This window comes from Pseudorasbora parva, chromosome 24 (assembly GCF_024679245.1).
Source record: "Pseudorasbora parva isolate DD20220531a chromosome 24, ASM2467924v1, whole genome shotgun sequence".
NCBI classification, from domain to species: domain Eukaryota; kingdom Metazoa; phylum Chordata; class Actinopteri; order Cypriniformes; family Gobionidae; genus Pseudorasbora; species Pseudorasbora parva.
In genome coordinates this window covers 36,617,528-36,689,616 of record NC_090195.1, presented here as the reverse complement: position 1 = coordinate 36,689,616, position 72,089 = coordinate 36,617,528, and the positions used below count along the sequence as shown (strand labels likewise).

The 72,089-nt window shown below is 41.1% G+C and overlaps 2 protein-coding genes across 2 annotated transcripts in view; one reads left to right on the top strand and one right to left on the bottom strand.

Annotated features, from left to right (window-relative positions):
• The first annotated feature begins 18,408 nt into the window (after window positions 1–18,408).
• Window positions 18,409–53,951, top strand: lancl2 (LanC lantibiotic synthetase component C-like 2 (bacterial)). Its single transcript, XM_067434905.1, has 10 exons — window positions 18,409–18,707; window positions 20,113–20,378; window positions 27,842–27,959; window positions 31,496–31,703; window positions 37,524–37,671; window positions 41,912–42,058; window positions 42,731–42,913; window positions 45,485–45,661; window positions 48,847–48,919; window positions 50,508–53,951. The coding sequence occupies exons 2-10, from the start codon at window positions 20,217–20,219 to the stop codon at window positions 50,582–50,584; spliced, it is 1,293 nt and encodes a 430-aa protein (XP_067291006.1). The 5' UTR covers window positions 18,409–18,707; window positions 20,113–20,216; the 3' UTR covers window positions 50,585–53,951.
• A 6,701-nt stretch (window positions 53,952–60,652) lies between these two features.
• Window positions 60,653–72,089, bottom strand: part of vopp1b (VOPP1 WW domain binding protein b) — a 64,456-nt gene continuing 53,019 nt past the window's right edge. The window contains exon 5 of the mRNA XM_067434611.1: window positions 60,653–64,543. Within this exon, the coding sequence (XP_067290712.1) occupies window positions 64,332–64,543 (212 nt within the window). The 3' untranslated portion in view covers window positions 60,653–64,331. The remainder of the gene's footprint in view (window positions 64,544–72,089) is intronic.

Below are 72,089 nucleotides of genomic sequence, written 5' to 3'. Positions count from 1 at the left end.
GATACTCAAGTGCCTTGTCGGGGTCCTTGCTCGGGAGGAGTTGCACAGGGAAATTTGAAGTCTTTACACTCATCGGTCTTGCACAGGGAAGAGTTGAAGTCTTTACACTCGTCGGTCTTTACACTCGTCGGTCTTGCACAGGGAAGAGTTGAAGTCTTTACACTCGTCGGTCTTGCACAGGGAAGAGTTGAAGTCTTTACACTCGTTGGTCTTGCACAGGGAAGAGTTGAAGTCTTTACACTCGTTGGTCTTGCACAGGGAAGAGTTAAGGTCTTTACACTCGTCGGTCTTGCACAGGGAAGAGTTGAGGTCTTTACACTCGTCGGTCTTGCACAGGGAAGAGTTGAGGTCTTTACACTCGTCGGTCTTGCACAGGGAAGAGTTGAAGTCTTTACACTCGTCGGGCTTGCACAGGGAAGAGTTGAAGTCTTTACACTCTTCGGTCTTGCACAGGGAAGAGTTGAAGTCTTTACACTCATCGGTCTTGCACAGGGAAGAGTTGAGGTCTTTACACTCTTCGGTCTTGCACAGGAAAGAGTTGAAGTCTTTACACTCATCGGTCTTGCACAGGGAAGAGTTGAAGTCTTTACACTCGTCGGGCTTGCACAGGGAAGAGTTGAAGTCTTTACACTCGTCGGTCTTGCACAGGGAAGAGTTGAAGTCTTTACACTCGTCGGTCTTGCACAGGGAAGAGTTGAAGTCTTTACACTCGTCGGTCTTGCACAGGGAAGAGTTGAAGTCTTTACACTCGTCGGTCTTGCACAGGGAAGAGTTGAAGTCTTTACACTCGTCGGTCTTGCACAGGGAAGAGTTGAGGTCTTTACACTCGTCGGTCTTGCACAGGGAAGAGTTGAAGTCTTAACACTTGTCGGTCTTGCACAGGGAAGAGTTGAAGTCTTTACACTCGTCGGTCTTGCACAGGGAAGAGTTGAAGTCTTTACACTCGTCGGTCTTGCACAGGGAAGAGTTGAAGTCTTTACACTCGACGGTCTTGCACAGGGAAGAGTTGAAGTCTTTACACTCGTTGGTCTTGCACAGGGAAGAGTTGAAGTCTTTACACTCGTCGGTCTTGCACAGGGAAGAGTTGAAGTCTTTACACTCATCGGTCTTGCACAGGGAAGAGTTGAAGTCTTTACACTCGTTGGTCTCTACACTCGTCGGTCTTGCACAGGGAAGAGTTGAAGTCTTTACACTCGTCGGTCTTGCACAGGGAAGAGTTGAAGTCTTTACACTCGTCGGGCTTGCACAGGGAAGAGTTGAAGTCTTTACACTCGTCGGTCTTGCACAGGGAAGAGTTGAAGTCTTTACACTCGTCGGTCTTGCACGGGAAGAGTTGAGGTCTTTACACTCGTTGGTCTTTACACTCGTCGGTCTTGCACAGGGAAGAGTTGAAGTCTTTACACTCGTCGGTCTTGCACAGGGAAGAGTTGAAGTCTTTACACTCATTGGGCTTTACACTAGGGCTGTCACTTCCGCTGCTGCGGACTATTACTCTATTTATATTCACTTGAGTACCGTTATTGAAAGCAGCTGGGAACGCCCCCAACAAACGCGATCACTCAGACATGTGGCAATGACCAAACAAAGGTTAACTCCTCCACACACACTGCGAGAATACACCAAAACTTCTAATAAACATCACTGCACTACACAGACACACTTATCTAACAACAAATGAACAAACAATCAAATGAGAAAAGTTACAAACACTTACAGATTAGTTGTCTATCAGTCAATCGATGCTTCACCGTTTGCGTGTGTGATCCTCTTTGTGTAATGGCTGAGAACGAGCTGGGTGTGACAATTTTAACGTGGAATCAGATAAAGTATAGAAAATGTGTTACCACTTACCAATTACCACTTGTTGAGTTATGTGATAACATATGCACAATATAGCCATTTATATGCTTTTTTTCTTTCTTTTTATTAATTTATTTATACCTGTATAACTTGTTACATGTTTATTGCTTTAGCAACATTGTACTATTTCACAGAGAGAGATAGAGAGAGAGAGAGAGAGAGAGAGAGAGAGAGAGAGAGAGAGAGAGAGAGAGAGAATGAATGAATGAATGAATTATTATTGGCCACATATACAGGGCTCTTGTAATCTTCATCAGTCATTAAGACACACAGACGTAAGAGCGGAAACAAGTATGAATATGAGAGTCTGACTTTGTATTTTAAAGTTACCATGGCTATTTATCATTTGAAAATGTATTAACTAAATTAAAATTGATTGTAATAAAATACAAACAAAAATCTGTCAATTTTAGACATATAAAATGAACATTTCAATTGCAACTTTCATCCCCAGAAATTGAAAAAATAAAAAACAATCAAACTTATAGCGGCATCAGTATCAGTGTTGGTCATACTGGCCTTCATTCACAGCACTCGTGTACAACAAGCATGTGAAATATACTGTCTTCATGTCTTTAGTATCGTCAAAATATCATGTCTTCACAGCCAGTCCATCTTCCCAGACCTCCTCAGACTAAACTAGTCCTGTCGGGTTTTGTGCCGTCTGAACACTGAGATTCTGCCTGTAGACCAGCACACACAGGAGAGGGTCTGAAATCAGTCTCAAATTAATCAAGAAGAAAGGAATAAGGTAAATCTCTAAAAACAGATCAGCAGTTGGAGGAAAGAGTATGAAGGAAATGGCTAAAATCCAGGGTAGATAAAGCACCAGCACAGCGAATATGAAAATAACCCAAATATGAGGATCTGGTTTTCTGGATGTGTGAGAGTGACGATTAGAACAACACGGAGCGAAACAAGATAAGATCCACACGATCACTGGCATAATGTACAGTAAAAGAACAAACAAAAAAGGATTTAAAAACAAAGTGATAATGATACAGAAAAACAAAATAATGTAGAACGTGATGAAACACTTTGAAGAGAAAACCCGAGCTGTGTACAGTGGATATTTCACTGAGAGATTTCCCTCTAGCGCCACCAGCTGGTTCAGGGGGAAACCACAGACTCTTGAAAAGACCCATACAATACCAACAACCCAACATGTCCAATCTACACTCCAGCAGTGTGTATGTAAGCGATTTTTAATCATTATGTAGGGACTCAAGAGCAGCTCAGTACAGTCAGTGAGGAGGAGGAGGATGGTGAAGGCTGAAATACGGTGTCCGTTCCTTCTGTGTTGAATTATATATCTGGCAGACCAAACAAGAGCTGGTAGACCTGCACACACACTGATGGTGATGAAGATGGAAAATCTGACCCTTATCTGGACAGGTAGTAAATCCAAGAGAGATTCAATAATTTCCATATCCTCATCGGTCATTGAGATCATTGTGATATCAATCTGAAAATATGAACGAGTGGAACATTAATATCGACTGAATAAAAGCTGAGCAACTTTCAGAAGTCACAAATCTCATTATTCTACAACTCACAATCATCAGACTGAAAATATGAATGCGTTCTTATCTGTATGACGCGTCAGTTCATATTTAATGACTTAAACAAGAATAACCAGATCTCTTACCTAGAGATATTCTGGAGATTTCTACAGTGCTGTGCTCGTGGCGTAAGAGCTTTTTCAGTCTTGCCTGATGTCTTCTCGTGTTGTGTCTGTGTTTTTGCTCTTCTTTTTTCTACTGCCAGTTTCCGGTTTAACTGCTCGATTCTGATATTCTATTAATCTGCTGGTTTGATCTCAGCTGTCACATCTGATCTCTGACTGTGGTTTCAGTTAGAAGCACGAATAATATTTATTTAAATCATCTTTACTTAAATGTTTACTCCCCCTCAAGTCATCCTAGGTGTATTTGACTTTCTTCTTTCAGACGAACACAATCATACTAATACAAAACTGATTCCAAAAAAGTTGTGACACTGTACAAATTGTGAATAAAAACAGAATGCAATGATGTGGAAGTTTCAAATTTTAATATTTTATTCAGAATACAACATAGATGACATATCAAATGTTTAAACTGAGAAAATGTATCATTTTTAGGAGAAAAATAAGTTGATTTTAAATTTCAATGCACCAACACATCTCATAAAGTTGTGCCGTGGCCATGTTTCCCCCTGTGTGGCATCCCTTCTTCTTTTTATATCAGTCTGCAAACGTCTGGGGACTGAGGAGACGAGCTGCTCAAGTTTAGGAATAGGAATGTTGTCCCATTCTTGTCTAATACAGGCTTCTAGTTGCTCAACTGTCTCAGGTCTTCTTTATCGCATCTTCCTCTTTATGATGCTCCAAATGTTTTCTAATGGTGAAAGATCTGGACTGCAGGCTGGCCATTTCAGTGCCGGATCCTTCTTCTACACAGCCATGATGCTGTAATTGATGCAGTATGTGCTCTGGCATTGTCATGTTGGAAAATGCAAGGTCTTTCCTGAAAGAGACGCCGTCTGGATGGGAGCATACCTGGGGTTGACCTCGTTGCTATGGATGATGCATATGATGTCATCACGCTTGCTAACTATGACCGCAGTGATTGGCTGATAGTGGAGGGTTCTCTGTCAGTGTTTAATGATAGAAATATTGTAGAATGAAGTATCTTGTTGCCATATTCAAACAAAGATTTAAAAGTAAAATTTTGCCATATTCAAATATAGATTTTTAAAAAGTTGGCTAAGTGTCAGTAATTAAACAAGTACAGTATATGTTCGGCGAACCGTCAGCCTCTTACATGTCTGCATGTCGAGAGATTGCAGAATTCAAGCGACAAATTATGTTTTATAAATAAAATATAGGAGGAGCACTATCTAATCAGCTGGAGAGGAGACACACATTATACACAGCCGAATCACAGTTACCTCCACAGTTTTCTGCATCCCTCCGCCACTCCGACTCCTCACTATTGGCCCAGTCAGGGATACGGGGCAGACCTCTGGGTTTGGGCTAGATTCCAAGCTCAGAGCCCTGAAATCAGTCATTATTTCATTTTATTTATTTATTTATTTACCTATTTAATAAAAAATATTATTTTTGCCATTTTTGCCTTTTTATTATGAAAAGACAGTGAGTACACAGGAAATGAAGTGGAAGAGAGCAAGGAGAGAAAGGTCTGCAACAGCCATAAGGACTGTTTGTGATTCAAAATATAATAAACCTATAACAAGACAACAAAACATTTGAGGGACAAATGCATACAGAGACACATTATCCTTTGACTAGTCAGGTAATGCTTAAAAAGGAGACAAATGTGCTAATGTTGCAGAGTCCGCCCATTATTTTTTTTAGAGTTTCTCCTAAAATGGCAAGTTGGGAGCTACTTTTTGCTTTTAGCTGTTTAGTAAATATGGCCCCAGATGTGTAAGCTGCCCATGCCACATGCACCCATGCAACCCCATACCATCAGAGATGCAGGCTTCTGAACTATCCATGTACCCGGGATCTTCAACCTCAGACTTTCTGTCGAGGCAGAAGCTCAGGTTGGGGGAATGGCTGCTGAACCCTCAGACAGTATCCCAGATTTAGGATGTGTTCGGCAGTGGGTGTCGGACCAGCTCTGGATTTCTCTGAGCTCCCCAGCAACAGTGGGAATAGATGTGTTTTCTCATCCGTGGCCAAGGCTAAAACTCTATACATTCCCGCCCATCAAATTCATTCCACTGGTTTTGCACAGGGTGAGAGAGAGCGGAGTCTCCATTACAGTCTTCAGTCTCCGCTACAGTACTACAGTCAGCCCCATTCTGGCCATCCCAGGCCTGTTTCTGGGGAGATTAATCTTCTTCTGGATTCCCCTCCCTGGGAGATTCCAGTCAGAGAAGACCTGTTAACTCGGCTTCGGGGCAGGATTTGGCATATATGCCTGACTATATGCCTCCAAATGGAAGGTTTTTGAGACATGGTGCTCAGCCCATGATGTGGATCCAGTCAACTGCCCTGTGGGTCCAGTGCTGGAGTTCCTAAAAGGAAAGTTGTACCACCCTGAGGGTTTATATCGCAGCCATTGCTGCTCATAGGGAGTCGGATGAGGTTCCTCTGGGCAACCATAGGTTAGTCTCGTCATTTATGCGAAGGGTTAGGCGCCTGAGACCAGCTCACTCCCCTGGTATCCCCTCTTGGGACCTGTCAATTTTTCTGGAGGGATTAACGGAGGCTCCCTTTGAGCCCTTGGAGTCAGCTCCGGAGCGGATTCTGACTCTTAAAGTTGCTCTTTTGTTGGCTTTAACCTCTTAAAGTTGCTCTTTTGTTGCCGTTAACCTCTTTTACATGAGTAGGAGATCTACAAGCTCTCTCTGTTAGCGAGACTTGTGTTGACTTCGATCCTGGTTTGGTCAAGGTTACTCTAAGTGCCCAAGGTTTTGTCCACATCATTTCGTTCTCAAGTTATCACCCTTTCATTCCTTACACCCTCCTCCTTACGCCTCAGAAGAGGACAAACAAGCTTAATTTGGTCTGCCCTGTCCAAGCGTTGAAGTTTGATGTGTATTGTTCTGGGGGTTGGAGGAAATCAAATCAGCTCTTGGTATGCTTCGTGTCGGCCGCCATCGGATTGCTAGCCTGGATGCAAGCTAAACTCACTCCCATCCACAACATTTGAGCTCGGGCAGTTCGGCCTGGACTTGATCCATAGAGTAATTATGCCTGAACAGAAACTGACCAATTAAATCATCAGGGCGGGCTTTAGCCGAGGACGGACAGATGATCAACAGAAACTGACCAATGAGATCATCAGGGCGGGCTTTAGCCGAGGACGGACAGATGATCAACAGAAACTGACCAATGAGATCATCAGGGCGGGCTTTAGCCGATGATGGACAGATGATCAACAGAAACTGACCAATGAGATCATCAGGGCGGGCTTTAGCCGATGACGGACAGATGATCAACAGAAACTGACCAATGAGATCATCAGGGCGGGCTTTAGCCGATGACGGACAGATGATCAACAGAAACTGACCAATGAGATCATCAGGGCGGGCTTTAGCCGATGACGGACAGATGATCAACAGAAACTGGCCAATGAGATCATCAGGGCGGGCTTTAGCCGATGACGGACAGATGATCAACAGAAACTGACCAATGAGATCATCAGGGCGGGCTTTAGCCGATGACGGACAGATGATCAACAGAAACTGGCCAATGAGATCATCAGGGCGGGCTTTAGCCGATGATGGACAGTTGATCAACAGAAACTGACCAATGAGATCATCAGGGCGGGCTTTAGCCGATGACGGACAGATGATCAACAGAAACTGACCAATGAGATCATCAGGACGGGCTTTAGCCGATGCTGGACAGATGATCAACAGAAACTGACCAATGAGATCATCAGGGTGGGCTTTAGCCGATGATGGACAGATGATCAACAGAAACTGACCAATGAGATCATCAGGGCGGGCTTTAGCCGATGACGGACAGTTGATCAACAGAAACTGACCAATGAGATCATCAGGGCGGGCTTTAGCCGATGACGGACAGATGATCAACAGAAACTGACCAATGAGATCATCAGGGCGGGCTTTAGCTGATGACGGACAGATGATCAACAGAAACTGACCAATGAGATCATCAGGGCGGGCTTTAAACAATGACGGACAGATGATCAACAGAAACTGACCAATGAGATCATCAGGGCGGGCTTTAGCCGATGACGGACAGATGATCAACAGAAACTGACCAATGAGATCATCAGGGCGGGCTTTAGCCGATGACGGACAGATGATCGACAGTAACTGACCAATGAGATCATCAGGGCGGGCTTTAGCCAATGACGGACAGATGATCGACAGAAACTGACCAATGAGATCATCAGGGCGGGCTTTAGCCGATGACGGACAGATGATCAACAGAAACTGACCAATGAGATCATCAGGGCGGGCTTTAGCCGATGACGGACAGATGATCAACAGAAACTGACCAATGAGATCATCAGGGCGGGCTTTAGCCGATGACGGACAGATGATCAACAGAAACTGACCAATGAGATCATCAGGGGGGGGCTTTAGACGATGATGGACAGATGATCAACAGAAACTGACCAATGAGATCATCAGGGCGGGCTTTAGCCGATGATGGACAGATGATCAACAGAAACTGACCAATGAGATCATCAGGGCGGGCTTTAGACGATGACGGACAGATGATCAACAGAAACTGACCAATGAGATCATCAGGGCGGGCTTTAGACGATGACGGACAGATGATCGACAGAAACTGACCAATGAGATCATCAGGGCGGGCTTTAGACGATGACGGACAGATGATCGACAGAAACTGACCAATGAGATCATCAGGGCGGGCTTTAGACGATGACGGACAGATGATCGACAGAAACTGACCAATGAGATCATCAGGGCGGGCTTTAGACGATGACGGACAGATGATCAACAGAAACTGACCAATGAGATCATCAGGGCGGGCTTTAGCCGATGATGGACAGATGATCAACAGAAACTGACCAATGAGATCATCAGGGCGGGCTTTAGCCGATGACGGACAGATGATCAACAGAAACTGACCAATGAGATCATCAGGGCGGGCTTTAGCCGATGACGGACAGATGATCAACAGAAACTGAATCATCTCATCATCAAAGGCTCTTGGGTTGAGTTTGCTCTAATCCTAAACGGAGAGCTTGTTCGTATCTGCATCACCTTCACTATTACTCTCAGAAATGATGATCGTGTTGAAGTTGCTCTGTGTGCCCTTAAATTCTGTTTCTTAAAGATCGTTTATTCCAGTGTGCATGCAGTTTTTACAACAAAACCTGCACAGCTACTAGCCCAAAACAATCCCAATAGCTTCTCAGGGGTTCTCCGGGAAAAAAAAGTGCCATTTGGGCTGTAAAATGTCTGTCATTTTGGCAAGATTGCTGCTAAAATTTGCATTCCTGGGTCTATTTCTCACTTAATTGAGGTCGCTTCAACCCACGGACATGGAAAACAACCGACGGGAAAACCGCAGACTTGGCCACACAGTGCAGTTGAGCTCTGCTGAACATTTGACCACTAACGTTATGAGTCGCTCTGCTGCTCTGATTGGTTGTCGGTCTGACCAATCAAGGCCTTTTCTGGTCGGGTTGAAACACGCCCCATAATCACAGCCCAGTGAGCATCAGACTCATATTCTGAATAAAGTGTGCCACATCAAAACAGAGAATTTCCCATTGGCTGAAAGAGGCTATCTTCACTGGCCTATGAGGTGCGTGGGTTATCTTCATTCGGGCACATTCTACCAGAGGTGTGGCTTCTTCTCAAGCACTTTTTAGAGGAGCGTTTCTGGAGGACATGTGTAACGGCAGGTTTGGTCCTCCTTGCACACTTTCGTGTTGTATAGTAGTAGTCGAGTGTGGTATATCGTTCCCATTGCGTCAAAGCTACGCAGCGTTGAGTAAACCTATTCAGAGGACATCGGTAACACCAGTAACCTGAGGCGGTTTTAGAGCCCGTTTGTGTTTTCTAAGTTAAACAAACATGAATACACCCCCCCCCCCCCCCCAGTCCATCTAGCTCTAGTGTAGATCTTCAGGATAAAAAACATCCAGTTCTGACTGAAGACAGTGGAGTTCTTTCTGCTCTCTCTCACTAAGGATTTATTTATTTATAAATCATTTAGTCTTGATGGCAATTTTCTAGCATTTACAGTTAATTTCCCTCCTTTAATTGCCAATCTTCTAATGCTAAATTTAACCCATTCCCATTTGCCAAGTTATTTCAGACATGAGCAAAACATAAAGCTCGGGCTGCTGAATATTCGATCAATTTCCTCAAAAACACTTATTGGTAATGATATGATTACAGATCACACTGAAAAAAATGCTCTTCTTCTTTTTTTCTTTCTTTTTTTCTTGCTTCCAGTCCAAATATCAAAATATTTTTTTTTATCAAGATACATTTACTAGATAAATAAAATGACTTGAAAAATATCAAAATTAGTTTTTGCTTAAAACAGGCGAAATGATCTGCCAATGGGGTGAGAAAAATAATCTGATTTCTGTTTGGGACGGAAACAAGAAACCAGATTTCAATCAGAAATAAGATTATTTTTCTCACCCCATTGGCAGATCATTTTGCCTGTTTTAAGCAAAAACTCTCATTTGGATGTTTTTTTCCCAAAACAAGACAATAACTTTTGCTTGTCTAGTAAATACTTCTTGTTTTAAGAATGTTTAGATATTTCGACTCGAAACAAGACAGAAATACTGAGTAAGAAAAGTGTTTTTTGCAGTGTGGTGGCATTGCAACGTATCTCTAAGTACCCCAATTTCTTTCTTCTTTCTTTCTTTTTTTTCTTTTTTATGATTTATGATTTAGGCCATTTCATGTAACAAAAATGTATTTGACTTATTTGAAATGAAATTTTTTCATGTTAGAACATAATGCATCCCATAATGGGCTAAATCTGAAAATGAAATGGTCATATTAGTTTGGCTGAGGAGCTTCTTTAAAGTGAGATTCCAGACAGACACACAGACACACACACATGTTGGTCTATGTGGTTTACAGGGACTCTCTATAGGCGTAATGGTTTTTATACTGTACAAACCGTATTTTCTATCCCCTTACACTGCCCCTGTCCCTAAACCTACCCATCACACACACACACACACACACACACACACACACACACACACACACACACACACACACACACACACACACACACACACACACACACACACACTCTTAGCTGTCCATCGTATATTCGATGATGACACTTGCTCCAGGGATGGAGGGAAGGGGGTAGGGTGGGGGGGAGGGTTTCAGCGACATTGCCGCTGGTGCCACTTCTCGTGGGCGTTGAGTCCAATCCTTGAGCCACACACTCTTCCGCAGATGGAGCAAGGGAAACCAGACACCAGGGGGGTACCAGCCGCCCGCTGGTGTCTCTTGATGCGTCTCTCGGATCGTCTGTCTTGGTTTTTTTGGTGTATTTGAAAGACTGCAGTGGCACAGGTGACCTGCCAGGCTGATCTGTCTAGTGCCAGAGATTCGAGCTGCGTGAGGGGAATGTTTGTTCGCTTCAGAAGGTCCCTGGTGTAGTCCTTGAAGCGCCGCTTTTGTCCTCCAGCGGAGCGCTTTGAGCCCAGTAGTTGACTGTAGAGGACTTGGCGAGGCAGGCGGTGTTCAGGCATGCGTATAGTGTGCCCTATCCAACGCAGGTGTTTGTTGGCCACAGCTGCTTCCATGCAGATTGAGCCAGTATTGCTGAGGATGACTGTGTGGGGGATTCTGTCTTCCCAGGACAAGTTGAGGATCTTCTGTAGGCAGCGGATATGGAAGGCCTCTAGGTTGGTGATGTGCTGGCGGTAAGGGGTCCATGACTCTGCCCCATAAAGCAGAGTGGAGAGACATACCGCATTATACACAGCCACCTTGGTACTGACCTTCAGGTTATGGTTTTCAAAAACCCTGCTGCGTAGGCGTCCAAAAGATGATGAAGCTTTATTTATCCGGGTGTGTAATTCTTTGTCAAGGGAGCAGCTTGAGGACAAAGTGGAGCCGAGCTAGATGAAGTGGTCCACTGTTTTAAGTGGAACACCGTTTATATGAAAGCTGGGGGGTATGGGGACTGGGGTGGTGAGATGAGACATGACCTCAGTTTTTTGAATGTTAACCTGTAGGCCAAAAGATTGGTACAGACTGGCTATAGTGTTGAGGGCGTACTGCATAGAGTCCGGGCTGTGGGCTACGATGGCACAGTCATCAGCATACTGAAGCTCACAAATTTGCCGGGACTTTGTCTTTGTGCGGGCCTGGAGTCGACGGATGTTGAAGAGGCTTCCGTCGAGTCGGTATTCCACATGGACACCGTCTTCATGCCTCATGACACGATGGAAGAGGCAGGTGATGGCAGACAGGAGGATGTTAAAGAGCATCGGAGCTAAGACGCACCCTTGTTTCACCCCAACGTTTACCTCAAAAGATTCTGACTGGAGTTCTCCCATGATCACTCTGGCTTGCATCCCGTTGTGCAGCTGCTGTAGGATGCTGAGAAACTTGGGTGGTACCCCAATTTTAGAGAGGAGTTTCCAGAGCAGCTCACGATTGATGGTGTCAAAAGCTTTACTGAGGTCAATGAAGGCTACGTAAAGGTCTTTGTGCTGTTCTCGGCTCTTCTCCAACAGCTGCCTCAAGACAAAAATCATGTCAATTGTGGACCTTGACTTCCTGAAGCCACACTGCGTTTCCGGAAGCACAGCTTCCGAGATGTGCTCAACCAATCTGCTGAGCATGATCTTGGCCAGGACTTTCCCTGCGATGGAGAGGAGAGATATCCCACGGCTGTTGCTGCAGACTGCTCTGTCTCCCTTTTGCTTGTAAATAACCACGATGTTAGCATCTTTCCAGTCCTGTGGGAGGGTCCCATGTTCCCAGATATTTTGGATCAGGAGGTGCAGACGGCGCGTGAGGATGTATCCTCCTTGTTTGAAAACTTCTGCAGGAATTCCGTCGGGTCCAGCGCATTTGTTGTTCTTCAGTCCTGCAATGGCTTGCCGGAGCTCTGAGTAGAGTGGTGGGGTATCCAGGTGTATGGTTGGTGACAGGTCTGGCAAATTGTCCAGGATATGTGGGTCAGAAGGGTTGGTGTGGTTGAAGAGACTCTCAAAATGATTTGCCCAACGGGCAAGAATCTCATGCCGGTCCTTGAGAAGCGTGGTCCCGTCAGCTGATCGGACTGGAACAGTCACTCGTTTCCTGGGGCCATACAATGCTTTCAAGGCATCGTAAAAGCCTTGAGTGTTGTTACAGTCAGCCAGGTTCTGTATTTCCTGTGCCTTTTGCACCCACCAGGTGTTCTCCATAGCCCGAAGGGCTCGCTGGGTTTCTGCTCTAGCAGCAGTGAAGGAGGTTATAAGGGCAGGAGATCCAGGGCAGGACAGGAGAGCTTTGTGGGCCTCGTGCTTGGTTTTTAGGAGTGACTGTATCTCAGTTGAGTTACAGTCGAACCAGTCCTGATGGAGTTTCCTTGATTGGCCAAGCGCCTCTGAGGCTGCTTTATGAATAGCCTGGCGCAATGCTGGCCAGTCAGCTGATTCTTCCGGGATCTTGTTGAGGTTTTCAGCAAGGAGCCAGCGAAGGTTGTCTTTGGTGGTGTGGCTGTTCAGCGCTGCACAGTTGAGTTTCTTGTGTGAGGCTGTCTTTGGGCTACGAGGTTGAATGCTCATGGATAATTTGGATCTGACCATGAGGTGGTCAGTCCAGCACTCAGCTCCTCTCATAACACGGGTGGTGAGGACATCTTTTCGGTCTTTTTGACGGACAATCACGTAGTCAAGGAGATGCCAATGTTTTGAGCGTGGGTGCTGCCAGGTGGTCTTGAACCGGTTCTTCATCTGGAAAATGGTGTTAGTAATGACCAGTTGGTGCTCTAAACAGAGGGCGAGGAGTCTGAGGCCATTGTGGTTCATATTCCCCACACCATGCTGGCCGATGACTTTACTCCATACCAGGTGCTCCGTGCCCACTCTAGCATTGAAGTCTCCCATGAGTATGAGCCTGTCCGTAGCCGGGGTTTGCTGTAGGATGGCATCAAGTGCTCTGTAGAAATCCTCTTTGATGTTGTGCTCAGCATCAAGGGTTGGAGCGTATGCGCTGATGAGAGTTGCAAAGCGTTTCTTTGCCAGGGGAATGCGCCAAGTCATCAGTCTTTCATTGATGCCGATAGGGGATTCCGAAATGTGCTGCAGCAGTTTTGTCTTCACGGCAAAACCAACTCCATGGTTGCGACGAGTGCCTTCAGGGACCCCCTTCCAGAAGAAGGTGTACCCAGCACCAACCTCTGTCAGGGAGTCCTCCCCATGCAGTCTGGTCTCGCTGAGAGCTGCTATGTCGATGTTATATCTCTCAAGCTCCAGGGCCACCAGTGCTGTCCTGCGGTGGGGCCTACCAGGAGTTTCAGCCAGGTCCAACAGTGTACGAACGTTCCATGAAGCAATGCTTAGTTTATTTTTTACGTTTGTTTTTCGACCGCGAGGGGGGATGCTCCGACGGTTGCGGTTTACCGTCCGGAGTGTGGGGAGCAGACAGTTTTTGGACCACCTTTTCCAGGTCCTTCCCCATCTCAGGGGTGAGCAGTGTGGGGCTGCTCAGTCGCAGTGGAAGCTGCCGAAAAGACCCGCTGCTCCATCCCGCAGTCCTAACGACCATCACTCCACTGCCGCCTGTGTGCATGGTTTGGCTAGGCACTCCCAGCCACATCCTTGGCCTGTGCCCACCACCATTCCACATCGCCACAGGACTTTTTTGGAGGAGGGGGGGAAGGGGGTCGGGGCAAGAAGCTTGTGCATAGGTGAGGATTAAGGTGGGCGTGAGGGTGCACAGACCTCACCCCCACCAACTTCACTTCTGCCAGAGGGATCTCCAGTGGCATGGGGGAACCCATGACGACCTTCGTCTGGCAGGAGTTGCAGGAGGCTGCCGGTGGTCCAATCAGCTGGACTCCGCCTGTGCCTACCCCCAGGTGCAGGTTTGTCTTCGAGGTTTGCTCCCCTAGCCACTATACCCTCCCGAGTTAGCCCACGTGGCTGTGGGGTTGCCCTCTTCCGCCTTCCTAGCCGTTGTGATGGTTCTCACACCATCATCTTCCGCCTGCGTCACCGTTGGGGTCTTCCACTATTTACCCATAGCTGGGGCTATTTGCCCATAGCTGGGACAGTGGTTGACGGGCATCAGGGCATTTCCACTCGCTGATGGGCCTGCATGCCGCGACTCTGGGGCCCACTGCTGCTCCGAGATCCCGTAAAACTTAGCCTGGAACCGCAAGGGACCAGTTACCATGTGTGCCACGAGGAGGCGTGCACGAGACCTTGGCAGTGGAGAGGCTATGTACCGGCTGAGGAGGCTTACACACTCGGCTCCTCTTTTCGCCCCTAAAGAACAAAGGGCTATCCGGTGGCAGTAGCTGAAAGCAGAAAGTGGCAAGCAGAAGCATACATGCTGCTAATACAAGCACTACTACCCCATCACTGTTGCACTGACGCATCACACGCCCTGTGTAGCCACACACACACACACACACACACACACACACACACACACACACACACACACACACACACACACACACACACACACACACACACACACACACTGCCCCTAAACCTACCCATCACAGGAAACATTCTGCATTTTTACTTTCTCAAAAAAACATCATTTAGTATGTTTTTAAGGCCATTTGAATTATGAGGACATTTGACATGTCCTCATAAACCACATTTATAGTGTAATACCAGTGTAATACCCATGTAGTTATACAAATTTGTGTCCTCATAAACCACATAAACAGGCTCACACACACACACACACACACACACACACACACACACACACACACACACACACACACACACACACACACACACACACACACACACACACACACACTGGCCCTAAACCTACCCACCAAAAACTCCTCCTGTGTGATTTATGAGATGTTTTCCTCATGGGGACCTAAAAATGTCCCCACAAGGACAAGGATTTCGGATATTGCCATCTTTGTGGGGACATTTTGTCACCATAACGTAAGGATTACCAGGTCCACACGTGTGTGTGTGTGTGTGTGTGTGTGTGTGTGTGTGTGTGTGTGTGTGTGTGTGTGTGTGTGTGTGTGTGTGTGTGTGTGTGTGTGTGTGTTAAGCAGGATCTCATGGCAGGTTTATCCACAGACCTCACGTTCTCTGTCCCTCATTCCTGAGCACATCCGATGGAGACATCAGGGATTCATTTCTTTAAAGACGGACAGCTGACCTTTGAGGTAAGGTCATTTCCCTCGGTCTGCAGTGCTTTCGTCTAATAAATACACGTTTAGTTTTGTAATCCAGCTCTTACAAAAGAGCTGAGTCTCTTACAGATGGAGGCTATATTTAGGCTCTTCACTGTTGATTTGATCTCAATGCAAACTCTTTCATCTCATCAGGCGTACAGAACAAGAGTAATGAGTTTCCTCCTGCAGAACGAGATGCTTCAAATCTCCACACAACCCCAAGGCATTTAATGCATCTGAGCAGTGCCAGCGTGTTTATGGATGCATTTAGTGTATTTAATTATACATGATGAAAGAAATCGCAAGACACCAGTGAGAATACTGATCCCAGCTGAATGGAAACGAGCTTTATGTGCTTTAAGTGCCCTATTATGCTATTTTAAAGGCTCATCATTTTATTTTGGTGTCTCCAACAACAGGTTTCCTCATAATATCCACCGCACATCAGCAGTGTTCAGTGATCACGATTCTCAGGGTGCACACACTTTTAGGGCCCTCAGAGATCGGTTTTATTAGTAGGTGTCAGTAAACAATTATTTAAGAGAGTAAGTTTCCTGGTTGCCTTAACATTTAGTTCATTAAAATTGAGTTAATACAATGACCATTTTTGAGAATCGACAACCTTTATTCAAATATTATTAAAAGATTTTGTAGGCATATTGGGTAATTGTGTGTGTTTTATTTGTGATAACGCAGTGAAACACACCAAATTGTGCTATTTTCATGATTTATCAATTTTTTATGCGGTTCAGAGACAATATTTTGAGTTTCTATTTATTAAACCAATTTCCTTCATTGTATCAACTCAAATTTTTAATTTCAATCAACTCAAAATTTTAAGGCAACCAGGTTACTTATTTTTTTAAGTTAAACCAACAAAAAACTACAGTTGTAGAAAGGGAATTTCGTTTTATATAAATTGTATCTTAAAGGGTTAGTTCACCCAAAAATGTAAACTCTGTCATCCTTTACTCGTCCTCAAGTTGTTCCAAACCTGCATGAGTTTCCTTCTTCTGCTGAACACAAGGGAGATATCTGGAAGAATGTTTGTATATGAGCAGATTTTGGGACCCATTAAAATGGTTCAGGCCCTTCACAGATACGACACATTTAAATGATGTTCACTTTACTTAAGCAGATCTAATTTTGATAAAATTTAATTTAATTGTGTTCAGTCAACCTAATATATTTAAAACTGACGTTTACCTAATTAATTTGTGTTAAAACTACATGAAATATTTGTGTTGATATTTATGATTTATGATATTGTTAATAACACAAGTCGACTTTACAATCGTGAATTGTGTCGCATGAATGGTGTAGCCTAGTTCAATAAACAGTAGCCTAATTAATATTAAGTTACTTAAATTTTTAGATCCAAACAACCTTTTTTGTTCCATTTCACCGACGGAAATAGTTCCAGAGGAAAGCAACACTCAGCGCGGTGTTTTGATACTGAATGATTCAGTGATTTGTTACTGAATGATTCGGTGTTTTGAACGAATCATTTGAATAAACGACTCAATGACTCGCTCATGAAGACAATCCCTTGCTGCCCCCTATTGGCGGTTATGTTTAAAGTATGATTGCATGTTTTATTTAGATCATCAATCTTATAACATTATTTATTGCAGCTGTATTTTTACAGTTTAAAATATTTAATTTGATTGGTAACAGCCTATAGTGTCTTTACTATTATAACTGAATTTATTAATCAAATGTAAGAATTTAACAATCAATAGATGTAGACCACCAGTTTAAATTCATTAAATTAATGTTTGAGTTGATATTTACAAGAAATACTGTAACTGTTACTAACTTTTAACTGCTGTAAAAGCACCTTATTTGTTTAAAGTGTTTGTAAACCATATGTTATTGCTCTTGTGTTCATATAGCAGCACTTTTGTATTCATTATTGATTTTTGCGCATACTGCGATTAAACGCGATTAAACATTTTAATCGTTGCCCAGCACTAGTTATAAGTATAAAATATAATACTGTATTTGATAAAATTGTGTTGGACAAACTCAATTACATATAAATGCATGAATTAGATTTGTATTATTTGGGGCTACACATATTTATTGGATGGAAAACCTGCCCTCAGTTAAATTGAGTTTGTCCAATGAGTTATATTGCTGAGTGTACCATAGTAGGGAAAAAATACTATGGTAGTCAATGGGGCTCAAAATCTGCTCATATACAAACATTCTCCCAAATATCTCCCTTTGTGTTCAGCAGAAGAAGGAAACTCATGCAGGTTTGGATCAACTTGAGGGAGAGTAAAGGATGACAGAGTTTACATTTTAAAGTGAACTATCCCTTTAATTGCAATCAGTTTTGTCAGCCAATTGCCTGGATTTAATAAATAATAAGCAAATATAGCAGACATTAATCATGACATGGAGGCGCCAGTGTCTCAGAAGGGAACTGAACTCTACTGCTACTCAGACATGAGAAATATGTCTAGAAAGCTTGACATGTATACTTTTATGAATACTAATAATACAAAAAATAAAATTAAACAGTAAAATGTCGATCTACATACACCATCACAACAAACAAACAAACAAAAGACAGATCAAGATGTTAATAATGCTCAGTTTCAAATCCACTTTTGCTATAGTTCACCCAATGTAAACGACAAAATGCGTGTGTGTGTGTGTGTGTGTGTGTGTGTGTGTGTTCGCGCGCTTAATCCTGGATGCTGGAGCGGAATCGCCATCTGTTCCTGCGGCTCAAATGTGCTCGGGATAGAGGAAATCACCATCATCACCATTATCTGCTGGTGTGTGTGTGTGTGTGTGCGTGTGTGTGAGCAGAGAAAGTCAAAGCCCGGAAATGAGAAGGGAAAGCACTGGTTCATGTCATCTGGGGATCGCGATGGGAGACGCCGCATCCAGAGTAATCGATCACTGATCACACACACACACACACACACACACACACACACACACACGATGATGAAGTGGAGATATTCCTCAGGACCAGAGCTCGTGATGCTGCACCGGACCTGTAAGTAAACCGCGTCCAGATCTCATGAATGAACACACACTCGTGCATCAGTGCATTAATGTGCATGCTGTGTGTGTGTGTGTGTGTGTGTGTGTGTGTGTTGCGACGACGCTTCATTGGTGTTCACGTGCTTAACTTTAGCATATGAATACTGTGATGAGGAGCGTTTGGATGTGCTTTACACGAGTGTGTGTGTGTGTGTGTGTGTGTGTGTGTGCCATCATATCATGCGAAGTGTACTACCAACCAATCGCAGATATTAATGTTTATTTATGTGCAATAACTGAGCCTGCGCCTATTATAGCTTATCAATATTTTACCCAAAAATACAGATTGCATTTTTTTAAATGTCAACTATCATATTCGTTTCCATCGCTTTCCCTTAAAACATAAAAATGAAAAATATCTATTAATAATGCATTATAATATGTATTGTAGCTTACTAAAGACATACTCCGGTATATTAATGCATGTTTAGTAGGCTAGCCTATATGATTTCTGTTATTTTTTAACCATATTATGAGTTATTAAGAGGAAAAATGCAATGTATCTCTCACCGCAGGTTTATTAAAAACACACAATTCATTTTGCATAAATTAAGTCTAACACATTAAATAAGAACATTTCAATTTGCGTTTTCAATAGTGAAGCCTCTTCGGCAACACACACACACACACACACACACACACACACACACACACACACACACACACACACACACACACACACACACACTCACTCACTCACTCTCTCTCTCTCTCTCTCTCTCTCTCTCTCTCTTCTTTTCGACTTAAATGTTTTGCCAGTGTGTCTTTTTTGTAACAGTAACGAAACTGTTTTTCATGTTTTTATAGAATGTCCAAGGTTGGTCCCACTTTTTACATTACTGGAGAGGACTGTTACAGGACTGGGTTTTGATTTTAACCAAGTTATTTTTATTTTTGGATGTAAATATTCCAAAGCAAACAAAGAAAGATGCACGGTTGCTAATTTTATACTTGGGCAAGCAAAACTAGCCATCTGGAAGACTTGCAGACTTGCTCTTGAAGGGCGAGTGGTTGATGTGCTCAGAATGTTTACAGCATTAGTTGAATCCAGAATCAGAGTTGAATGTGCGTTTTTTAGCAGCACCGGAAACATGCTTGATTTTATGCGTAAATGGTGTGTAAATAGTGGTTTGTTTGTGTTTTATGAAGAGGACCTTTTATCATTTATTTGGTGATTATTTTTGAATAATTGTTTTTTGTAAACTATTCCACTGATTAAAGATTTTATAAACTCTCTCTCTCTCTCTCTCTCTCTCTCTCTCTCTCTCTCTCTCTCTCTCTCTCTCTCTCTCTCTCTCTCTCTCTCTCTCTCTCTCTCTCTCTCTCACTGCACATTTGTGTTTTTTTTTCATGCTAAGGAACTCGAGTCCTCTAAGCTTCTCCAGCATCAGCACCAGCACCAGAAAACCCCAAACGCGTTTCTCAGCCGTAGTGCGCGTGTCCCTGACGGGCCGCCGTCGCGATGGGCGAGAACATGTCGAAGCGCCTGAAGCTGGTGACGGGCTCGGAGTCGGAGATGGAGGAGCGCAGTTTCCCGAACCCGTTCGCGGACTGGATCCCGAACCCGAACCCGAACGCCGAGGAGGAGGACGGCGAGCCCGGCCCGTTTGACGCCAGTGGGAAGGTTCGTGATCCTGTCAGAGCGGTTCTGGGGGTTTGTTTACTAACGTTAACAGACGCGCGCTGGATATTCACCCTCTCAGTACATGCTCTTTTTACTGGAGTATACCCTTTACAATAAATACAAATATCCTACAGTTAACTAAACGATTATTTGGGTCAGACAAAATGACGTTAATCAGTGAGTTAATGACGTAAATCAGTGAGTTATTTGGTTATTTGCCGTGGCTGTAGTGTAGGGGTAAGAGACGCATGGGGTCAAGTTTTGACGCAAATCGAGGATCAAATCCGACTTTTGCCGAACTCACTCTACTCCCTTTTTCCATCACATATCAGATCAGAAAGCCTTTTATTTTCGGGATTCAATAAAAATGAAGAAAATATTAAGTGTAAATAACGTGTCTAACGTGTTTAATAATAATTGGTTTCGGTTAGGGGTAGGTAAACAGATAAAGGTGAGTGTGTTCAATCATTGGTCTTAAAAAGTGGGCTTATTTAAAAAATGTGGTTGCTTGTTAGGAAAATATGATAAGCAACTTTGTTTATTTACATTTATGATCACTGATTTGTCTAATACATTGACTGACACTGTCTTCTCAGCTAATAGCCATTGAGTGCAACAATAAATAATATAATAATATTGGTATACGCCAATATAATATACGCCCATGGATCTATGTCATTCTTTTGAAAAACAAGAGACATTATTAGTTTAAACATTATTTCTTCTTCAGGCATCAGCTGTGTGTAAGTGAACCACATTTGGTTTTCCATCACTGACAATGAATTAAAGTCATCATTTTGAACAGCTGTTTTGAGATCCTCGTATCTCTGGGACTGAACCATTGAGGGCCTTAAAATGGAGAAACCAAAAGGAAAGTTTGTTAAGAACCAGAATCTAAAAGGATATTGAGATATATTTAATACTTCTTGAATTATAGGCATGCAAACTTGAGTGAAAAACACAAGAAGTGCTTATCCCCATGTTTGAGCGCTCACCGTCGGCATATAATCACACACAGATTCCGGTTCAGTGTGTGTGTGTGAGCTTCATGTGTGTTGAGCTTGTAATTTGGCTCAGGTGGAAACGGTCATTGAGCCTCCTCTACAAAACAGTCAGTCAATATTCATCTGAGGCTTCTAATATTTGGGACTATTTATGTCTTCCTACAAAAAACAATATTAACAAAATCAAAAATTTGAGCTGGGGAAGTTTCTGAAATTCGCTTGATTTGACACGGATTATCTGTGTTATTAGTAAAAAAAAAATTATATATATATATACACACACAATCCCCCTTTTGCCGCCCCATACGCCTCAAACTGAGCTGCTCTGTGTATTCTGCCAGCTTTCTATCAGAACCAGCATTAACTTCTGGAGCAGTTTGAGCTCCAGCGTCTGTTTGATCGGACCCCACGGGCCAGCCTTCGCTCCCCACGGTCATCATTGAGCCTTGGCCGCCCATGACCCTGTGGCCGGTTCTCCACTGGTCCTTCCTTGGAGCACTTTTGATAGATACTGACCACTGCAGACCGGGAACAGCCCACAAGAGCTGCAGTTTTGGAGATGCTCTGACCCAGTCGTCTAGCCGTCACAATCTGGCCAAACTCGCTCAAATCCTTACTCTTGCCCATTTCTCCTGCTTCACACACATCAACTCTGAGGACAACATGTTCACTTGCTGCCTAATATATCCCACCCACTAACAGGAGCCGTGATGAAGAGATCATCAGTGTTAACCTGTCATAATGTCCTGGTAAACACTAAATTATAAGGACATTTTTGGAGTACACATGAGGAAAACAGCTGATAAATCAGACTAAATTATGTTTTTTGACAACATAATAACTAATGTGCCCAAACGTTTGGCCTGTGCTGCATGTTTATGAATTAGGTCTGCACAATTAATCCAATTTCTAATCGCGATTATGATTATGGATGCTACGATTATGTAATTGTTCAAAGCTGCGATTACCAAAAAACCCCCAAAAACCTTGTGTAATTCTGCGTGCTTAGATATGATGTTACGCTGTGAGGGCAGTACGCTGACAGGCCGAATGACGCGTAATAGCACAGAAGCCGAGCACAGCCTATATGCTGTTTCGTTTAGCTCCTAAACACAAATGAAGACTTTTGTTGTTTAAGTCCATTACCTGTGCCACGGACATCATAAAGTATTGATGCTTAGGGACAATTTTGTCATAATCGTGCAGCCCTAATATGAATATATTAAAATTAAAAGTTCAACAGATAATAATTTAAACCCGGGGTCTCAAACTCAAATTACCTGGGGGCCGCTGGAGGTAAGACTCTGGGTCAGGCTGGGCCGCAACAAATTTTCCACAAAAAAAACTGATCCAATCTTCTCAATCTTTATTATTAACAGTTCTTCAACATTAATGTTTCTTCTGAACATGAACATGGCTTCTCTTGCTTACTCGTGTGTTTTTTTTATATTGCCAATATATTTGTGGATCTGGTTATCCTTCGTCCTTCGCACCGATCTATTTCCCAACAGGTGTGTGATGGTAATTGTGTACTAATAAATATGGCCAATAGAAATTAAATCATTATGTAATACTGAAATAATAAATGTTTTTATTTTTATTTAAAATAATAGACTATTTCAAAGCAAGGCCATAACCAGGTCAAACAGATTCTAGATCTAATTCTAGTTGGGAAATAAATTTAGGACCATTTGCAAACAATATTTGCATTAACTGTCGTCAAATATATTATTAGTCCCGAGGTTTTTCGCATGAGTGAATAAATACGTGCATCCGCTGCTTATATTTGAGTTCCTCAGTGGTCTAATAGTAGACTTTTAGTAAATCGTCTCAAATGTTCCGAGTTTTAATCCGCTCGTATAGTTTTCTTCATTATAATGTTCATCAATGATTGTATATTAAGAGCATGGAAACGTTGCATTTTGTGTGTGTGCAATTTAGTTTTGTGATTTTACCGGAAAGAATAGTCTCTCTTCGCAACGCGATAGATTGACACGCTCTTCTGTGTGTGTGTGTGTGTGTGTGTGTGTGTGTAGACTGCGGGAGCATGTGCGCGAGCCAAAAGAGAATGTAAATCAGACTATTCGACTACTTTGATTTGATTGGCCAGTTGAGTGCCGTTAAACCACATTCATTTCGACTGTCTGAACATGTCAATCATGCGGTGTCAACCAATTATACAGCATGAGAGAGGGCTGAGCTAACTCTCAAACACACACACACACACACACACAAAGTGAGGCATAAAGCGCGGCACGCGCAACGACTCCGCCAAAAATGGTTTTCAGAGCAACGCGCGGGACGCACTAACATTAAACTTTGATGTCAAGTAGGGGGCCACAAAATATCATCCTGTGGGCCGCAAGTGGCCCGCGGGCCGGCAGTTTGAGACCCCTGATTTAAACATTATAATATTATAAATAGGTAACAGACCGAAAGTCCCATTTGTTAACAAGGATATATTGGCTTATTTACCATATGCATTACGCAATATACATTTTACTGCATGTATTAATATTTGAGCAATACTAAGGTTAAAAGGTTAAAACTACCAATGAATAATACTTGTACTATGTCTGTTACAATACCATAAACAAATACTACAATACTACACCAGCTGAAGTATCACGATACCCTGCCATATCGTATAATTCAAAATTCAGAGCTACAAAATGAAGTCAGAAATAATATGATTTAAGTGAAAACAGACCAAAGTGTCCTCAGAATAATGTTTTTAATCAGAATGAATGGCTGGCTCTTTCTCCATCTGTACAGTAATGAAGTCATGCTAACAGAAGCATGTATGTGTAGTATAAACACCACTTTAAGAATTTAATTTGGATAAGAAAAGTCATAAAACTTAAATTTCAGTGAAGAATGAAATTGAAGAAGGAAAAAGTAAATGAATGCTGGTGCCTTTACAGTTCATGTGCCCAATTTCATCAGCACGAGTCGGTCAGCACGGCTTGTGTGTTTTTTGTAACTTGCAACTTGTAAAATTAGAATAGGAAATGTGTTTTAGAAAAGGTTTAAAAAAGCAAAAACAAGAGCGCTCTCTCTCAGATGTTAGTAGCTGCATTTGTCAAGCGTAACCATTCAACCCTGGGAAATATTAAACATATATATTTTTTTGCAATGTTGGCAAAATACAGATTAAAATACACTATACTGTTAAAAGTATTGTGCCGCTCCTCCAGATCCCTGAGTTCAGGTGTTCAGTCTCTTCATGGCCACAGGTGTATAACTCCAGCTCTCGGCCTGCAGACGCTTCTACACACATTAGTGAAAGAATGGGTCGCTCTCAGGAGCTCAGTGAACTCAAGCGTGGGGCCGTGATAGGCTGACACCTGTGCAATAAGTCCATTCCCGACATTTCCTCACTACTAAATATTAATAATATTATATGAAAGGAACTCTTAATGCTTCACCAAGACATTTTGGACAATTTCATGCTCTCGACTTAGTGGGATCAGTTTGTGGACGGCCCCTTCCTGTCCCAGCATGACTGCGCTCCAGTGCACAAAGCGTCGCTCCATAAAGACATGGATGAGGAGTTTGGTGTGGAGGAACTGGACTGGCCTGCACAGAGTCCTGAGCTCAACCCGATAGAACAGCTTTGGGATGAATTAATGCGGAGACTGAGAGCCAGGCCTTCTCGTCCAACATCAGTGCCTGACCTCACAAATGAGCTTCTAGAAGAATGGGCAAAAATCCCCATAAACACACTCCTAAACCTTGAGGAGAGCCTTCCCAGAAGAGCTGGAGCTGTTAGAGAGGGTGGGCCGACTCCAGATTAAACCCCACGGGTTAACAATGGGGAGATCATGTGTGTGTAGAGGCGGCACAACACTTCTGGCATTATAGTGTATCTGCCCCTAGTGGAATTGTTTGGGATTATTTCACGCACTACTCCTCACGTCACCATACTTGCTTAAATGAAGTGTGTGTATGTCTCTAGGCGAGTGTGTATTAGGTGAGGTTTGGTCCTCATCAGCATTCACAGCACAGACTCACTGCTGCAGCTGAAAGGAATAACTCTGGATTTGATCCACCTTCACTCTTCCATGCCCAAGGTTTCCAAGCTATTGAACTCAGACTTTCAGAAATAGCAAATCACATTATACATTTCCCTCTGTAGTAGCAAACAGTCTGAATAAAAGAGCCTGTGTTCAAATGCTCTTTATATCAGGACGGGCCATGCCTCATTCCCATCTGTACCAGTGTCAGCATAATCAATCAATCAATCAATCAATCATCTTTATTTCTATCGCTCTTCTCCAACGCCGATTGTGTCAGAGCAGCTTCAGTGTTAAACAGGACAATACTGCAGCAGAATTAGATTTGGCTGTACAGTCGTTCTGGAGTAAACAGTGATGTTATCAGCTTATTTTAATTTATCATAGAGAGACAATGTTGGCAGATCAGTATTATAGTTTATAGAATTAAATAAGACCAAATTCATTAATGTTATTTGTATATTTAGTTGAATAACTCTGATCCTAATGTTAGTGTCCCCAACTGAGCAAGCCAAGCCAAAGGCGACCAAAGGAACCGAAACTCCATCAGGGCATGATGGAGAAAAATAAACCTTAGAGAAACCAGACTCAGTTCTCCTCTGGCCTATTAACACACAGTGGAGGATTATTATTCTGGACACCGCACAGCTCAGAGGTCAGATTAGAGCAGAATATTCAACATTTTGGGGATCACGCCAGAGACGGGTTTATTGAGGATGGGGCGTCGATTACACAAGAGTATGAATATCACAGGTGACTGAAGAGCTGCACGATTAATCGTTAAAAGATTGAGATCTCGATTTAAAACACGCAATCTTATTAAATTACAACAATTCGGTTCTATTGACCCTTTGACAAGTTGAGTTTGAGTTCTGCCTAAACACAAACGTCAGCGAACCCCCAGGGGGCGCCCTTGCTCATTACTATAGAAAATAAACATGATGCTAATTTACCATAATGTTAATATTTCGTTATAACATGTGGTGTCTACTAAACATTCACTGCAAAACGCAGGCACTGTTTCTAGTCAAAAATATCTAAAAATTCTTAAAACAAGAAGTATTTACTAGACAAGCAAAAGTTATCGTCTTGTTTTGGGGAAAATAACTCAAATGAAGAGAGTTTTTGCTTAAAATAAGATCAATAATCTGCCAATGGGGTGAGAAAAATAATCTTGTTTTCTGTTTGAATTAAGATTATTTTTCTCACCCCATTGGCAGATTATTTATCTTATTTTAAGCAAAAACTCTCTTCATTTAGAGTTCAACAAAACAAGAAAAAAAATGTCATTTTACTGATCTAGTAAATGCATCTTGATTTAAAAACGTTTAGATATTTAGACTGGAAACAAGAGAAAAATACTGAGTGAGAAGAGCATTTTTGTAGTGTTTGTGGAGTCATGTGGGAATACTTTTACTAATGATTTATATTTATTCAATGACTGTTTCGGACATCATTTAGTGGCAGATTATAACGCGCGACAATGCGGCAAAACCAAACTATCCTTCTGTATTTTTGTAACATTTAATTTCTTGTTTAGCCCGGTGCGAATTTGCATCAGTTCGCGTCTTTGCATTGACTTCATATGCAGTCTATTCGCGCACCATTAGACATGATTAACGACACTTTGCTGTGTCACATAAGGGATTTTGGATGACGACACATGCATGGACCAATCACTGAATAGATCTGCTTATTTAAAGGATAAGTTCACTTTTAAATAAGCTTTTGCTGATAGCTTCCTCAACCTCATGTCATCCAAGATGTCCATGTCTTTCTTTCTTCAGTGGAAAAGAAATGAAGGTTTTTGATGAGAAAGGACAGTTTCAGTGCAGCTTCAAAGGGCGTTAAACGACAGCAGACGATGAATAAGGGTCTTATCTAGCCAAACCATCGTCATTTAAACACTAAATAAACAAGTTTAAGTTTTATAAGCACAAATGCTGGCCTTGCTCTGTTGTGCGATGGTTAGTTACGCTGAAAAGGTCACGCTTGACGAAGGCGAAAGTCTAAAGTGTTTGTAAAAACGTTTTAAACGATAATCTGACGAAAAGACGCTTGAATATGTGTGTATGGTCTTCCTTCCACACACTTGTAAACACTGACTCAGTACTTCGCCTTCATCAAGCATGATCTTTTCAGCGTAACGAACGCGCATCAATGCTAACGATGTTTCCCCGAGCAGCGGCTCGAGACTGACCCGAAGTCTCGGAAGTGCAGTTCACGTTGTAAGGGTTAGAGGTGTCTATGATATGCATTTGCACATATTTTAACGAGTGATTCATTGAATATTGATGGAGATCCCACAGGGCTCTGTATTTGGTCCGTAAAGGTTTCGAACCCTGTGCGATACTCGGTGCCTGCGTCCCTTAATGTTATCTAGTCATGCCCAATGAATCTTGGAAGCTCATCTACAAACTCTTCTTCCCTTCTCTGGAAATAGATCAGTGACGCCTTTCAGAGGAAAGTGCAGAGCAAAATCAAAGATCTTCTCACACAAATGGAGGAGGGCCTGAAGACTGCGGACCCGCACGATTTCTCCACATACACCGGCTGGACAGGTCAGTATTTTAGGGCTCTTTCTATGAATAGCGGAAAAAAATTGGTATTTTTTTGGGGCCAAAATATGCATTCATGAACCGCTGCTACTGCACGCTCTCCCCCGATAAAGAGAGAAGCGTTCAGTTCTTGAAGAACAGAACATAATTTGTATTTTACAATTTATATATATATATATATATTAGGGCCGGGACTCGATTAAAAAAATTAATCGAATTAATTAGAGGCTTTGCAATTAATTAATCGCATTTAAATACTTGACCTGAGAACAGTGAGAAGTAATTTTCCTCATGTATTTTTAGTATCCCATTGAATAATGACTGAATCATAAGCTTAATCAACAAAATATAGTTTATATAGTTTATGTATTTCAGTCCAGCAGAGCAGAGCAGTGTTTGCCGTTAAGTGCAGCAGAAGCGTATTTGTGATATTTGAGGCTCGATGTGCTGCGGTGATACGCTAACTCCTTGTTGTATCGCTTTCACACCACCATGGTCTTGTCGACGCTTCCATCCTTTCGTTTTTTAAAACTAAATGTCCCATCCACGGGGCCGAGCAGAGCGGTCTCATCAGCTTCTTCGCTCATGTTCACTGTGGTTTGTTGTTGTCGTGACTCGTGAGCGCTAGTTTGTGTTCCAGTATAATCGGTCCGTCGAAACTCAGTCAAAATTAATCATTCAAAATAATTATCTCATTAAAATTGTTATTTATTTTTTGCGTAATTAATCTTAATTAATGCATTAAAGTCCTGGCCTAATTATATATATATATATATATGTGTGTGTATATATATATATATATATATATATATATATATATATTTATATATATATATATATATATATAAATATATTATATATATATATATATATATATATATATATATATATATATATAATATTATATATATCTAATATATATAAATATAAAAATCAATTACAAACCAACATTCTGTCCAGAAGAATCCACCTTAATTTAGGCTAAACTGTTGCCTGTCCGGATGTAAGTTTTATTCTATTGATTCTATTTAATTAAAAAAATAATTCTGTTGTATATTTTACATTATTTATAATCAATACAAATATTAATTGATTTTTTTATTTATTGTTAATGCTGTGTTTATTATAATGTTAATTTCTACACAATCATGTCTATATTTTAAAGGACTGTTCTGGGTTTAACACCAGTATTATTTTACTTTAGGACTTATTTAGTTAGTCTTGGCCAGGACCCCTGGGAGAAGAGTTACTGGAGCTGTAAATATATATATATATATATTACAGTGCCCTCCACAATTATTGGCACCCCTGTTTAAGATGTGGTCGCGGACTTCTAAAGATTCTCCTTTTTTTTTAACAACATAGAACCCAAATGCAAAAAAGAGAAAAATCCTAGCTTTCGTATAAGTACATTACTTTGGTGGTAAAAAAAATCACAGATTTGGAAAGAAAAAAAACCTTGAAATCATGTGTCCCACAGTTATTGGCACCCCTGATGGTAATACTTTGTTCCACCCCGTTTTGCCAACAAGAGATCACTTAATCTCCGAGATCGGAGAACACAGAGAGAGGGATCTTTGACTATTCTTCTTTGCCCAATCTTCCCAGATCATCGTGTCCTGGGTCGTCTCATGCACTCTCCTCTTTAGCTCGCCCCTCAGGTTTTCGGTCGGGTTGAGGTCTGGGGACTGAGATGGCCATGGGAGGGCCTTGAGTTTGTGACTGCTGAACCATTTTTGTGTAGATTTTGCCACGTTTTGGATCATTATCCTGGTGATGACGACCCATCTTCAGCTCTCTGGCAGAGGCCATCAGGTTTTTATTTAAAATGTCCTGGTAGTTCAAAGCATTCATAATGCCATGCACTCTAACACGGTTCCCAGGGCCTTTGGAAGAGAAACAGGCCCACAGCATCACAGATCCTCCACCATACTTCACGGTGGGCATGAGGAGCTTTCCGGCATACTAATCTTTTGTTTTACGTCAGACACACTTCGAGTGTCTGTTGCCAAAAAGCTCAATCTTAGTCTCATCTGACCAAAGCACACGATCCCAGCTGAAGTCCCAGTCCCGCTTAGCAAACTCCAGACGTGTACGCTTGTCAGTGTTCGTGAGAAAAGCCGTTTTCCTAGCATGCCTCCCAAACAGCTTGCTGGCCTGTAGAGAGCGTCTGATGGCTGCTTTGGAGACTGTGACCCCATGATGCCTCTCTGATGCAATTCTGTGACAGTGAGCTTAGGACATTTCTTTACTTCTCTTACCATCTTCCTCACTATGTGTTGTGGCAGGATAACCTTGGGACCTCTTCCAGCCGTTTGTCACTGTTTAGTTGTTTTAAACTTCCTAATGATTCCTCTGACTATAGATACGGGGACGTTAAGGCGAGAGGCTATTTTCTTGTAGCCGTTGCCTGACTTATGAAGGTCGACACACATCTGCCTTTCTGGAATGGTGTGTTTTCTTGTCTTTGCCATGTTGACAAATGGGTAAGAGAATCAGGCCTCTGTGTCACGTCATATTTATACCCCAGGGAAGCAGGAACTCATCAATTACTCATTAAACTTTCATAGATACCCTAACCAACTTTAGCAACTACAGAAAAATATATTTAGAAAAAAATTAATTAAAATTTTCAGAGGAATTGTTAGGGGTGCCAATAATTGTGGGACACATGATTTCAAGGTTTTGTTTTTTCCTAAATGTGTGATTTTTTTTACCACCAAAGTAATGTGCTTAAATGAAAAGTTGGATTTTTCTCTTTTTTTGCATTTGGGTTCTATGTTGTTTAAAAAAAAAAGGGAATTTTTAGAAGTCCACGGCCTCATCTTAAACAGGGGTGCCAGTAATTGTGGAGGGCACTGTATATATAGGAAGATTGTGCCTGAAAAGGTTTTGGATTTTTTTATTCATATGTTAATTTAAAAAAATGTATTATACACTTCAGAAAATGCTCTTCTCACTCAGCAATTGTCTTGTTTCCAGTCTGAATATCTAACAATTCTTTAAAAAGATGCATTTACTATGTAAGTAAAATGACATAAGATATTATTTCTTGTTTTCTGGTGAAAAATATCTAAATGAAGAGAGTTTTTACTTAAAACAGGCGAAATGATCTGCCAATGGGGTGAGAAAAATTTTCTTATTTCTGTTTGGGACGGAAACAAGAAACAAGATTTCAATCAGAAATAAGATTATTTTTCTCACCCCATTGGCAGATCATTTTGCCTGTTTTGAGCAAAAACTCACTTCATTTAGATATTATTTTTAAGGAAAGAAGGAAAATATCTTATGTCGTTTTACTGATCTAGTAAATGCATCTTGATTTAAGAATATTAAGATATTTGGACTGGAAACGAGACAAAAATACTAAATAAGAAGAGCATTTTTTGCAGTGCATGACTGGTTGTGTTTGTTTGCATTTTTATGATATACTATTAAATTGTAAGTCTGTATAAGTATTAAAATGGCTGAAATGCGTGTTTTAGTCTCCTGTAGCGTGTGTGTTTGCCAGAGTGTAACGCGTGCCGGTTGTGTGCCAGGCATTGCCCTGCTGTATGTGCAGCTGCACCGCAGGACTCAGGACGGCGCGCACCTGCAGCGGGCTCTGGAGTACTCCAGGCGTGCCCTGAGGAGCCTGAGCGGCCGGCGCGTCAGCTTCCTGTGTGGAGACGCCGGGCCGCTGGCTGTGGCTGCAGTGGTCCACCATCTCCTGAAGAACCAGGACGAGGCCCAGGACTGCCTGGCCAAGTGAGACACCTTTAAACTCGCTCTGCTTGCTTTGGCTGCCTGACATGTGGTGTGAAGGTGAAGAGTCCCGTGATTAAATGTCTGAATACATTTGAATGTGTCATTTAGAAAAATGATTAACTACATTAAATTAATACCTTTTACTTCATCATATTATGCTATTTAAAAGGCTCCTAATGTTGCTTTTGTGTTTATATGCATTAAAGGTCAAAAACCCTCTAATTACTCTATCTTCTGCACAGGGTCAAGGGTTACTCTATACTCTCTGGCTGATTTAACCCAGGGAATGGGTTGCTTTAGCCCAGCTGATTTAACCCAGGGAATGGGTTGTTTTAGCCCAGTTGTTTTATCCCAGTGATTGGGTTGCTTTATCCCAGGGATTGGGTTGTTTAAGCCCAGTTGTTTTATCCCAGTGATTGGGTTGCTTTATCCCAGTGATTGGGTTGCTTTATCCCAGTGATTGGGTTGCTTTATCCCAGTGATTGGGTTGCTTTATCCCAGTGATTGGGTTGCTTTATCCCATTGATTGGGTTGCTTTATCCCAGTGATTGGGTTGCTTTATCCCAGTGATTGGGTTGCTTTATCCCATTGATTGGGTTGCTTTATCCCAGGGATTGGGTTGCTTTATCCCAGTGATTGGGTTGCTTTATCCCAGTGATTGGGTTGCTTTATCCCAGTGATTGGGTTGCTTTATCCCAGGGATTGGGTTGCTTTATCCCAGGGATTGGGTTGCTTTATCCCAGGGATTGGGTTGCTTTATCCCAGTGATTGGGTTGCTTTATCCCATTGATTGGGTTGCTTTATCCCATTGATTGGGTTGCTTTATCCCATTGATTGGGTTGCTTTATCCCATTGTTTGGGTTGTTTTATCCCAGCGATTGGGTTGCTTTATCCCAGTGATTGGGTTGCTTTATCCCAGGGATTGGGTTGCTTTATCCCAGGGATTGGGTTGCTTTATCCCAGTGATTGGGTTGCTTTATCCCAGTGATTGGGTTGCTTTATCCCATTGATTGGGTTGCTTTATCCCATTGTTTGGGTTGCTTTATCCCAGTGATTGGGTTGCTTTATCCCAGTGATTGGGTTGCTTTATCCCAGGGATTGGGTTGCTTTATCCCAGGGATTGGGTTGCTTTATCCCAGTGATTGGGTTGCTTTATCCCAGTGATTGGGTTGCTTTATCCCAGTGATTGGGTTGCTTTATCCCAGGGATTGGGTTGCTTTATCCCAGGGATTGGGTTGCTTTATCCCAGCGATTGGGTTGCTTTATCCCAGCGATTGGGTTGCCTTATCCCAGCGATTGGGTTGCTTTATCCCAGGGATTGGGTTGCTTTATCCCAGTGATTGGGTTGCTTTATCCCAGTGATTGGGTTGCTTTATCCCAGTGATTGGGTTGCTTTATCCCAGTGATTGGGTTGCTTTATCCCAGGGATTGGGTTGCTTTATCCCAGGGATTGGGTTGCCTTATCCCAGCGATTGGGTTGCTTTATCCCAGGGATTGGGTTGCTTTATCCCAGTGATTGGGTTGCTTTATCCCAGTGATTGGGTTGCTTTATCCCAGTGATTGGGTTGCTTTATCCCAGGGATTGGGTTGCTTTATCCCAGGGATTGGGTTGCTTTATCCCAGGGATTGGGTTGCTTTATCCCAGGGATTGGGTTGCTTTATCCCAGTGATTGGGTTGCTTTATCCCAGGGATTGGGTTGCTTTATCCCAGTGATTGGGTTGCTTTATCCCAGGGATTGGGTTGCTTTATCCCAGCGATTGGGTTGCTTTATCCCAGCGATTGGGTTGCTTTATCCCAGCGATTGGGTTGCTTTATCCCAGCGATTGGGTTGCTTTATCCCAGCGATTGGGTTGCTTTATATTGGGTTGCTTTATCCCAGGGATTGGGTTGCTTTATCCCAGGGATTGGGTTGCTTTATCCCAGGGATTGGGTTGCTTTATCCCAGGGATTGGGTTGCTTTATCCCAGTGATTGGGTTGCTTTATCCCAGTGATTGGGTTGTTTTATCCCAGTGATTGGGTTGCTTTATCCCAGGGATTGGGTTGCTTTATCCCAGCGATTGGGTTGCTTTATCCCAGCGATTGGGTTGCTTTATCCCAGGGATTGGGTTGCTTTATCCCAGTGATTGGGTTGCTTTATCCCAGTGATTGGGTTGCTTTATCCCAGTGGTTAGGTTGTTTTATCCCAGTGATTGGGTTGCTTTATCCCAGTGGTTGGGTTGTTTTATCCCTGCAATTGGGTTGTTTTGGCCCAGTTGTTTTATCCCAGTGATTGGGTTGTTTTATCCCTGCAATTGGGTTGTTTTGGCCCAGTTGTTTTATCCCAGTGATTGGGTTGTTTTATCCCAGTGATTGGGTTGTTTTATCCCAGTGGTTGGGTTGTTTTATCCCTGCAATTGGGTTGTTTTGGCCCAGTTGTTTTATCCTAGTGATTGGGTTGTTTTATCCCAGTGATTGGGTTGTTTTATCCCAGTGATTGGGTTGTTTTAGCCCAGTTGTTTTATCCCAGTGATTGAGTTGTTTTATCCCAGTGATTGGGTTGTTTTAGCCCAGTTTTTTTATCCCAGTGATTGGGTTGCTTTATCCCAGGGATTGGGTTGTTTAAGCCCAGTTGTTTTATCCCAGTGATTGGGTTGCTTTATCCCAGTGATTGGGTTGCTTTATCCCAGGGATTGGGTTGTTTTAGCCCAATTGTTTTATCCCAGTGATTTGATTTTTTTATCCCAGTTGTTTTAGCCCCAACAATTGGGTTGTTTTATCCCAGTAATTGGGTTGCTTTATCCCATTGATTGGGTTGTTTTATCCCAGTGGTTGGGTTGTTTTATCCCAGCAATTGGGTTGTTTTGCTCCAGTTGTTTTATCCCAGTGATTTGGTTCTTTTATCCCAGTTGTTTTAGCCTAGTGGTTGGGTTGTTTTGTTTTATCCCAGCGATTGGGTTGTTTTATCCCAGTTGTTTTAGTGCAGTGGTTAGGTTGTTGTAACCCAGCGGTTGGGTTGTTTTATCCCAGTTGTTTTAGCCTAGTGGTTGGGTTGTATTGTTTTATCCCAGCGTTTGGGTTGTTTTATCCCAGTTGTTTTAGTGCAGTGGTTAGGTTGTTGTAACCCAGCGGTTGGGTTGTTTTAACGCATAATTTAGGGTTGTTTTATCCCAGCGGTTGGGTTGTTTTATCCCAGTGATTGGGTTATTTTAGCCCAGCAAATAGGTTGTTTTAACCCAGCATTTGGGTTGTTTTAACCAGGCGGTTGAGTTGTTTTATCCCAGCGATTTGGTTGTTTAATCCCAGGGTTTGGGTTGTTTTATCCCAGCATTTGGGTTGTTTTATCCCAGCATTTGGGTTGTTTTAACCAGGCGGTTGGGTTGTTTTATCCCAGCGATTTGGTTGTTTAATCCCAGGGTTTGGGTTGTTTTATCCCAGTTGTTTTTAGCCCAGTGGTTGGGTTGTTTAAACCCAACAGTGTACTTGCAAGTGTGTGTGTGTGTTTGTTCCCGGTCATTCGCTGTAACCGTCGTGGCCCGATCAAGCTCTGGAAGTGACCGTGCAAACGCGGACCCTTGTCCACTGAAACACCAGCGTTTGCTCTGCACTTCATCTTTTTGCAGAAGAGTGAGAAGAGCATTGATTAGGATTTGATTGAAGAGCGTGAGGTGAAATTGCTCCTGTGAGGCGTGTGTGTGTGTGTGTGTGTGTGTGTGTGTGTGTGTGTGTGTGTGTGTGTGTGTGTGTGTGTGTGTGTGTGTGTGTGTGTGTTTGCTCTCACTCCTCCGTCTGTGTGTTGCTCTGTTCTCATTTGTCTCGTAGATCGCCTGAGACTGCAGAGCTCAGCGTGAGTCTGATTATATTTCCTGTGTACCCTGAACCAACATTGTGCTTGTTTTGCACTCAGTGTATTGTGTTTTTCACACACAGGTTTCAGTTAAAGCTACACTATGTATGTTTTCATCACTAGGGGTCGCTAACCTCTTCAGAACAATAACAGGTGTAGATTGATGATCATCCTGATGGATCTCACAATGTTTCTGGATGAGTGTGTGTAAAGATGTCTGTTGTGTGAAGCAGGGCTCAAATACGTCCCAGTTCCTCGGGTAAAATCACAATTTTCTCACGATTTACAAACAGTTGGAAACATTTGGGATATTGTAAGTACTCAACTGAGCAAAATATATAACACTGGCTTAGCTGGATATTTTAATGCAAAAATCGTACATATTGCACCTTTATAAAAACAAGATGGCTCGCTACACAATGTGTATTACACTGATGTAGGGCTGGGCGATATATTAAATATTAGCGATAATATTGCAATAAGGTCACGATGTAAAATTGGAAAATATCGTGCACATCGAATATTTCAAATTCAAGCATACTTTCCATACTTTACCCCATGCTTGGCTAAATAACTTTAATACACACTCACCTAAAGGATTATTAGGAACACCTGTTCAACTTCTCATTAATGCAGTTATCTAATCAGCCAATCACATGGCAGTTCTTCAGTGCATTTAGGGGTGTGGTCCTGCTCAAGACAATCTCCTGAACTCCAAACTGAATGTCTGAATGGGAAAGAAAGGTGATTTAAGCCGTTTTGAGCGTGGCATGGTTGTTGGTGCCAGACGGGCCGGTCTGAGTATTTCACAATCTGCTCAGTTACTGGGATTTACACACACAACCATTTCTAGGGTTTACAAAGAATGGTGTGAAAAGGGAAGAGCATCCAGTATGCAGCACAAGCCACAACACACACAACCTTGAGGCGGATGGTCTACAACAGCAGAAGACCACACCGGGTACCACTCATCTCCACTACAAATAGGACAAAGAGGCGACAATTTGCACAAGCTCACCAAAATTGGACAGTTGAAGGCTGGAAAAATGTTGCCTGGTCTGATGAGTCTCGATTTCTGCTGAGACATTCAGATGGTAGAGTCAGAATTTGGCGTAACCAGAATGAGAACATGGATCCATCATGCCTTGTTACCACTGTGCAGGCTGGTGGTGGTGGTGTAATGGTGTGGGGGATGTTTTCTTGGCACACTTTAAGCCCCTTAGTGCCAATTGGGCATCGTTTAAATGCCACGGCCGACCTGAGCATTGTTTCTGACCATGTCCATCCCTTTATGACCCTTTATGGGATGTGGTGGAACGGGAGCTTCGTGCCCTGGATGTGCATCCCACAAATCTCCATCAACTGCAAGATGCTCTCCTATCAATATGGGCCGACATTTCTAAAGAATGCTTTCAGCAGCTTGTTGATCAACGCCAAGGAGAATTAAGGCAGTTCTGAAGGAGAAAGGGTCAAACACAGCATTAGTGTGTGCTCCTAATAATCCTTTAGGGGAGTGTATTTATTAAGAATCAGTGTATTGTTTGTTAATTCATAGAGTGAAGACTAAGCAGTTTTTTATATATTTCTTTATTTGATTTTTAAATGTATTTCTTGACTGTTAAATAGTCCTATAGCTGAAAAAGTTTGTGTAATATTGTTTATAATTTGAATGATTTGCTTATTTTTAAAACCAAAGATAAAATTAAATATCTATATTGTAATTATAAAAGTAAATTTAAAAAATATTAAATTGCTCGTATCATGAAATAAGATTTTGGTCATCCCAACCTGCACATTAAATGTACATATTTTGTATTTAATTTAATCTAAATAGTTTTTGTTGTTTTAATGGGGGCAAAAGAAAATCATGTTTTTTATTATTTAAAAGCACTTGCAAACAAATCGAGATGTATATCGAATATCGTAAACATTTTGGCAATATCGAGATATAAATGTGTTTTGCCCTACACTGATGTGTGTGTGTTGCTCTTCCAGATTGCTCCAGCTCCAGCGTTCAGTCCTCAGTCCAGACTCAGACATGCCTGATGAACTTCTGTACGGTCGAGCCGGCTTCCTTTATGCCCTGCTTTACATCAACAAAGAAATCGGGCCGGACACGGTGGATGAGGCCACCATTGCCAAGGTGAGTGTCATCTCTCACGCTATTCATTATCAAAATCCGTTCATGCAGATGCGTGGAGCATAATAGGCATTAAACTTGCATTGATGAAAATGCATTGCAGCACATCCGTTACACTAGAGATGCATTAACACACGGTGTAGTCTTGTACGCTTTGCAGCGAATGTGTGCAGAACCGATGAGGAAGCAGACAGAAAACAGGTGGAGGAAGATGAAGGCGTGTCATGTGTTTGTTGGTACGCCATATATTTCGTGTGGCAGTAATTACGCAACATTAAAGCTGCCGTTGAGTTGAATCCACCAGAATCTATGGTTATTAAAGGGATAGATCAGGGGTGCCCAAAATCAAACTTGATTGAGAGCCATGGGCCGAAAGTAATTTTTAATTAACATAAATTAAACTGTATTACAATTAAACTAAAGTTAAAGTAGCTAATTAAAGCTATGGGTTTATTTAATTCATAATGTTTAAAACAAATATAAAACAACTTTAATCTGATTAAAGGTGCACTATGCAGCTTTCCGTCCACCGGAGGGCGCCTATGCAAAACAAATGCGTAGTTTGATGACGCAAAGTGTGAGCGCAGCATCTTGGGAGATGTGGTCTTCTCATCACAGCCGGTGGAAAATAGGACTCGGGCAGAAATCACGTTCATGCATGCGATTATTAACGTTACTGTAGTCTAAAGCAGAGCAGGACCGAGTGTTGTGGACCTGAGCAAAGCTGCTGGAGCGATTGTTAAACAAATACCCGCCCCGCGAATACCGGGACTTTTATTATGACGGGACGGGACACAGTCGCCGGGCGCCTGCACTGATCCGCTCTTCCGGTTATGATTTTGAGGTAATGCAGCTCTGTTTATCATATTAGACACATTTAAGTGTGTTTAAAACGGTGTTATGACGTTACTCCGTGCGTTCACTTGTTCACACTGCTAAGAGTAAAGCGCTCCTGCCAAATAAAAGCCGAAACCGAGGGGAATGCAGATATGAGGCGTTAGACAGGCGACTCCCTCAGACGCTGTGCTGACACGTCCCGGTCCTCAGTTAAAATAGCAATTTTCTCACAATTTACAAATAGTTGGAAACTTCTGGGATATTGTAGGTACTCAACTGAACAAAATATATAACACCGGCCTAGTGGCTTTTGGATATTTTACTGCAAAAATACTACATAGTGCACCTTTAACGAATGGGCAACAATCCCCAAGTGTTCAATGTAAAATACAGTTCAATGCCAAATGCACAATGATACAGATTCATAATGACGACGGATATTGTACTCTTTTAAAAAGGAACAGACTGTTTGCAAACTAGACACACTGCCTTTGATTGGACTTAAATCTTGCCGAGGTTTTTTACATTTCTCGTCTGTGTGCCACTGCCTTGATTTCTCCAACGTTTATTGACGTTGTGTCACAAAGCACTCGTTGCTGCACCTTGAGTTGCGCATTTACAAGATTTTTTTAAAATAATTTACAATTAATATAAACATTTTTCACTCTGTTTAGTTTAACAATAAAACAAACTAAATTATGTCAAATTAGAAACAATCTCTGTCGAAGGTATCACCTTGGCACGGCAGGCGAGAAAGATTCACTTTCGCTTTTACAAAGACCGTGCAAGCACCACAACGTCTGTAATCCTCATTAAAACAATGTGTTAAAACTGTAAATAAATTAGACATAGTTTAATTGGATATTAATTTACTTTTTTGTTATTGAAAAACATTTTTTTTTTATTTTTTTGCGGTGAAATGGCAAATTATGCTGGATCGCAAAAAAATGCGACACTTTGCTGATTTTGCATTGCATTCAGCGATCGCGAAAAACTGGAGGGACTGTACAGTCGCTCAACATCTGACATTAACATCAAAATCACACCGAAGCCATTTTACTGACTGACGCTGTCTACACTGGTACAGTGTGTTCAGTTTCTGACGGACTCCACACACTGAGATCTGCCGACGACAGGACCGATGGCAGAGTGGAAGAGCGCTGGCTTTGATCGTCCAGTTTTAACAGCAGGTTTGAGTCTCAGTAGAGACTTCAGGAGATCTCCGCATCAGACACCAGTGGATGGTTTATTCTAATGGTGCCCCGGATCGCGTCTGACGATCATGTTTGTTCGGAGCATTTGACTCAGGCACAGTGTAATGGAGAGTTCACAAAGAAAAGAAGACCTTTTGTTGACAGAAGCTGCTGGATCAGTGATTCAGTGAGTCTGTGAATGACGGTTTAATGTGGATCATTTTCAATAGTGAGTCTGCGTCAGTGTTACCAGATTGGGTTGAAGATTTCCAGTCCCAAAGCTCACCAAAACTTGCCTACTCCAAGAAAAAAACTGCCAAATTAATGTGGTAGAATATTGCCATACCAATCAAGGTTGTTAAGGACCATTTTATCTCCCTTAAACATAATGTTGATGACACAACCGGATCAAAACAGGAATGACATTAAAGACAATTAAGAGCATTTATGACTAAAATGTCCAGTTGGAAACTGTCAAAACAGCAATCGAGAAATCAACTGGTGCCTTAACCCTCAGAAAAACATGTGCATCATTTGTAATGTCAACAATAAGAAAAAGCCAATTTAAGTGCAAAACATGCCAAATATAAGAGATCGGAAAAAGCCACGTAATTTTATTATGATGGGACACAGTTGGCGGTGCTATTTCCGGTCATGAGTATGAGGGTGCTTTCACACCTACCTTGTTTGGTCCGGATTTTCAGACTTTCAGATTTTCAGACGCTTGTGTAGTCAGCTCACGTGAACAGCGTGCTCATATATATATATATGCTGAGTTTCGGTTTATTTCTGAGACCGCTCCAGTTCATGTGCAACGCAAATGATCGCTCCGGCACGTTTGTCTGCTATATTATTTATTAAAGCGTATTTATTAAATTCAGGCAAATTATGAAACATTTATTAAAATGAAGATACAATTTATACAAAGCTTTCTACAAAACAAAACTTAATGAAGTGGTCAAAAGCATTTCTGACCCGATGTCTTTGACATTGCATATCTGTGCACGTTTCATAATCATAGGCTAGATGAAATTTAAAAATAGCATTATAATATTTAAACATACCTATAAAACAAAATACATTGTTTGGCTAAAAAAGTAGCCTAGTCTCCTCCTCCTTTCCTGTCGGCGCCGATGTTTGCACAGCGAGGACGTTCATTTGGTGGATTAGCCTCGAGTATAGTTGGTGCTGCAGATAGTAATGCCATAATATTAACAGTATTGGCAGCGATATGCGTCTGGTCATTCATTCTTAAAGTTAGCCGCTGATTTGACAACACACTGATGTCAGACACACATCCGCTAACAAACCAATCAGTGTTCAGCCCACATAGATGACGACGACGGGACGCCAGTGCGAGTGTAAAGTTCTTTGGTGCGCTCGCAGAACTGCAATGTGAAAGCAAACATAAACTAACCAAATGTCCAAACACGAACTTAGGTTCGAACCTTGGTGCGGACTTTCAGGTGTGAAAACGCCCTAAAATGGCTTCCTAACAACAGTGGTGTGCACAGCGGGGCTTGAGACCCTTCTTCTTTAATCAAATCACAAGCTCATGTTGTGTGTGTATATTTTTGTGGTCACTGGACTGATTTGTAAGACTGCACGAACATGCTCTGATTCTGTTAGCCAGCAGTAGCACATAATGAACATGTCTAGTGCTATGAAACGCTCTTTAATGACACGAGCTGTCTCAGGCTGAGCAACCGCTCCGCTCTTCTCCACTACGGGGACCCAATATCATTTAAATGGTTCTAGTTATTCCAACATAATTAAACATTAAAAACTATTAAGCAATATAAAATCTAATTTTGCCCAAAAAACACATCAATTAACACTTAAGTTCAACAACTTTACTCTTTTTGTTGAGTCCCACGCAAAGCATGCTGGGAACTACAGTTTCACCAAAAATCACGTTCAAGTACTTGATTGGTTCGCATTTATCCCAAATAATGTAATCTAGTAGATTGCACATTTTAGAGAGTTACATTATCAAAGCAAAGAAATCACGTTTAGAAGAGAAACACAATATTGTTGCGTAATCGCGAATAATACGATGAAATAAACTGACGTGTGTTTTCCTTTGTTCTTCAGTGTGTAGTCATTCGGTTGCTGATGAAGCATTTGAATCAGTTCTTCTGCTGAAGCGCTGTGAATAATTCTGCTGAAGAATACTTTGATCACAGCCAGACTATCATCTCTGTTGTCCTAAGGTGGTGATGGCTATTTTGGAGTCTGGGAAGAGCTTGTCTAAAGAGGAGAAGAAAAGCGAGCGCTGTCCGCTGCTGTACGAGTGGCATAAGAAGCAGTATGTCGGAGCCGCTCACGGTCTGGCGGGCATTTACTTCATGCTCATGCAGGTGAGAGAGACAAGGCAGCTTTATTTATCAGCGCTCGACGCTAACTTTTTTCTTGAGGAGCACTTACATTTACATTTACATTTAATCATTTAGCAGACGCTTTTATCCAAAGCGACTTACAAAAAAGGGGAGAGTAATAGAAGCAACGGCACTTGTGTTCCTAATAAAATAAAAAACAATAGGAGCACAGTCAAAAATTTAGGAGCACTTTCTAATCCATCAAACGCGTCCCAATTATACAGCGCCTTGTGGAAATATCCGGCCCCCTTGAACTTTGCAGCCTTTGGCACATTCAGGCTTCAAACAATGATATGAAACTGTATTTTTTTGTGAAGAATCATCAACAAGTGGGACACAATCATGAAGGGGAACGACATGTATTGGATATTTCAAACTTTTTTTAACAAATCAAAACTGAAAATTGGGCGTGCAAAATTATTTGGTGAATATATGATAATGATAATGAATTATGATAATTCTCTCTCTCTCTCTCCTCTCTCTCTCTCTCTCTCTCTCTCTCTCCTCTCTCTCTCTCTCTCTCTCTCTCTCTCTCTCTCTCTCTCCCCTCTCTCTCTCTCTCTCTCTCTCCTCTCTCTCTCTCTCTCTCTCTCTCTTCTCTCTCTCTCTCTCTCTCTCTCTCTCTCTCTCTCTCTCTCTCCTCTCTCTCCACAGCCAAGTGCTAAGGTCAGCCAGGATGTTCTGAATGAGCTTCTTCGGCCCAGTATTGATTATCTGCGGCACAGGCGGTTCCGGTCCGGCAATTACCCATCATCCCTCAGCAACGAGAGCGACCGGCTGGTGCACTGGTGCCACGGCGCACCGGGAGTCCTGCACATGCTCATCATGGCTCATAAAGTGAGACGCCGACATCATCGCATCAATATATGAGCACAATCAACACTTACATACATTCTGCCGACACACACTTACACTATATTGCCAGAAGTGTTGTGCCGCCTCTACACACACACGAGCTCCCCATTGTTAACCCGTGGGGTTTAATCTGGAGTCGGCCCACCCTCTCTAACAGCTCCAGCTCTTCTGGGAAGCTTTCCTCAAGGTTTAGGAGTGTGTTTATGGGGATTTTTGCCCATTCTTCTAGAAGCTCATTTGTGAGGTCAGGCACTGATGTTGGACGAGAAGGCCTGGCTCTCAGTCTCCGCTCTAATTCATCCCAAAGCTGTTCTATCGGGTTGAGCTCAGGACTCTGTGCAGGCCAGTCCAGTTCCTCCACACCAAACTCCTCATCCATGTCTTTATGGAGCGACGCTTTGTGCACTGGAGCGCAGTCATGCTGGGACAGGAAGGGGCCGTCCACAAACTGATCCCACTAAGCTGAGAGCATGAAATTGTCCAAAATGTCTTGGTGAAGCATTAAGAGTTCCTTTCACTGGATCTAAGAGCCCAACCTCTGAAAAACAACCCACACCATAACCCCCCCCTCCACTAAACTTTACACTCGGCCCAATGCAGTCAGGCAAGTCCCGTTCTCCTGGCCACCGCCAAACCCAGACTCGTCATGTGATTGTCAGACTGAAGCGTGATTGGTCACTCAGAGAACACGTCTCACTGCTCTAGAGTCCAGTGGCGGCTGCTTTACTCCACTGCATCCCACGCTTTGCATTGCTCTTGGTGATGTAAGGCTTGGATGAGCTGCTCAGCCATGGAAACCCATTCCATGAAGCTCTCTCCGCTGTTCTTGAGCTCATCTGAAGGCCACAGAAGTCTGGAGGTCTGGAGCTGTTGACTCTGCAGAAAGTTGGAGACTTCTGCGCACTGTGACCCTCAGCATGCGCTGACCCCGCTCTGGGATTTAAAACACTTCGTGCTGAGTTGCTGTTGTTCCCAATGGCTTCCTCTTTGTTCTAATCCCACTAACAGTTGAGCGTGGAAGATTTAGTAGTGAGGAATGTCAGGAATGGCCTTATTGCACAGGTGTCAGCCTATCACGGCCCCACGCTTGAGTTCACTGAGCTCCTGAGAGCGACCCATTCTTTCACTAATGTGTGTAGAAGCGTCTGCAGGCCGAGAGCTGGAGTTATACACCTGTGGCCATGAAGGACTGAACACCTGAACTCAGGATCTGGAGGAGCGGCACAATACTTCAAGCAATATAGTGTAAACCATGCCAACTTTACCTTTTATGGAGAAGACAATAATGTTATGATGTCCACTTAAAAGGGTCAGATTGCAAATCTCTACATGCATGAATGAATGCATAGCTGTGAGTTTTGAGCCGTGTTTGCATTACAGGATAAATGCTTACATATAGAGGTAAACATGTCCCTGTGCATGTAAACACACATCAGTAATGACAGCGATAATATGTTCAGAATTTATTCCCTTGCGCAGATTTATGAACTCAGAGATTTGGAGGAGCGGCCCAATACTTTTGGCAAAATAATGAATATATATATATATAGCAACTGATCACAAGATTTACAGCAGGAGTCACTGTAGATCTCTGTATTCTGCAGCCAACAGTGACATCTAGTGGTCTCTGTTTGGAGGCATAATTGCCTTATTTTTTACTAGTGAAATTGCCTTCATAGCGATATCTAATCATAATGAAATGTAAAGTGTGCACAAAAATTGTGTTAAAAAGTTCAATTTCACTACAGTTTTAATGTGTTGACATTCCTCCATCTCTGTTACATGAACAAACTGACCATCTCTCTCTCTCTCTCTCTCTCTCTCTCTCTCTCTCTTCTCTCTCTCTCTCTCTCTCTCTCTCTCTCTCTCCTCTCTCTCTCTCTCTCTCTCTCTCTCTCTCTCTCTCTCTCTCTCTCTCTCTCTCTCTCTCTCACACCACACACACACACACACACACACACACACACACACACACACACACACACACACACACACTCTCGCTCTCTCTCTGTTGGTCTGTGTCTTTATCTCTGTCTGAGTCGCCTGAGGGCTGAAAGGGAAAATTGAGCATGTGTTATATTTGGAAAGTAAATTTTTCTTCCAGCAACTCTTACACCAGAGCTCTGACAAATGAACCACACACACACACACACACACACACACACACACACACACACACACACACACACACACACACACACACACACACACACACACACACAGTCACTTTTGATCAATTGAATGCCGCCTTGACGGATAAAGCATTAATTTATGTGATGTTGGAGCGTTGGTGTTTTCTTTGGAGCTGATTGTGAATGGAGTTGTCCTGAGCTGCGGCCGAAGCTGATCACGAATAGATGCTCAGTGTGTTATTACGCGCAAACATGAAGGGTTATGAAAGTAAATACACACGCCAGGCCTGTAATTACTGAATTTGACTGTAATGATGTAATTACTGAAATTATAGCATCATAAGTGTGATTGGCCGTTGTGATCACATGAGCCTTAGTGTGTGTGTGTGTATGTTTAATGTGTGTGTCTGTGTGTTTTCAGGTCTTCAAGGATGAGAAATACCTGCGAGACGCTGTGGAGTGCGGAGAGCTGATCTGGCAGAGAGGTTTGCTGAGAAAAGGCTACGGCATCTGTCACGGCACAGCCGGAAACGGTTACGCCTTCCTCTCCCTGTACCAGCTCACACAGGACAAGAAGTATCTGTACCGGGCCTGCAAGGTAGAGTGTGTGTGTGTGTGTGTGTGTGTGTGTGTGTGTGTGTGTGTGTGTGTGTGTGTGTGTGTGTGTGTGTGTGTGTGTGTGTGTGTGTGTGTGTGTGTGTGTGTGTGTGAGAGAGAGAGAGAGACTGTACAGATTGGCAGAAGCACTTTTAACAAACGGATATTGTTGCCTAGAGTTTTTGCTTTTGTGCCTACTCATCCACATAAAAAATTAAAATAATTTCACCTGAGAGAACAAAAGAACCGCATAATGAATGAGCCCTTGAGTCAGCTATGTGAGAGAAATGTACAAAAGAAATATATATTTTTTGTAGTTTATTTAGAATATAGTTTACAATATAATGTGAGAGCCAAAGGCACATTACAAAGGTCTATATTAACTGATTAATAGGTTAGACGTCTTAGTTTTTGAAAGAAGTCTCATGCTAAAAAAACGGTAATATTGTGACATTGAACATATTTCAGTATTCATAATTCTTATGAACATAATTCAGTATTCAGTAAATACAAATAACAGAATATTTGTTGATGATGAATGTTATAAGTAAAATATTTTAAACAACATAATGCAATGCAATTCTGATTTCAAAGAGTACAGGGTGAGTTCAGGCTCATTTCAATGGCAACTTTTTTCTGAATCATTTGATTTTGTAAACTATCAGATACACACACTACTCAAATATCACTCTGAGTTTCGGTTGATTTATTAGACGCGTTCATGTTCACATGCAATGCATGATCGTGCCTATTTCATGATTAGGCTATTGTCTGCTATATTTGCTTCTTATTTATTAAATCCAGGCAATTGGCTGATGAAACATTGATAAAAATTATGATACAGTTTACACAAAACAAAATTCACTTTAAAGAATGAAGTGCTCAAAATCATGGACCCACTCCATGTCTTCTGACATATTGCATCTTATGATGTGTCTTATCTTACTCATGCTTTTCAATTTTCATAATCAGCATAGATAAAATAAGATATAATATTTAAATATGAAACAAAATACGTTTTAATGGACGCCTATTGAACACAACAGCCCTACTCGCTACTGCTGTGCAATCCAGTCTAGACAGTCCCGATATCATGGTCTCATGAGTGTGTACTCACACCCCTAGTTAGTCTCATGTTGTTTCCATCAGTGCAACACAGCTCATTGTTTCTTTTAATTAATGAATGTCTAAAATATAAAACGAAGGGGAAGCCAAAAAAAGGCCTGAAGCCCGGCCCGCGTTTGAGGTAAAACATGAAAATTGTCCCGAAGCCCGGCGTAAAAAACCTGCTGGAGTAATGCAGCGTAATGTGCTCGGCTGTTCTCATGTTATAACCTCTCACCCTGTCTGAATAACCTCCGCTTCGGGGACTCAAACTCAACAGCTTGAGTCAAACCAGCTCTGATGCTTTTATGAAACGGTCCCATGATTCATTCCCAACATCTCTCGTGTTGGTAAATGAGAAGCGGGATGTGTTCAGGGGTTTGCGTAGACACACTTCAGACAGATCAACCTGTGTATTTATCCTCCAGATGAGGTTTTTGCCTGATGTTTGTTTTTTGTGTTTTGAATAAAAACGGCCAGTGTAAAAACTCCCTTTATTTATATTCTTAAAATGAGAGAAATCACTGCTTATTCTGAATTTTTAAGTTTAAGAGACACAAACAAGTTCTTTGAAAATCATGACCTTTGATATGTCTAGTTTTCATGCTCTGAGTATGCTTTCACTAATAATAAAGCATGCAAATTTATCCATGTTGATGAGAGTATTAAAAACTTGTACGTATTACATTTAAGGCACATTTAGAACTGATAAAAATGTGCGATTAAATTGCGATTAATCACAAATTAACTCACCGCAATCATGCGCTTAATCGCAAATTAACTCACCACAATCATGCGCTTAATCGCAAATTAACTCACCACAATCATGCGCTTAATCGCAAATTAACTCACCACAATCATGCGCTTAATCGCAAATTAACTCACCACAATCATGCGCTTATTCGCAAATTAACTCACCACAATCATGCGCTTAATCGCAAATTAACTCACCACAATCATGCGCTTAATCGCAAATTAACTCACCACAATCATGCGCTTAATCGCAAATTAACTCACCACAATCATGCGCTTAATCGCAAATTAACTCACCACAATCATGCGCTTAATCGCAAATTAACTCACCACAATCATGCGCTTATTCGCAAATTAACTCACCACAATCATGCGATTAATCGCAAATTAACTCACTGCAGTCATGCGCTTAATCGCAAATTAACTCACCACAATCATGCGATTAATCGCAAATTAACTCACTGCAATCATGCGCTTAATCGCAAATTAACTCACCGCAATCATGCGCTTAATCGCAAATTAACTCACTGCAATCATGCGCTTAATCGCAAATTAACTCACTGCAATCATGCGCTTAATCGCAAATTAACTCACTGCAATCATGCGCTTAATCGCAAATTAACTCACCACAATCATGCGCTTATTCGCAAATTAACTTACCACAATCATGCGCTTATTCGCAAATTAACTCACCACAATCATGTGATTAATCGCAAATTAACTCACCACAATCATGCGATTAATCGCAAATTAACTCACCACAATCATGCGCTTAATCGCAAATTAACTCACCGCAATCATGCGCTTAATCGCAAATTAACTCACCACAATCATGCGCTTAATCGCAATAGCATATTTTAATTGATTGACAGCCGTAGTTTTTCTGATAACTGTTCTGTGTTTTGTATTAAACTGCCAGTGTAAAAACTCCCTTTATTTACTGTATATACTTTTAAAATGAGAGAAATCACTGCTTATTCTGAATTTTTAAGCTTAAGTTTAAGAGGCATGAATAAGTTCTTTGAAAAACATGACCTTTGATACATGTCTAGTCTTCATGCTCTGAGTTTGCTTTCACTAATAATAAAGCATGCATATTTGTCCATGTTAATTAGAGTATTAAAAATTTGTAGGTATAACATTTAAGGCACATTTAGAACTGATCAGAATGTGTGATTAAATTGCGATTAATCGCAAATTAACTAACCGCAATCATGCGATTAATCGCAAATTAACTCACCGCAGTCATGCGATTAATCACGATTACATATTTTAATTGATTGACAGCCCTAGTTTTCCCTGCTAACGGGGTGTGTGTTTTGTCTGTAGTTTGCTGAATGGTGTCTAGACTACGGAACGCACGGCTGCCGAATCCCTGACCGGCCATATTCCCTGTTTGAAGGTAATTTCATGATAATTTCTCGCTGATTAAATATCCTCCAAAAGCTCCTCACAGTACACTTCCTCTTCAGTATGAAACCAATGAGATGTCCCTGTGTGCTGAAGCTTGATGTTTGTCCTCGGTTCAGACAAAGGCCGTTTATGAAGTACTGTGGCGCTTCTACAGCAAACGTGATTTCAGTCACATCACTGTGCTCCTGTTATAGTGTCGCTTGTTATTGCACTTTATATTGTATAATTATATAGTCTTCATAAACATTCTGTTCAGACGTTTGGGGTCTAATGTTTTATTTTTTAAAGTCTAGTATTTTCACCAAAGCTGCATTATCTGCTCATAACTCCAGTAAAGCAGTGAAATATTCCTCCAGTGTAGATCATCTGTTCTCTATGTGAATATAAAGCGAAAAATATAGTAGAATAAATATATATATATTCTGCTAAATAAACCATGACACGAAAAATGTTGGGGTCAATTTGTTCTTAAACATTGATAATACTGCACACATTATTTAAACATATACTCAGGTACTTAATTACTTGTGTATTAACTTATTAATGAATGGATATCGAAGCTAATCAATCAATATTGAATTGAAGCCTCAAGAATCGAAATCGAATTGTGAAATTCCTAACAATACCCAGCCCTACACTAAAGTCATTTATGTCACAAAAGATTATTTCTCATAAATGCTGTTCTTTTGAACTTTCTATTCATCAAAGAATCCTGAGAAATTTTCCACAGAAATATGAACTGTAATAATAATAATCATAAATGTAAAGTTTTAAACATGTTTTGCTGTGGTAAGACATTTCTTTGCTACTTGCAGCTAAAGCATTTTACAAACATTTATTACTGAGCATTTCCTAATCCTGCTTTACTGTCTCTCTTCATCATTTCCTGCCTCTCAAACCCGGCAGAAGGCCAGACACATTCAGCTCATGTGCTTCCACTCGAGCTCTAATCCCGCTCACAACATTTCACAATCTCTCGTCTGCCGGCTATCCTCAATAAAAAGTGGCAAAAGCCCCAAAAATATCCCAAATCCAGTTTGATGGTGTTCTGGCGACCCAAATGTATTTTGGATGCTTCAAGAGACTCTAATTAACCCACTGATGTCTCATATGGACTACTGTGATGATGTTTTTATTCCCTTTCTGGACATGGACAGTATAGTGTGCATACACTTGCATACGCTCTCGGACTAAATATAAAATATCTTAAACTGTGTGAAGATGAGCGGAGGTCTTATGGGTGTGGAGCGACATTAGGGAGAGGAGTTAATGACAGACATTTCATTACTGGCTGAACTAACCCTTAAAGGGATAGTTCACTTTAAAATGAGAACTCTGTCATCCTTTACTCGTCCTCAAGTTGTCTCAAACCTGTATGAGTTTCTTTCTTCAGCTGAACACAAGGGAAGATATTTTGAAGAATGTCAGTAACCAAACAGTTAACTGGAGCCATTGACTTCCCTAGTATTTTTTTTCCTACTATGGAAGTGAAGTATCCCTTTAAGAGTTAAAGCGGCTGAAATCTGATGTCTTATGATTTATGAATATCACACAGGTTGTTTTTGTCTCATCTGCAGGAATGGCCGGAGCCATCCATTTTCTCTCCGATGTCATCCAACCTGACTCTTCCAGCTTTCCTGCTTTTGAACTTTGACCTGCGTCTGGATTCATAGACTCTTGCTCCTTCATTAGGAGCTTCAGTGTATATGTGATGGTTAAATCGGCCTGGATGACCCTTTAAAACACCCTTCACACGGCGCCTTGAGCTCTGTCTTCGTCAGGTGTTGATTTTGGGATTATATTTTTTGCTAGTTTTAGTTTGTCTTATATCTGTAGCATTTGCATGTTGGTTATCGCAGTGCCTCATCCGTGCGTCTCCGTGTTGTTTTGTCTTTGCATGAGGGTTAAAAACGCGAGCTCGTGTGGGAATGTGTTCAGGTAAATGTGTCCTGTATTATAGTGTGTGTTGTGTGTGTGTAATGTGCACATGTCAGTGTTTGTTCCCTTCGCCCAGACAGAAACAATCCATTATAAATGAAAGAATGTAAATATCATTTCCTCAGGCAAAACGTGTTATGAATGTCAGAATAAATCAGGCCTTTTCTGAACTTGTGGAAATGTCTGATTGTAATGAACACAGCAGAAGATCCTCAGCTCTCGTCAGAATATGAGTCTGATGCTCTCTGGGCTGTGATTATGGGGTGTGCTTCAACCCAACCAGGAAAGGCCTCGATTGGTCAGACCGACAACCAATCAGAGCAGCGGAGCGACGCATAACGTTAGTGGTCAAACGTCAACAGAGCTCAACTGCACTGTGTTGCCAAGTCTGCGGTTTTCCGCCGGTTGAAGCGACCTTAATTATGGGATATATAGACCCAGGAATGCCAATTTTAGCAGCAACCTTGCCAGAATAACACACATTTCACCCCCAAACGCCATTCTGGAGGACCCCTGAGAAGCTCTTGGGCTTGACTTGGGCTAGTCGTTGGCTGGCTTTGTTGTAAACTTGGCAACCCTGTCTGCACACGCGCTGGAATAAGAAACGCTAGAAGAAAAAGACGAGTGTAAACGTTTACATCATCTTTGCTGGTGAATGTAATGATACTCAGAGCACTTCCCAACACGATCATCATTTCTGAGAGAAATAGTGAAGGTGATGCAGATACAGACAAGCTCTCCGTTTAGGATTAGAGCAAACTCAACCGCAACTTCCCCGTACCCGCAAGGTTCAGCACCAGATCCGACCCGTGAAAATATCAAAATTAAATCCGAACCCGCCCAGACCCGTTAATATTTGGCCCGTTACCCGACCCGTGCCCGCGATAAATCACACACGCTAAAATCATTCTAATTAAAATGTTTTATTTTTTATCTTGCACCTCTCTCAGCATCACAGCGTCACGAATGGGCTAAAGAGACAGACTAAAGCGCCTTTAAAGACTCGTCGTCAACAATTTTATATAATCCACCAACTTTACTTTTACTTCATCCACTGCTACTCCTGCAACGCTCGCTCCATCTGGGCTCTGAAAGGCATCTCAGTGGTGGTCAAAGGCATATCGCTGTTGTGTGTGTGTGTGTGTGTGTAATAGTAATTTGGACATATAAATTGTAATACAGAATGTTCGGGGGGGAAGAAGGAGGCGGGAACGGACGACATTTAAAAGACTTTAACCAAACAAAACAAAAGTAACGTGGGCGGCCCCTCACGGACATCTGCCACACACACACACATAATAAAACGTACACACAAATCAACGTCAAATCCAGGTCTGGTGATCTCTCGTCCTCATGCCTCAAGCTCCCTCAGGACTCGGTGTGGCCCCGGTCAATCACGCCCCGGTCTCGCTCGCTCCCGCACCTCGCCACGGAAATATTGCACATTTTTTTCATCCGCGCTTCTACCCGCCCGCACGAAAATAATTATCCGCCCGCATCCCCGCCTGTGAATGATATAAATGTCTCAATCCACCCGCTTTAGCCACTTTTATGCGGGTACTGTTAAACAGATATAATTCATGCATTTGTATGTAATTAGATTTCACAAACATAATTCATATCGATCAGCTCACTTAGCACAGCGTTCGTGGCTCGACTGCGATGCAGAAGAATTGAATTTACTGTATAAATGTCACGGATGAATAAATCAACAGCAGGTCGGACTCTTAAAGGGCCGGTTCATCCATTAATGAGAATCCTGGGATCATTTCCTCGCTCTAGTGTCCTCAAACCCGTCAGACTTTCCTCTTATAAAGCCTCTTCAGAACATCTGGAATAATCCGCTCTATCCGCACGGATCCGTTTCTCTTTATAAGCTTTCTGAAGTTGCTCAGCCTGTCAATGGAGGACAGAAATCTGTCCATTTCATTACAAATATCTTCATTTGTGTTTGACGAGAGGCACATTTAATCTGACCATTAAAGTCCAGAAAAACTCACACAAATAAATAAAACCGATTTCATAAAGCCCGAAATGTCATCGCATGCGCGGCTGAAATGTTAATCTTCCTCAGGATGTTAGTTTTTCAGCACAAATATCTAAACATCCCTAAATCAGGACACATTATTAACAGCAGAATGAAGAAATGACGTCTTGTTTTCTGAGAAACGGAACAAATGAAGTGAGCTTGAGCTCAAAACAAGAGCAAATATCTGCCATTGAGTCTGAAACTGTTGATGTTTATGAACACATTAGTTTATCATCTCAAGCTTTAATCTGTTTTTAAACAGGTGTGAGGTTATTGCTCAGGTTTAAACCGGTCAGAAACGCTGCAGAGAGAAGATTGTTGCAATACACACAAAGCATTTTACACATTTACACAATAATGAAAGACAACCTTCACACCAAACACCTTTTTCATGCAATCTTAGATATTCATTATCATTGTTATGTCTCTCTCTCTCTCTCTCTCTCTCTCTCTCTCTCTCTCTCTCTCTCTCTCTCTCTCTCACACACACACACACACACACGCACACACACTTTTACTTTCTCATAAAAACTCCTCCTGTGTGATTTATAAGCCTTTTGTAAAGTGGGGCCATGGGTAATGTCCTCATATTTCACCCTCTCCTGTAATACCTGTGTCATACCCATGGCATTATACACATTTGTGTCCTGATTTTAATTCTAAGACGACATGTGGCGCTCCATCAGCGCCTAAACGAATCCGCAGCGTTCTGCAGTCACCAGAGGAGCTCTCAGAAAGCTCCCGTTATGAGCTGGAGAGCTGAGCTTTGTACACGTTAGGGTCTGTTCATCAGGCACGCTGGCGTGACTCCAGTAATGTAGTCCGGGGCACAGGCTGTGTAAAGGTACTCGTGCCCATGTTCTCTTCAGCGCTTTGAGTCGAGTTCTGTGCGTCACGGATGATTGTTCGCTCTGAGATCGTTTGAAGGGTTAATAGCCATTCAGGCACACAAAGACTGCGATGGGAGCTTGTTCCGGCAATGGCGACAATTCTGGTGTTTGTTTCCACACTTACCCAGTGTTCGAACTATACTGTGGCCTTTGGGGGAGCCCACTTTTCGGGGGGGGGGGGGGGGGGGGGGGGGCGTGTGCATCCCTATACACAAAAGAGGACGTGTATATTCCTTCACACACAGACGAACGCGTCAATCTATTGCTTAATGCATTGCGGAGACTCTTAATATACAATTTACAATCATTGAAGAACATCTTTGATTTTAATGAAGGAAGAAAAAAACAAGAATTGATAGGTCAAAAAGTCCACAAATCTATAAACAAAGCATCCGGCTGTCTTTGAGTTCACATGAACAACGGTTGAAGTTACTCGTCAGGCTACAGAAGAATACCATAAATCAACCCAGCCACAACACATAATTGGGAATAACATGCCTTAACACAGAAGCGACCACAGAGGCTTGAGGTCAGCCTCTTTTTCTGTTCTTCCAGAAATCCAAGATCAAGAAGTGGATATTCGTTTTTGTTTTTTCTGCGAATCTTTGCGTTGACATGTACTTAACATGAGTGGAATTAGCACCGCAGCGCCACCACACCTTGATGGTCATGACAAGAACAGCATGTATAGTTATCTTTATTGAAGTGAATTAGATTTAAACTGCCGTCATGCATGAATTAATTATATATTTTTAGCAATTTTACAAATAATAATCCACAATGATTACATTACATAAAAATGAAATTGCACCTCAAAATAACACAGTGTCAATATTTTTGAGACCCCCCAAAATTTCACAAATCACGTTTTCAGGGGAGCCCATGTCTTATTTAGGGGAGCCGAGCTCCCCCTAGCTCCCCCGTAGTTCGCACCCTGCACTTACCATTATATTTTCTTATTGAAAGAAGCCTCTACAGATGTCTGTTAGCTACTGTATCCTCCTGGGACACAGAAAAAAAAAAGTGAATGTTCTACACTGTAAAAAATTATTTAGAAAAATGGTTACCTGGTTGCCTTAAAATTTTGAGTTCATTGAAATTCAAATTTTGAGTTAATACAATGAACAAATGAAAAGAAGTCCCGCACACTATCAACTCGCAATTAGAAAAGATTTATTGTTTCATTGCAACGTTTCGATCTTTCGATCTTTCTCAGGCTTTCGAAATCTTTTCTAATTGCGAGTTGATAGTGTGCGGGACTTCTCCTTTTCATCTGATTATAATTGGACTTTTTGTCCTGCTCTCCTACGCACCCATCACACACAGGTGTGCGACGTTTATGTGATTGAGTTAATACAATGAACATTTTTTGAGATTCGACAACCTTTATTAAAAAATGTGACCAGTCACGGAAAGTAGGGACACAAGTCGGTTCTGGGGCATTTTGAGTTATTCACAGATTCTGAAAGTGTCTCCAAGCTTTCCAGCAATGTGTAACACATGGAAATCTGATAATATTTGGAGAAGCTGTGGCCATCTGAATGTAGGCCTTTAGAAAAGTGTAAACGAGAGAAAACAGCCTCTAAAGTTTTGTAGTTCTCACCTGTTCTCACCTGCTGGGAGTGACAATAGGGCTCATTTACATCTCATTTAGATAAGCCACACCCCCTGTAAAGCTGCATGGTTGCTAGTAACGACAGACGCAACGGGAAAAATCACACCGCATACTATTAATAATAAAGATGCTAACATTACCATCTAAAAGCTCATTATAGTAATGGGTTTTTTGGCAAGTGATACGCTGTTAACGATTACAATTAAAACGACAGTTAAGAACAATAGGTAGGTATGGGAAGGTCTAAACATGAGATAACGTGTGTGTGTGTTCTTAGAATGAACACAAAACGACAAACATTGGTGTTTATGGAAACACACTCCATAAGAAACAGAAAAGTATTCTTGCAAATCTCGTTGCCTCCAATGAAATAAGTCGTTCGGGCACACTTTCTGTCTGCCGGGGTCTTCTCAGTGGATGTACTGAGCGTCTGTTTGAAGGGGATAAAGGCAGAGAAATGGGTAAAGGCCGTCACCGTGGCTGTAGTGTAGGGGTAAGGCACATGGCATTAAGTTTCGACGCAAATCGATCAGAGGTTTGAATCCACCTTTTGCCGCACTCTCTAATCTAACAAAACACACGTTAGATGCTTTATTTCCCCTTTTCTAATATTTTCTCAAATCTTTTTGAAAATAAATGCCTTTCCGATCTGATATGTGATGGGAAAAGGGAGTAGAGAGAGTGTGGCAAAAGGCGGATTCGAACCTCTGATCGAGTTGCCTCAAAACTTGATGACATGCACCTTACCCCTACACTACAGCCACGGTTAAAGAGATGAGCCATTTGTCTGTCTTTATCCCCGTCAAATGTTACTATCGATATAGCCTCTGAGTTCTTACGGTCACACTCGTCTGACGCCTGTCTGATACATTCTTCCTCTTCTTCATCTTCACTCAGTTGTAGATTAGGGTATTATCCAGTCTTATTATGCCGCTTTCATCGTCGCTTGGATCATCTCTACAGCTGGCCAGAGCGCTGCATTAATAATTAGCCATGCGTCCCTTGGAGGGCGGGGCAATAACAAAGGCCAGTATGGAAATACACACAGACAAAACAAGGCGATTTCAACCTCAAAATATACGCTTTTAAATATAACATTAATGCTGTCTCAAACACGGAGAGGCTTCTTCGTGATTTCAACTAACAGATTCTGCAAAAAAACGAAAATCACATAATTTAAAAAAACAACAAAAAAAAAAAAAACGCTTTCTCATTTTTCTCAATAGTAGAGCTGCCGACGTGTGTCCCTGGTTTCCGTGACGGGTCACATATTATTAAAAGATTTTGTAAGCATATTGGGTAATTGTGTGTGTTTTATTTCTGATGACGCAGTGAAACATGCCAAATTGTGCTATTTTCATGATTTATCAAAATTGTATGTGGTTCAGATACATTAATATTTTGAGTTTCTATTTATTAAACACATTTCCTTCATTGTATCAATGTTTTATTTCAATAAACTCAAAATTTTAAGGCACCAGGTTACTTACTTTTTTAAGTTAAACCAACATTTTTACAGTGTATTTTTCCATGTCATTACATTGTTTAGAGCATAAGAAACAAATGGAACATTTTTTTTTTGTGAAAAATTATTTTTAATATGTTATGTCCTCTGTAGTCGACACCCGGACTCAGATGTTAGTACGGCTATACTTGGATTTTCCCGTTCAATACAACGTATTTATACACTGCATCTAATTAGCATATTAATGTGTTCTTGGTGCGACATGACAAAAAAAAGTGCAATAATGGGAGGAATAGTGGGCAACATTATTCATAATATGTAATATTTCATAGGAGTAAAACTAAAAACCTAAAACCTTAGTAAAACAACAAGATATTGTTCCTTAAAAATAAAATCTAAATGAAGAGAGTTTTTGCTTAAAACAGGCAAAATGATCTGCCAATGGGGTGAGAAAAATAATCTGATTTCTTATTTCCGTCCCAAACAGAAATACGATTATTTTTTAAATTCATATTTTAATATTTAAAATAAATAACAAATTCATTCTGATATTTTTCCCCAGAAAACAAGAAAAAATATCTCTATGTTGTTTTACTGATTTAGTAAATGCATCTTGATTTAAGAATATTTAGATATTTGGACTGGAAACAAGACAAAAATTACTAAATAAGAGCATTTTTTTGCAGTGTAATATTGTGCACTATTATATAGCATATTGTTGATTGCATTTGAGAATTGTGCTTTAAAAAAAAAGGCTGCGAGACGAATCCTCTACCCTTAACCTTCAAAACCGGCCCGAGCCGATGGGTCTAATGAGCTCTAGCTCCGTTCATCTGCTAATTATGGCGGTTCGTTCCTGTAAAAGGCCATGACTGTGAGAGTAAAGAAAGTGTGAATGCAACATCCCAAGCCTAAAGTAAGCAACAAACACATTAAAGCGTGTGTGAAAGGGTTAGCAAACGTCTCAAAGAGAAGGGACTTTATTACAGCGGTCTCGTCTGACATGGGTGCTGGTGTGTCAATGACATCACAGTTCTCAGCTGTCCTTCACACACACTCTTCAGTCGTGAGCTCATTTAGTTAAACACCCTTCGTTTGCATAGTTAAACGTCAAGCAGATGACAAATAAATCATTAACAATGGAACCACAACTACAAAATAAGACTTTAAAACACATCAGGACCTCTTGAGGATGGCCAGGAGGAAACAATGACTGACAAGTCCAGGTCACCAAACACACTCACACACACACAAACCTGTGGTCGTTTAGTGTAAATGTGAGTGTTGCCGTAACGTTTGCATTCCTGATCCCAGAGGTACAGTCACAACATCGAGAACAGAAATCAGCCAGCATTCAGAATATTCCTCAGCAGAACCCATTATCAGTCTGCTCTTCGCACGCTCTCCGCTCCTAATAAATCACGATGTTGAACTCATATACATTCAGATAAAGACCGCCGGAGCACACTGACACTTCATTTCTAAAAGGGCTTCTTAATGTGGTGTACAGTCAAACCAAAGTTTATTCAGACGCCTTTCTCACATCATCAGTTTATTCTCTATCGATTAGAAGATATGAGCAGAGTTAAACTGAACAAACTCATCATGATCAAACTTATCGAAAGGTGTGTAATGGATTACAATCAGAGATTTAAGAACACAATCCAGTTTAGCTGCACCGGTGACCAGCCAATGCTTCGTTTAGGTCAGTCTGTGGGGTCAAAGGTCACATTAAAGAACAAACATGCTCAGCTCAAAGTGAAGGAATCAGTCTGCTTCCTCATTTGTATTCATTTCACCGCTAGTCACTGTATGAGATATACTGCTAAAGCACATTGGCATTGTGTGTGAAATGTGCTATGGAAATAACTTGCCTTGCCGATGAGCGACTGTTGGCGGTGATCGGTCCCAGTTGACTTTATTGTGCTCTCCTCAGGATGAACTACCGTATAGTGTCCTGACCCACTCGTGAACACTACATCTGCGTCTGACTCCGGTTTGGTTTGACTGTACGCTTTCAAACACTCATTGGTTACGTATATGTGGTGGATCTCACCAAGAACATGTCTGGGTTATATTTCAGACCAAAAAAGAAAGAAAAGAAAAGGAAATTGTATTTGAAAATGGGGGACGGTTTTTAATTAACCACATTCCCCCAAATTATCATTAACCCTCTGGTGCTGGTCATGTGGCTGTCAAAAATGACCAAAATGTAAAAAAAAAATAACATTAACGAAAACTAAACAAGCTGTGTTCCAAATTTGAGGTTGATATCTCCAAAAATGAGCTTTTAGTGAGTGTGTTTGGGTGCAGTACCGACCGCTTCCACTAGACGAGACTTGTGTCCAATGCGCTCATTTATGACCAGCTGTGACTCTCTTCAGGCGTCCCCTCTTTTAACCTCTCTGAATCAGGATTTATTCACACAGTAAGTTCTTTACCAAGTGTCGCACAATTCCGGAAAAGTAAAAAAAAAACGTACATTTTTGGAGGGTCAATGAAATGACCGAAGAGCACCAAAGGGTTAATGTATGGGCGGTCCAGGCTTTATTTTCTTCATGCAAATTATAATTTCTTTTGATTTGAGGGTTTAAATGTGACTCTTGACCATTGATTCCTCTATTGGAAAACAGAAAGGTTGTCCAGTGACGTCCTAACCTACTGTCCAATAAATCTGGCTTCGTATATTACAAATATTGTTGGCTCCAAAAATGGCTTTTGTTCTTCTCTTGTAAGTCGCTTTGAATAAGTGTCTGCTGAAAGCATGAATGTACTGTAGAAGTACCGTCATTACAAAAGAGTGTTTGCTTTACATTTGACCCCTTTGCATGTTTACGAAGAGGCTTAATGATTGGCTGTAGTAAATGCATCACTCCCTCCAAATAACGCTATAAACGTCAGCTGTACTTCTCATCGGGGTAAAGCCTTCTCATATTAGTACTTAGCATTACAGCACAGGCCAAACGTTTGGACACACCACTATCTGTAATGTTTTTGAAAGAGGTTTCTTCTGCTCATCAAGCCTGCATTTATTTGATCAAAAATACAGAAAAAAATTATAATATTGTGATCTATTATTACAATTTAAGATATTAGTTTTTCAGTGTATTCTCCTTTAAATGCTGATGTATTTGTGTGCTCAGAGCTGAATGTTCAGGATGGTTCCTCCAGTCTTCAGTGATCATGATCCTTCAGAAATCATTCTCAGATGAGGATTCATTACGAGTGCTGGACACTAATATATGCTATTAACCTGAAATACTTTTTTTACAATACTTTGATGGATAAAAAGTATTAAAAAAAATTAAAAGTAAAAAAAAAAAGAAGCAAATGTTTTAAAAATAGAAAAAAAGACTGACCAGTAGAGTATATCGCTGTTACAAAAGATTTATTTCTTTTTTTGAAATAAATCAATAATTTTATTCAGCAAGGATGTGTTAAATTGATAAAAATTGATAGTAAAGGAGATTTATATTATTTGAAATATTTTTTTTTTTGTTGTTGAATAAATGCAGTTCTTCTGAGCCTTTTATTCCTCAGATATATTAGTGATCAGACCTGTGTCCAGCACTCGTAATGAATCCTCATCTGAGAATGATTTCTGAAGGATCATGATCACTGAAGACTGGAGGAACCATCCTGAACATTCAGCTCTGAGCACACAAATACATCAGCATTTAAAGCAGAATACACTGAAAAACTAATATCTTAAATTGTAATAATATATCACAATATTTAAAAAAAATCTGTATTTTGATTAAATAAACGCAGGCTTGATGAGCAGAAGAAACGTCTTTCAGAAACATGACAGATAGTGATGTGTCCAAACGCTTGACTTTTGCTTGTCTAGTAAATACTTCTTGTTTTAAGAATTTTTAGATGTTTGGACGAGAAACAAGACAAAAATACTGAGGAAGAAGAGCATTTTTTTTGCAGTGCAGTGAACTCGCTCTAACCAAACCAGACGTTTAACCTGAAATGAGGCTTTGTGGTTTCAGAAACGGGGCACTGTGTGTGTAATGAAGCAGAGAAGATGTGAACAGATTTCCTTTTCCACGCTTCAGTCGACTCCCTCCATCTGAGTTCATCTATTTCAAATCTCGACTGTAAGAGTTCCTTGAGCCACTAAAGCATCAGATACAGCACGTAATGTGTACAGTTCGCAATTCCCTGCAGCTTTTGGGCTCTTTCCGGGATTGATGTCGTGTCGGTTTGGGAGCACCGGTTCTCCTGAAGGTCAAAGGTCGACGCGACTCTCGTACGTGCTGGGGAAGCGAATACACACTTTAAACAGAAAGAGAGTCGAAGCTCTCACATCCTCACAGGTTCTTCAAAGTATTCTTTCGTTTGAAGCCACACGTCCCATCAGGACGCGTTCTCTTTCTTGCCCCTCCTATCAGTGATCCGCGGGTCAATGTATAAACAACCCAAACCCGGCCGACGCTTCAGATAACCCGCCGCAACTCAGACCGCACAAAAGAAAATATTGTAACGTTACCGTAGTAAATGCTCCCTGGCATAATATCCATTAATCCAGCCTGTGGAGGAGAAATGTTTCAGGCCCGGACGTGCAGTTCTTAAGGCGGCCCATCAGTCCATTTCAGCTTTAGATGCATATTATTGGTGAGCGCGATGTTTATGTTCATATTATTGATGAACACGATGTTTGTTTCGACCCTGTTGGAGAATTCATCAGCAGGTCAACGGAGAGAGAGACACTTTAGGAAATGTGTGCAAGCCCTTAGAAGCGCAAAGTCTCAAACTGTTCTTGTTCTGGATGCTGTATGATATAGCCACCTAGTGTTGTGTAATAAAGGCTTGATTTATTCATTTATTTAGCTTCATTTTCTTAACAACTAAGATGCTGCACGTGTTTATCAGTCTAATCGAAGTGTGTGTCTCTCCCCCGACTTTCCCAACAAAAATCCCGCCCTGGAATGTATACGAGAAAATTTGTTTTATGCACGGTTTTTCGCGTTCATATGATCAATCAATCAATCAACTTTATTTATATCGCGCTTTTACAATGACGATTGTTTCAAAGCAGCTTCACAGTGTTAAACAGGACAATACTGCAGCATAATTAGATTCGGATAGTTTATAGAATTATTTAAGATCTAATTAATTAATTTTATTTGTATATTTAGTTTAATAAGTTTGATCATAATGTTAGTGTCCCCAACTGAGCAAGCCAAGCCAAAGGCGACCAAAGGAACCGAAACTCCATCAGGGCATGATGGAGAAAAATAAACCTTAGAGAAACCAGACTCAGTGGAGGATTATTATTCTGGACACCTTACAGGTCAGAGGTCATATTAGAGCCGAATATTCAACATTTTGGGTATCACGCAAGAGACGGGTTTATTTAGGATGGCACGACGATTACACAAGAGTATGAATACATGAAGGATCGGAGTTATTGCGCCGGAGACGGGTTTATTATGCATGACGTGCCGGTGAGGCAAATTCAGAGGAGACACCATTTGACACGGCTCAGCAGACACTCCAGGATGAGCTGGTCATGTACAGGCGCAGGTCCACCATCCGATCCGGACAGGGCCCAGATCCGGGATAAACCTCGGGATAAACAGAGAGACTAACATTAGCGTAGATGTCACTCTTTTATGATGTAACGAGTACATCAGGTGTTATGGGAAGTGTTCCCGGTTCCGGCTGACCTAGTTAATGCAGCCTAACAATCAGTCAATTGATCTGAATAATGAAAGTTAAAAATGTTCTGTGTGTATGCCATAGTAAAGAGATGTGTTTTTAGTCTAGATTTAAACTGGCAGAGTGTGTCTGCTTCCCGAACAATGCTAGGAAGACTATTCCAGAGTTTAGGAGCTAAATAGGAAAAGGATCGACCGCCTGCAGTTGATTTAGATATTCTAGGTATGATCAACTGGCCAGAGTTTTGAGACCGCAGTAGACGTGATGGAGTATAATGTGTTAAGAGCTCGCTTAAGTACTGGAGCTAAACCATTTAGTGCTTTGAGTAATAAGCAAGATTTTAAAATGTCTGCGATGTTTAATAGGGAGCCAGTGCAGTGTTGACAGAACTGGACTAATATGATCATACTTCCTGGTTCTAGTAAGAACTCGAGCTGCTGCGTTTTGGACCAGCTGGAGTTTGTTTATTAAGCGAGCAGGGCAACCACCCAGTAGAGCATTACAATAATCGCCATGCTTCCTAATGATATCTCCCAGTGGAGCAGATACAGGGTGAAGAGCAGCGGTCCTAACACTGAGCCTTGCGGTACCCCAGACTGAACTTGTGATCGGTGTGACATCTCTTCATTTACTGCTACAAACTGATAACGGTCAGATAAGTGCGATTTAAACCATGCCAATGCAGTTCCACTAACGCCAACATAACTCGAGTCTATTCAGAAGAATATTGTGATCGATAGTATCGAATGCAGCGCTAAGATCGAGTAACACTAATAGAGAGACTCAACCACGATCAGATGATAAGAGTAAATCATTTGTAACTCTAATGAGAGCAGTCTCATTGCTATGATACGGTCTAACACACACACACACACACACACACACACACACACACACACACACACACACACACACACACACACACACACACACACACACACACACACACACACACACACAGTAACTCTAATGAGAGCAGTCTCAGTGCTATGATACGGTCTAACACACACACACACACACACACACACACACACACACACACACACACACACACACACACACACACACACACACACACACACACACACACACACACAGTAACTCTAATGAGAGCAGTCTCAGTGCTATGATACGGTCTAATTCCTGACAGGAAATCCTCACAGATAACATTTCTGTCTGAAAAGGATTATAGTTGTGAAGACACGGCCTTTTCTAGTATTGTTGATAGAAACGGTAGATTCGAGATTGGCCTGTAATTGACTAATTCTTTAGGATCAAGTTGCGTTTTTTTAATACGTGGTTGAATTTTAGCCAACTTAAAAGTTTTCTTTACATATGATAAGCACTTTATGGCGTATTATACGCTCGAACCCCATCCTACCCAAGAGCGTGTCATATACACGCCATAAAGTGCGTATCATGCACACCAAAACTTATTTTGGCGTATACATTCCATGAGATTGCACACTCGCATTACCACGTGATCGTGTTGGACATTACTGAGCTAGGCTATATGCGTTTAAAAAAGGATAGCCTATTAAAAAGGTACAATTGCTTTCAATTCATCGTGTTGGGAAACCCGGCATTCTGTCCTGCGTCATTTTTATTTCAAACAACCCCACCGACGCGACCCAAATATCATTAAAAATATTTTTGGATGACTCGTAACCGTGGATACCTGTGGACACCTGCTCGTTTTGGATCAACCCACGCATCACTGCCTCCTATCAACCAGGAATGGGCAAGAAAGAGCCGTCCTGAATGCCAGCCAATGAAAGGAGCCGTTTCTGGAGCTCACTGAGCTTCTGGCTCGCTGGGGTCCTTCTTCTCTCCGCTCCTGAAGACCTGCTCGTATGAGGGCGGAGGATGACTGCAGTAAGATGGAGGCGGAGGGAAGGAGCTCATCACATGTGCTGGTGGAGTCTGACCGGGGTAGGCGGAGGCCAGGGTCGTCGTCATGGCGCCGCAGGGGTCAACGAATCCTTGTATTCCCGGTTGCTGAGACACTGTGGGAGAAACATGGGATGAATTCATGTCAGGGTTTACTAGCGCTATACAATGTTAGTGGAATCGTGCAGAGGTGGACTGAGGTGTTACTACTAAATATATTTACTCGAGGGTTAGTTCAGCCAAAAGTGTAAATTGTGTGATTAATTCCAGAGGTGGACAAAGTACACAACTCTATTACTTGAGTAAAAGTACTACTGGTCTAATATTACTCCGTTACAAGTGAAAGTTGAAAAACAGATTTTTACTGGAGTAAAAGTACAGAAGTATTTGTTTTCAAAATTACTTAAGTATCAAAGTAAATGTCCTTCTTTATGTCGCCGCATTATTGTATTATAGTTGTATAAATGCACATTATGCCATCATGGTTTAAGCCAGTCAGTGACGCTCCATCTGACACACTAGCAGACGACTAACTTAAACTCATTTAAATACTTGTAGAAAAGTTACAAAGCTGCTGTCACTTTAAGGCCGAATGCACGGATCCAATACACTGATACACATCTGATATTCTCCAGCTTTACTCTTTTCTTTCTTCCAGATGTTTATATTTTTAATATTTTATAAGACATGCACCAAGTGAATGCCAACTAAACTAATATTGATTTTTTTTAAACTGAAACATACTTTGAAAGTATGGCTATGGGTGCACACACTTGTGCCAAAGAACCGTCTTCTTCCATTTTGCTATGAACTGATCAGTGTTTAAACAAAGTTAAGGGAAATGTATATGACTGGGAGTGATTCCTGATAGACTGTCTGAAACAACAACAACAACAAAAAAACCTTTTAAAGAAGGAAAAAATCATCCGCTGACTTTCAAAGCTGCGACAGAAACGACTTTCCACTTCGAGGACCTTGATAGAAATGTAGTGGAGTAAAGAGGACGATATTTGTCTTTCAGATGGAGTGAAGTTAAAGTCAGAAGATTACAGAAAAAATAATACTCCAGTAAAGCACAGAGACTCAAACAGTGAACTTAGTCCAGTACAGGACTCGAGTAAATGAGCTGAGCTACTGTCCAGCTATGATCAATTCCTCCTGTGGTTGTCCAGCCGTCAGACCTCCGCTCATCTTCACACACAGATGAAGATATTAGTGTTGAAATCCGATGGCTCAGAAAGGCCTTCATTGACACCAATGTCATTTCCTCTCTCAAGACCCATAAAGGCACTAAAGACGTCGTTACAAAGCCCATCTCACTACAGCGGCTCTACAATCATTGATGAAGAGGCCAGAATAGAGTTAGTGCGCAAAAACACTAAATAACGACTTATATAGTGATGGCCGATTTCAGAACAAAGCTTCGAACCGTTATGAGTCAGTGAATCGATTCATGATTCGAACCGTTATGAGTCAGTGAATCGATTCATGATTCGGATCGCGAGTCAAACTGCTGAAGTCACGAGACTTTGGCGATCCGAATCATGAATCGATTCACTGACTCATAACGGTTCGAAGCTTTGTTCTGAAATCGGCCATCACTATATGAGTCGTTATTTAGTTATTGAGTATTATTTTTTCTGTAATCTTCTGACTTTAACTTCACTCCATCTGAAAGACAAATATCGTCCTCTTTACTCCACTACATTTCTATCAAGGTCCTCGAAGTGGAAAGTCGTTTCTGTCGCAGCTTTGAAAGTCAGTGATGATTTTTTTCTTCTTTAAAAGGTGTTTGGGTTTTTGCAGAAAGCCTTTCAGGAATCACTCTTGTAGAGTCATGTGTAGTTTCCCAACATTATCTGAACACTGATCAGTTTATAGCCAAATGGAAGAAGACGGTTCCTCGGCACAGTTGGTGCACTCATGGCTATATTTAGAAAGTATGTTTTGGTTTTCTGATGCGATTAAAGATTAGTTTATTCAGTGCACTTGATGCATGTCTCATAAATTAAACATTTAAAAAATGTTAATGTCTGGGAGAAAGAGAAAATAGTTAAGAGAATATCAGATGTGTATCAGTGTATTGGATCCGTGCATTCGGCCTTAAAGTGACAGCAGCTTTATAGCTTTGTAACTTTTCTACAAGTATTTAAATGAGTTTAAGTTAGTCGTCTGCTAGTGTGTCAGATGGAGCGTCACTGACTGGCTTAAACCATGATGGCATAATGTGCATTTATACAACTATAATACAATAATGCGGCGACATAAAGAAGGACATTTACTTTTGATACTTAAGTACTTTTGAAAACAAATACTTCTGTACTTTTACTCCAGTAAAAATCTGTTTTTACAACTTTCACTTGTAACGGAGTAATATTTGACCAGCAGTGCTGTTACTCAAGTAATAGAGTTGTGTTGTGTGCTTTTACATTTCTACACAAATGCCACTATATTCTGAATCTAAAAATTAAACAGTATCAAAACAATAAGATGCATCTGAACGCCTACACATGTAAAATGTAATTAGTTGACTTAACTTAGGAAAACTGAGGAAACACATTGGCTTAAAATGTTCAAGTTAGCTCATCATTTTTGTACATTTGTAATATAAGTACTTAACTTTCAAAATTGAGTTATTAACACTCAGGTTTTCTAAGTACTTAATTTGCAACATTAAGTTACCAATACTTGTTTTTTTCCCCTGAGTTTTTAACCTGCAAAATTGAGTTACCAATACTTTGGTTTTTAACTTTATAAATTAAGTTAGCAATACTCAGGTTTTCTGGGATTATAACTTGCAAAATTGAGTTGCCAATACAATTTAATGTGATTTAAGTTGAAATGACTTAAATATCCAAGTTGATTGTACTTTAAGGAGCAACTGTTTTCTTCTGTGCCGAGCTTAAAGTTGGTTATGACAACTTTGTGAAGAGTTGAAAAACTGACTTAAGTATTGAGAAATGGGTCCTGGCGATAAATAAATAAATAAAATATGTTTTTTCTTCTCCAAAACCTTCACTCTCTCTGTTCCTCTCTGGTGAAATGAGCTGCCAACCTCTTCTGAAACCATCAAAACACTGAAGTCGCAGCTCTTCTGCATTCACTTACGGTTATCAATGAATGCACAAACTGCTGTTTATTTACCTGACGTGAATATTGTTGACAGCGGCGTCTGATATTAATGAGCTGAAGGGAATGCAGAGGAGGGCAAACGTCAGAACTCAATCCTGTCTAGAGTTAAAGGGAAGCGGTGTAGGCTGATGTATAATTATGCTGTTTTATGTAATACCTAATTTTAGAGCTTTATAACATGTTTACAGATGCAATTCATCACTCAGATTTACTGCAAGAAACTAGCCCTCTAACAACGACCCAGTCTCTTATTGACGCGAGGTAGGCTTTGTAACTTTAAATGGAGCTCAAGTGACCCATTTCATTTATTTTATTCCATTTAACTACGTCCTGTAAGAGAAACGAGAATATGCTTTTCATGCTCATTTGTCCTTGGACCCAAAGAATGGCATCCTTATTCAGATCTGCTATTTAATTTTCCACTCGAGTAGTGAATATAACGACTCATTTTCCCTCAGAACAGATACAAACTTTACAAAAGTGGCCTATTTTCCTAATACGTGGTTTAGCATGAAAGTATGCATATTGCCGATTGTACAGCAGTGTTTTACTCTCAGTCTATATAATCAGCTCTGAGGTTTTCAATAAGCCAAACGGGCTGTGTTTTTATGAAAACTGATGTCAACATCACCATATTACGTGGATCTGTTGCATGCTTTCTGATCATTTCTCAACTTGTGTATAAAAATGAATGTGAAACATTTCATAATAAAGTGTGCAGCATTTCATATAAATGTTTAAAATGTGCAATTATTACATTTTTTGACCACACTATTAAAGTATCACACATGCTGCATGAAACTGGTGTGACAGAATCATTCATCGGCCCTTGGTATCAAATATTATCAACTCATGTCTGGTTACTTTCATTTAAAAAATAAAGGTCTGAAATGAAAGACTGCTTTAGCTCTATTGACAAAAAACAAACAGATCAAATGCTGGACATCCTGCTTGCTGTTTTGATCATTTTGCATTATATTTTTCATTTTGTGCAATGTATTTTTTACGTCTTTTTAAATTTTGAAATCGCGCCAAATATATTTGGCAGGAATTTAATCCCATATGGCACTTTCAGCCCAACAGAGCACAAAAAAGGTCATTCTGACTTTATCTCACAATGGAATTACAAGAAATAAAGTCAGAATTGCAAAAAAAAAAAATGATAACGGAATATAAACTCCAAATTGTGAGTTATAAACTTGTAATTGGGAGAAATCAAGTCAGAATGGAAAGGGGAAAAATCTGACTTGTGAGATATAAACTCAAAATTGTCAAAAATATAGACAAAAGAAAAAAACTTGGAATTGTGAAAATTGTTGGAATTGAGAAAAAAACAAAACATTCCCTAGGCATACCTTTCAATTGTGATAAATAAAATGAGAATAGTAAAATATACAGTAATTATTCCGTGTCAGACAGTGCGCAGGAAGAGGAAATAACTCGACGCCCTTGATTTGCTGATAGGGACTCGGCTCATAACTAACAATGCGCTCGCTTCCGGAACAGGCCGTCCAGAAAACGCTTCCCTCCATCTATTGAGGACAGCCGTATGTTGGCAGCGGATTTGCTCACACACTAGAATGACTCATTTGCAATTTTCTGCTGCTTTGGCACAGAGACGAGGAAATAAATCAAGTGTGTGTGTGAAGTGCCAGCCCAGGCTCCGAGCGAGAGCCGACTGGTAATAACGGCCTGTTAGGGAGCCTAATAGAGAGGGAGGATGCGCTTATAAACCGGGGTTGGCTCAGAAAAAGGCCAAATTGTGAGGTAAGGGACATATTTTGTAGCAGCAACATCATAATCATAATCAATAAGGAAGAGATTTGTCCTGTCATAGCTCCTGAATACAACATCACTCAGGCTCTGTTCCAGATCCCAGTGGGACAATCCGAACCTCAGAGAGAGAGACACGACATGTGTAGCTATTTACGCACACACGCACGCACGCACGCACGCACGCACACACACACACACACACACACAACACGAGAACCACCAATGAGGGCTTTTGGGCACAGACGCCGATATTAGGGAGTACACTGCAAAAAACGCTTTTCTTACTCAGTATTTTTGTCTTAATGTCTTAAAATATCTACAAATTCTTACGTTAAGAAGTATTTACTAGACAAGCAAAAGTAATCGTCTTGTTTTGGGAGTAAATAACTCAAAATGAAGAGAGTTTTTGCTTAAAATAAGATAAATAATCTGCCAATGGGGTGAGAAAAATAATCTTAATTCAAACAGAAAACAAGATTATTTTTCTCACCCCATTGGCAGATTATTTATCTTATTTTAGGGGTTACATTGGTTGCCTTCCCGGCCATAAGTGACCGGACACCTAAAAATTAAACTTCCTCCACCCCGGTAAAACCAATGCAATTTATTTTTCTTCAATTATATTTTTTTTCTTTTTAATTTTGTATTTTGAGATGATTTGATGGTATTTTTTAACATTTATGCAATAATTATTGTCTATTTTTGCCATTTAAAATTATTAAAAAACATTTTTTTTTAATTTATTTAACTTTTTTTTTAATTGCAGTATTTTAATAAAATAGGTTAAAATAGAGACTAGGCCTTCAAAAAAAATATTTGAAGGCAGATTAGCGCCCTCTTTTGGAATTATTTAAGAAATTATGCAACCATGGGTGTAATCCACTAGAGGTCTCTATGGAGGGGCTTGTGAATTCCCAAGTTCACTTTTCAACACATTTAATAAATTTGTTTAGCTGGATTTGAATAAATATATAAAAATAATCAAATACTATTTTTATATTATTACTTTTTTTAGAAATGGTGATTTTTTTCCTGTGAATTTGTGTTTTTGCAGATTTCCCATTCATTTCTTATGGCAAGTGGGAGTATTTTTTTTTACAACCACTTAGCATGCTCGAATCATGCCCTCAATTTTTTTGTGTGTTTACATAACTAATGTTAGAAAAGTCACCAAGTTTCATGTCATTCTGACGAAGATGTAATTTTTAATAATTCTAAATGTGGTTCATAGGTTCAGTTTTTCATGGGTGTGTGCGTGTGTGTGAGTGGATGTGTCAATATCACACTCCTGATGTTTTAGAGTGTCATCCCTATACTGCTGTGTACTTTTTTTCAGCATTGTGGCCGATTTGTAGATTGTACACATTCATTTCCTATGGTCGGTCATATATGACCGAAGACAATGAACGTTACTTTTTTTTTAATGACCAATTAGCATGCTCGAATCATGACCCCAATTTTTTTGTGTGTTTACATACCTAATGCTAAAAAAGTCACCAAGTTTCATATCATTCTGATGAAGCTGGGATTTTTAAAATTTTAAAACAGAAAAATTTTCGGTCAGAAATGACCGAAGAGCACCAGAGGGTTAAAACAAGACAATTACTTTTGCTTGTCTAGTAAATGCGTCTTGTTTTAAGAATTTTTAGATGTTTGGACGAGAAACAAGACAAAAATACTGAGGAAGAAGAGCATTTTTTGAAAAAGTTTTGATAGTTTATAATTATTACATTAGTGTATTATTACACTGTGACGTCTTTAAATCTACTGTACAACAGTGATATATTCCTCAAGTAACACCAAACTTTTATTTTGACGGGTTGCTGTGAATACCTTTGAGTTTCTGTGTGTTTATGACATGACGGTATAGTTTTTTTCTCAAATTAAACGGTAAAATGCTGATGAAGTGACTCTCAGAGCGGCTCTGGAGATGAAGTTCATGTGTTTATGTCCTCGTATGAGATGGAAACACACGATTGTCACGCGTCTGTGATCTTGCTTTGATGTGATTGGCCATGCCAGGAGTTCTGTCTGGCAACAAGAGCACTAATTCACTGATTGGAGGACATTTACAAAAGGCGGTCCTTTTCGCCTCGTCTGTTGCTTTTTGCTGATTCAAATCATGATGAGGACTTTTTCAGTGTGTGCATCTTAAATTCGGTAAGTAAAAATGTGTAAGTTACTAAACCTAACAGTAATATGTGAACTAACTTATAACTAACCAGATTGACTTTATTTCTGTTTCAATGAAAATAATAGTTTCGTTTAAAGTCACCATGATGGAGATCAGTGTGTGTGTCAGCGATAGTCTTTATGCTGTTTAATATTCACATACATTAGTCTGTACAGGTCCACGGAGTTTAAGAGGTTTTAAATTGTTACAGAATTTTCATTTTAAAGTGAACTATGCCTTTAAATTAGATTAGAGCTGGGCGCCGCCATCTTGCGAGCGAGTCATCGCGAGTCACTCCCGGATAACAGAAAATGGGCAAAAAGGCGGGACGTGGGCGGAGCTTAAGTGACGAAATGACTATAGACAGCGGATAAATGGCTAACCACGCCCTTAATTATGCAGAACTTTAAGGCTTTAAATAACATAAATGAATGAGTTATACAAAAATTCACCTCCTCACAGTCGTCATGAAGGGCAAAATTAGCCGTATAAACCAAAAACACAATTTGTCCCAGACTGTAAACATGTTTTTTTCCACTGTAAAGTTGGGCATTTTAACATGAGGCTCAATGAGATTCTGC

Coding starts and splice junctions, on each gene's coding strand:
- lancl2 (XM_067434905.1), top strand. CDS start 20,217: ATGGGCGAGAACATGTCGAAGCGCCTGAAGCTGGTGACGGGCTCGGAG. Junction 37,672..41,911: donor ATGAGGCCACCATTGCCAAG/GTGAGTGTCATC, acceptor TGTTGTCCTAAG/GTGGTGATGGCTATTTTGGA. Junction 42,914..45,484: donor TGCTCATCATGGCTCATAAA/GTGAGACGCCGA, acceptor GTGTGTTTTCAG/GTCTTCAAGGATGAGAAATA.